The sequence below is a fragment of the Coptis chinensis genome, chromosome 9 (assembly GCF_015680905.1).
Source record: "Coptis chinensis isolate HL-2020 chromosome 9, ASM1568090v1, whole genome shotgun sequence".
In the NCBI taxonomy this organism is placed as follows: Eukaryota; Viridiplantae; Streptophyta; class Magnoliopsida; order Ranunculales; family Ranunculaceae; genus Coptis; species Coptis chinensis.
In genome coordinates, this window is record NC_141464.1 from 19,553,930 (window position 1) to 19,626,018 (window position 72,089).

At 35.3% G+C, this 72,089-nt stretch overlaps 2 protein-coding genes, 2 long non-coding RNA genes and 2 pseudogenes across 4 annotated transcripts; 1 reads left to right on the plus strand and 5 right to left on the minus strand.

Moving 5' to 3' along the window:
* Window positions 1-5,017: 5,017 nt before the first annotated feature.
* On the minus strand, window positions 5,018-7,613 carry LOC147475130 (uncharacterized; annotated as a pseudogene).
* Window positions 7,614-15,864: 8,251 nt separating this feature from the next.
* On the minus strand, window positions 15,865-17,093 carry LOC147475131 (uncharacterized). The gene is made up of 2 exons (XR_015209788.1): window positions 17,009-17,093; window positions 15,865-16,134 (listed from the first exon to the last, which is right to left on the minus strand). It is a non-coding gene; the product is annotated as an uncharacterized LOC147475131 (long non-coding RNA).
* Window positions 17,094-19,276: 2,183 nt separating this feature from the next.
* Window positions 19,277-20,823, minus strand: LOC147475132 (uncharacterized). The gene is made up of 6 exons (XM_086585285.1): window positions 20,781-20,823; window positions 20,671-20,726; window positions 20,140-20,346; window positions 19,968-20,060; window positions 19,778-19,882; window positions 19,277-19,684 (listed from the first exon to the last, which is right to left on the minus strand). The coding sequence occupies exons 1-6, from the start codon at window positions 20,821-20,823 to the stop codon at window positions 19,277-19,279; spliced, it is 912 nt and encodes a 303-aa protein (XP_086441411.1).
* A 1,678-nt stretch (window positions 20,824-22,501) lies between these two features.
* LOC147475133 (uncharacterized) lies at window positions 22,502-23,273 on the minus strand. Its single transcript, XM_086585286.1, has 3 exons — window positions 23,155-23,273; window positions 22,753-23,064; window positions 22,502-22,652 (listed from the first exon to the last, which is right to left on the minus strand). The coding sequence occupies exons 1-3, from the start codon at window positions 23,271-23,273 to the stop codon at window positions 22,502-22,504; spliced, it is 582 nt and encodes a 193-aa protein (XP_086441412.1).
* A 28-nt stretch (window positions 23,274-23,301) lies between these two features.
* Window positions 23,302-26,298, minus strand: LOC147475134 (uncharacterized; annotated as a pseudogene).
* Window positions 26,299-42,027: 15,729 nt separating this feature from the next.
* LOC147475135 (uncharacterized) lies at window positions 42,028-45,081 on the plus strand. The gene is made up of 2 exons (XR_015208517.1): window positions 42,028-42,243; window positions 44,516-45,081. It is a non-coding gene; the product is annotated as an uncharacterized LOC147475135 (long non-coding RNA).
* The last annotated feature ends 27,008 nt before the right edge of the window (window positions 45,082-72,089 follow it).

A 72,089-nucleotide genomic window follows, 5' to 3' on the forward strand; every position in this document is an offset into this window, starting at 1 on the left:
TATGTTTTATGAAATAAAATTTATATCAGGCACTCTCCTCGTGAATGGCACTTCAAAATTTATGTTTAATTGATGAAAAATGTTCCCCTATACCACTTTCTTCAAATTTCTCACTGTTGTCTCATCCCTCCCCCCCCCCCCCCCAACCCACACACACACAATACATGCAATGCATGCCCCAATAATTAATTCTGGCAAAACCACCACATACACAAAATCAAATAAGTTCTAAGTTATAATGACTATAATAGCACATATTTGTCTGAGACTGCAATACTTCTCTATAATTAGGACGTTTGCACTTATAATATTAAGCCTTATTTCAATTCCTATTAATCCTTTTTAGTGTATACCCACTCTTGCTCTAAGAAGATCTATGTCTGTGCAGCACTCTGGTGGGACAGCAAGAACCTTAGCTCAAGCTATTATAGAATGTTTAAGTAGTTACACTATTATAACATAATAACCACAATGTATGTAGAAAGAAAAAACAAACAACAACAGCCAACAATAATAGGTTTGTTTCCTACAAGAACCTGTTAGATTCAACAGAAATTTTTACAACAATTGTTTAAGTAGTAGCACTAATATAACCAACCCGTGTAACAATCAAATAGGAACTCTAGCTTGCTCTAGACTTGGACACCACCTGGCACATGCTTAATAATAAAAACTGATATAAGTTATTTATGTGAATAGGTTTACATAGTCTTTACTAGTCTAGATCATCGTACATACTTATCATTATTGTACTTGATTTTAAACCACACTAAAACCATGTGATGCAACTTTCCTTTTTGCATAAATAATATAATGTAAGTATAAGCAGAGCAATACCTACTATCTTACACTATCAACTACCCGCAATCAAATCTATGATCATCCTTGTGTCTCCTGGCTAAAACATGATCCAAGCTGTCAAAAGGGGGTTGTGAAATAAAACTCAATTCAAGTTACTGGTTACAGACTTACAGGTCCCAACATAGCTTGTTTTGATAACGTACCCTCAATTATTCCAAAGACAGGTCTCCCTCACAATCTCCAACCAGTGCTCCTCCATGCTAGTACATCAAGACTGCCGTTCAAGGATCTGGTATTAGTTTTTTTTGACACTACTAGAGGTGCACAACTTCATTTTTTTTTTATTTGCTCTTCCCAAGTTTCTCTTTCTTTTTTCAACCAACCTACCTGCTTTCCTTTTGCTTGTTTACTCATTTGTGGTTGTCTTGCTTTCCCTGTTTTTTCACTTATTTATTTCTCCATTTGGTTCTACTGCTTCTGTACTTCTCTTAACTTGGGTGTTCAATTCTATTTGGTGCAATCGGTTCAAATCATCAACAAAACAACTTCAAATTCAATATACTACAATTGTCTTCTTGTGTGTATATTAGACTTGAATGCAAACCAAACCAGGTTGCAGGGTATTGAGTTTATGTGGCCTTTCAATAATCTAAAATAAGTTTTACAACATTATAGACCATTTCGAGCCATTTTAAGCACTTTCGAACCACAGATCTCCTGCATTTGGGAATTGTAATAGAAATTTAAGGATGAAGTGCTTCTATCCCATTAAATTTTCATACAAGAGCAGGAAACTACGATCAGCACTGAATTTGAATAACAAGAGCAACTTAAGCAACTACTGGAGTTGGAAAATGCGGAATGAAAGAATGTTTCAGAATAAGATAACTTATATTCCAAAATTGGTGAAATCAGTGACAGAGGATAGGAGGATTAAGTTGATGGCATTTGACATCAAGATGGAGAGAGGACCAGAAACGCAACAGTTCATGGATACTTGGAATGTTGATGATAAAATCGAGAGGAAGCAACAGAAATTATGCAGTTAGAACAAAGTAGAAGTGGGTGTAAATAATCTCAACACAGATGGTACTCTTCAAGGGATGTTGGGTGGATGGGTAGCAGTCATTCACAATGAGGAAGAAGAAGTGGCTGCAGCAAGTCATGGAAAGGCCAGTAAGAAATCCATAGAGTTGATTGAGATGCAATCAGTGGAGCAGGGACTCAGTAAAGTACTAAGGCACATCATCAAAAAGATCAGGGTGCAAACTGATTGGACCATGGTATTTTTCTTAACAAATGGAAATCAGAACATGTGGCAAGCAGAAAAGTTGATAAGGAGTATTGCGCATCTTAACTACTATAGATTCACGACGTGAAATGTACCGAGGATATTCGCATAGTAGTGCCTCCATTCTCATGAGCTACTACTGTAACAACTTGTAACCCATTCTTTTGCTATTTATACAAATTACCCTTTAGAAAAAAAAAAGTTTTAGTATGTGGTTTTATTAGTATTCACATCGGAAATTTTATCTAGTTGGCATCACAATTGTCAAGTGGTCTGCCACTCTGACTTCTATTTGATATAAACAGTTTGATCAATTTATTCAATTACATTCTTAGGGTACAAAAAGGGAAGTTTATTGAAACCAGTGTATATCGGGTTCCTGACTTGAACTCTAAGCAACTACTTAAACACTATTTGGACTCAAAGTTGCAAGTACTTGATATTAAGCTCGAAACCACTTCCAGAACTAACAAAGTTGCCATGAAATCTAAGCTAACTACTTAAACAAATATTTGGACTCAATGGCTTAACAATATGCATCTAGGAAGGTTTTTTAACAGGGTGAAGATAACTACAGACTCTAAGAGACCAGCTCAGATTATAAAGAAAAAAGAACATTCATAGACAAGAAACTAAGCATGTTTATGTACCTACATGATACCATTTGGGCAAAATTAGTCACCTTTTGCACAAGTCGTGTTTCCATGTCCGCATCTCGTGCATCCAACTGCCTCTTCATCTCATCTATTTCATGTCGCCTTTGCTCATCTTTCTCCTGTGCTTGCCTCTTAATCTCTTCAATCTCAAGTCGTCTTTCCTCCTCCTTCTCTTGTGCTACTCTTTTCATTTCAGCCAACTGGCTTCCCAGGTCATTCACACGGTTGTCTGAAGATAGTCGAGAGCCAAAGTAGCTGGTTGGGGTTACACCTCGTCCTTTCAACCTCACACATCCATGTCGCTCTGGAGGCATCACTTCCCTATAGATCTCATCTGAGAGAGGTAGCTGTGTCCCATGTTCATCTATACCTGCTAGGTCTTTCATTTTGTGCTTCGTATTCCAAAAAAAAAATTACACACAGGATATTAAATACAACCGAGTATGATATTTAAACTAAAGCTATTACTAAGATGAAACTGTTAACAATGTATTCTCTTGATTGATCATCAAGAGCGTCATGCGTTTGTGAACTTGTGTGAGTCCTCACAAAAATACCTCCTAGGGAAGGGAGTGCTCCAGCCTCCTGACTCTAACCAAATATAAAGAAATTTATTAATTGTTAATTACTAGTCAAATTCAATGCCGCAGTAGGAAAATAAAAATAATAAGCATATGTACCATTATCTCTTCAAACTGGGGAAAACTTATTCTTCCAACAGCATGTTTCGCTATTTGCTTAGCACGGTTAGCCCTGTTACGTTTAGAAATTGCCTACACAAAAAGATCTCCTAGTTAGTATTGTACCCTGTAAAAATATTTAAGTTAAACATTACACTTTTTCTTACTTGATGCTCCGGAGTATCCCAAAACTCCATAAGTTGAACCCACTCCTGTTGCGATAGTTTCTCTAGCCTATGGCTTATACGCTCTTCATATGTGGCATAACGGGTATAAAAGTTCCTTTTCCATTTACTCTTTTTGTTTCTGAATTCGTCCCTGGAAATCAGAGCCAAAGTGGACTCCTTCCGGGTCTCATCAAGTTCCCATTTATTCTAAAACAAGAGACAAAAAGATCTACTAAGAAATGAAATGGACAGTTTTTTTAAATTAGTGCAAGTGTGTGCAGATCCGAATGTCCATACCTTAATGTTATCCCATAACCACTTTTTGTCGCCTACATCTTGGAGCTCCCAATTTTTTGTCCAATCAAATCGACGTGACGTTGCCATTAATACTCCAAGAGATTCAGAGAACAAGCTTGGATGTTTTCGAGGTCCCACTAGTTGTCTGCCTTTCCATACCAATTCCAACTTTGAGCCATTTGGTTGGTCAAATACCTTAGGAAGGGTAAAAGTGCCCCTAACCCACTTTCCAGGTGTACACAAGCCCAAAGCTTCATTAATTAAAAATCATACAATAATGAACTAGAATGTTTAGTTAAACTTACGCTCTCGTCACCATTAGGATCCTCTCAAAATCGTTTGACCATTGCACCTATCTAAATCGTCACATAAAGCAATTCATCAAGTAAATCCATCAAGGAAGACACTAGATAATAACCACTCCCAAAACATAAAAAAAAAATAGCACAAAAAATGAGCTTGTTCCCATAAAAAAAACAACACAAAAAATGAGCTTGTTCCCACAAAAAAAACAGCACAAAAAACTACATATAATCATCATCACTGTCATTGTCTTCATCACAATCACTATCAATGTCTTCATCACAATCATTATCATTGATAAAGTCTTCATCACATTCGACACCGTCAATGATATCTTCATCAATAGTATCCGTAACAACTTCTACTCCATCAATCTCACTCCTAGTCCAACCGTTAATGTCGTGTGTGCTATCAACTATGTTATCCACATCTTGCTGCATGCAAGACGTGTTATCTTCAGTCGACTCAACTACTGAACCCATATCACACAAGTCCCTTGGAAGCGTCGTCCAAATTATCTTGGAGATAAAAAACTTGTTCATCTTGAGATGCTAGAATAAACGGTTCATTCGTAGCTAAGGTTCGTGTAAAGTTCACAGTAGTGAACCCATATTTATCTATTTTCATTCCTGCGCGAGTCATAACATCCCACCAATCACACTTGAACAGAAGCACTCTATTCTCTTTGCAATAACGTAACTCAACTATGTCATTCAACACACCATAATAACCAACACTACCGGTCACTGGGTTCATGTCTTTCGCGCTCGCAAAGCTTGACGTTTCTGCCGATACAAAAACTCCCCTATTCTGAGTTTTCCTTCATGACTCACGAGCTTTTGTGTGAAATCTATATCCATTTGCAATACAACCCTTGAAACAAGAAGCAAATCGACTAGGACCATATGCTAAACTCTGAAGTTGCTCGCTAACCAACTCCCCATCCTTTTTCATTGCTGGACCTATTCAGATAAAGAGAAAAAAATAATGTTGAACTTCAGTAAACATAAGCAATCAGTAGCAAGTAGCTCCAATCAAAAAGAAAGAAGACAAAAAAGGGATTTCTCTGACTAGATGAACTACAGTATTCATAGTAAAGCAGATGTCACTGATGACAAGTTAAACAAATGTCACTGACAAGTAAATCATATATACGATCAAACAATCTAACACCTTGATAAGCTCGTGAGGTCCCATAGGCAAAATGATAGGAAAATATGTCCTGAAACAGTAGTCCTTTTTTTTTGCTAGGTCAGAACGAATATTGTCCCAAAACAACAGACCCATATTCATTATGCACCATCGCCATTTCTCTTTTGAGGAGCATAGGCAGACTGACCATAAGCACTTGCAGGGGAAGACCAGCATGATCAATTTGATTGGTTCCTGACTGAGACAAGCCTCCGACTAATATGGGAGTTTGGAAGCATGTTTGTGTAAAAGTAGCGGGGCCTGGCCACTTTTTCATGAGAAGGCCTTGCTGCATAATGAACCAACCGAATGACACTCAGCTGGATTTCTCAGTGGATTGGGTCTGGTCATCTCAACAATAAATGGCAGAACTACAGGTGACACATTTGACGATGATGAAAAGGTTATTCCAAGGCCTAAAGTACTAAAGTTTAAACTTCAAATAATCATATATGTTCAAGAGAAACAATTAACAAAACTGATCAAAACCCACATAAATCAAAATTACACAAAAGGGAATCAACTATAAGCACTTGACACTAAATAGCATATAAAAGAATTCAACAGAAACAACTTTTATAAAAGGGGAATTCAACATACTTTTGCAAAAAAAAAAAAAAAAAAAAAAAAAAAATAGACTTATCAATATCAAACTAAAAGGTATATCACTAATCTGTGACATTTATGGAAAGAGAAAAGATTATTGAAAACCTCATGTGCAATTGCTCTAATGCCTCTAAGTATCACGCAAGCTACTACGAATTGCTAAATTACCCCAATAGTTTCTTGTCACATTATTAAGACCGAACATGAATTGAAAATTTCCCGGAGCAAAGTTTCCTCTTTGATCTAATGTCGGGGTGCTTAGCACTAGTTCCCCTGATTTCTGAAGTGACTCTCAGTACCATATACTACAAATAGTCTAAAGTAGAAGTAAATATTATCGCAAAAGAATCACTTTCCTTTGAACACATTTGACCTTCTTAAGATGGATCCAAGTAACCATCTCTCCCTTCCTCTCTCAATCACGTTCTTATGAATTACCACCACAAGGTAATGCAGAGAGACATTCTCTGTCTTCCACTCTACAAGACCTAAAAGAAAAGGAAACAACTAATGCAGGAGGGAGGTTTACTAACATCTTCCTATTTTTCCTTGTTCTTTGTGTTAGACAGACTAATTACCAATGCTCTAGGAACCTGCAGCTAAATTTCAAGTAGAACAAATATCCCTAAATAAGAAACTAAATCTAAACTGTACTAAACATCCTCTAAATATCCCTAAATCAACTAAACATAAATATAAAGAAAACAAGTAGAATCCTTCTTGAGGCATGGTACTAAACTGTGAAATCATATCCACCATACCATTGAAAGAACTAGAAAACAATTAGTAGAATCCAAATTGCAAGAATAGAGAATAATTGAGATGCTATCTACAAAACTACTTTGGAAAAAAGTAAATAGAGTACATAAGCTGATATACATAATCTAACTGCATACAATTAACACTTACATGGTTTTCAAACCATTTACCAAACTGTTCATTATGAATACGGTCCACATTCCTAGCACTTGCCCACCGCCCGAGCTCATCCCTAATCACTTGTTTGTGCTTCCTGTACAAAACATTATTGCATTTATGACATAGGTTTATAAATAATATTTCTTTTAACTAAGGCACAATTTCAATAAAGTGGACTTACTCAATAAATGGTACCACTTCCTCACAATTGATTAGCACATACAAACGAGCTTGTTCCCACTCATCGTCTGTTAGAGTCCTAAATGTTCCTTTCCCTAAAGCACGACTGTATCCTGAAAAAATAGAAAACTGTCCATCCAATCCAACAACTCAAAACTCTTCATTCCTCCCTGTCTGGTTGAACTTAATCTCCATCCCATCATCTAAGTATCTTGAGCAAAAAGTCAAGAATTCATCAGCAAGATACCCTTCAGCAATGGATCCCTCTGGTCTACTCTTATTACGAACATACTTCTTCAAGGTGTACAGGTACCTGAATAAATATAAAAGATGACAAAATTTAAGTTCAAATTTTAACAAAATACAAACAAAAGTAACCATTACTATTATCTTTACTTACTGACCTTTCGATTGGGTACATCCATCGATAGTACACTGGTCCAGCGAGCTTAGCTTGACCAACTAAATGAATAGGCAAGTGCACCATAACATCAAAAAATGATGGAGGAAATATCATTTCCATTTTGCATAGTGTGATAGCAATCTGGTACTCAAGACGTTCTAACTCTACAACCCATAATACTTTTGAACACAACTTCTTGTAGAAATTAGAGAGTTCAACAAGAACTAAGGTAACCTCCTTAGGTAAGATTCCACCTATTGCAACTGGAAGCAGTTACTGCACTAGAACATGCCAATCATGGCTTTTTAGGCCAGGTATTTTGCATTCTTTCACCCTGAATGAACCAATGATATATATTTGATGAAAAATTATCCAGAACTTTAATACCTTTCAAGAATTGACAAAGCTTCCTCTTCTCAGTCAAGGACAAGGTAAAGGGTGCAGGGGGGATATAGTATTTGTTACTCTCTTTAGCTATCGGATGAAATGACTTTCGCATACCCATTAATACTAAATCTTGTCTTGACTTCAGGTTATCCTTTGATTTCTTCTCTAAATTCAGCAGTGTCCCAAGCCAACTTTCATCGTTGTTCTTTTCAATGTGCATGACATCTAGATTATGGAGTAAACAAAGGTATTTCCAATATGGGAGCTCAAAAAATACACTAATCTTCTTCCAATTGTGTGGCAAAGAATTATCCTCTCAACTTCTCTTTTGTCCAATAACCTTATCACAATTCACCTTACCAAATGTGATTTGGTCGAATCCATCTAATTGAGTAAGTACATCACTTCCAGTAAAGGGGCTTGGGGCAATTCCCATTTCTGTCTTGTTATCAAAAGAACTCTTATTCTTTCGATATTTATGATCAAGTGGCAGGAATTTACAACTTCCCATATAACAGAACTTTTTCCCATTTTGCAACCATTTTGAGCAAGTCTTCTCATGGCAAGAGGGACATGCAAGTTGTCCTTTAGTGCTCCATCCGGACAAATTAGCAAATGCTGGGAAGTCATTAATAGTCCACAACACAGCTGCATGCATTTTAAAATTCTGTTTTGAATTGGCATCGTACGTCTCAACTCCCTTCTCCCACATCGTACGTCTAAAAATGGAAAGAAAACTTGAATGCATTAGGCTGCCAATCCCGCACTCTTATTCTCATATTTCTTGCGCCACAACACTAGAAAATATGAGGCCAAATCAGAGTAGTTCACTTAACACCTTTTTAGTTAGTTTTATATATTTGAGACGAGTTTGTCTAAGGCTCTAAATTAATGAAGGTTCCACACATACATAACGAACGTTTTTTTTTTTCCAGCTTTCATTTCTCCCAGACGTTGTATAACAGCTTTAGTGCTAAAAAAACACTGATTAGCTAGTAACAGCCCAAGACAATATAATAATATCTATCCAAAATTTTCATTGTTAGCTCAAGAGATTTTTTTTTCTTTGGAGTATGAATACAATTTTGTTTTCCTTGATTGTGGGGATATTTTTTTACCACGCACGAAATCTTCCAAATATATAGGGATTTTGTTTTGAATTTACTGCTCTATCTATCTAATACCTTACTACCTACGGTTTGGGTGTTAAATAAGTGGGACAGGTGTCGAATTATTTTTGTATGGTGTAAAAGGGTCACATTTCCACCTGGGCAGAGAAGATCTGGCCTCATCTATAAAATACTTATTCGAAATGAAAACACCTCTTGGTTCATTCTTCAATCTAGCTTTTAGAAAAATACTTTAATTCCTTGAGCTGTAACTGTCAATATGGCTAAGCTGCCGCACGTTCTAGTTGTGTCATTCCCAGCACAAGGGCACGTTATGCCACTCATGGAATTCTCCCACCAATTAGTGGATCATGGTGCCAAAGTCACCTTTGTAAACACTGAGCACATACACAATATGCTACTTTCCTCTTTGGTAGATCCGAAGGGTGGATAGCAACGTACAAGTGGGATCCATTTAGTCTCAGTTCCAGATGGATTGGATATTGAGGAGGATCGTAAACTTTCCAAAAATCTTATTTATTCTATGATGAATACCATGCCTCGTCATTTGGAGGATCTGTTTAAGAAAAGTGAATCAGATGACCAAAAGATAGATTGTGTTGTAGCAGATGCAACCGTGGGATGGATTTTTGATGTTGCTGACAAGTTTGGAACAAAACGAGCTGCATTTTGGCCTGCTTCCCTTGTTGTTTTGGCCTTAACTCTCCATGTCCCCAAACTCATTAAGGCCGGAGTCATTGATTAAAATGGTATGGCAGTAATAATAATTGCACATGTTTTCTTTAAACTCCTTTAACTCATCAATCAATGGCTGCAAGTACACGTCAATGTCATTTCCAGGACTGCTAGGGCCAGGAATTAGCAATGACATGATGAGAAAAGGTTGTTTCATACACATCTAAGGCGGCAGATTATACAGAACTAGAATAACGGTCCAAGTGCTATGAATAGAACTAAGACTACCAAAAGGATTGAAGTCATCACTAGCCATTCTGAGTCTGACATTGGGAGATTCTAAACCAAATGAAGGATATCTTTGGTCTAAGCTTTTCCATTCCTTGGAGTCAGCTGGATGCCTCAAAGCACCATCTTTCGTACGATCATCAGCATGCCATCTCATATCTTTAGAAGTTTTTGAGCACATAAATAATCTTTGGAGCCTTGGCTTTATAGGAAAGTATCGCAAAACCTTAGCATCCTTTTTCTTAGGTTTTGCAGATGAACTAACTCTATTTTTCTGTACACTCTGAAGTCGTGATCCATCTTGACTCACCACATACATCACAGTTATCCTTGTCCATGACTGGTTTATTATCCTTCCAATACAATATACAATCATTTGGACATGCGTCTATCTTAATGCACTCCATCCCAAGATCCCGAAGTTGTTTTTTTTATTCATAATGATTCTTGGGCATATTGATGTCATTTGGAAGTGAATCACTTAATACCTCAAGCAACATGTCAAACAAATGATTACTCCAGCCATTAAGACACTTTACATGAAGCAATCGTACTAGAAAAGATAATTTTGAGCTCTTAGTACAGCCAGGGTACAAGGGTGTGTTTGCTTCCTTCAACAACTTGTAAAACTTATGTGCTTCTTCATTTGTCTCATCCGTTAGAGTGTCACTAGAACTAGACTCATTTGTATTCGAACTAGGTGGTATGTCATTGTATATACCAACCATTTTCTGAAATCCTAATGCATCTTGCAACATTGTATGTATATCATCACCCTTATTAGACTCGGTATTCACCTCCACACTCTCCCCATGCTTTGTCTAACGGACATAACTCCATAGTATACCACGATTCTTTATATGATGTTCCACTATATGTTTAGGCAATAGCATTAGATTAAGGCATCCTATACATGTGCAGTAAATCTCACCACCAAGTTCCTTAATTCGATTATTCCAAGCAAACTCGATAAATTTCTCACAACCAAATATATACTTACGACTGCATCTTCCTAGAGTCGGATCCATCTAACTTTTATCCATTTAAAAACTTAACTACAACTACATAAAAAAAAAAAAAAAAAAAACAATCTTGTTCAGCAAGAATATCATATCCTACATCAAGTTCAAAAATTAAAATATTAATTAACATATCCTAACATAACATAGGAGAACCAATAAAAAAAAAAGACTATGTGACAAGGCCATATTAACTGTCCAAATGTGGGATTTACCACCAAATATTGGTCTCACAGGGAAGAAAACAATAGCCATGAAAACATAACTAGAACTCAATACGAGTAAAGCTAAAGCTTTAAACTTGAAAAGTCGAACTTTTTATCTAAAAATAACGTAAATTGGATTAAAACCTCATATATATACAATATTCTAACAATAGAAAAGTTGAATCAATTGATCAAATATCCTTACGATATTTAGATTTAAATAAAATAATGAACTGCTTCAAATCACAAAAAAATATATAATTTCTTAAACAAATCTCTAACATAAAACGTCGGGGAAGAAGATGATGGATTACCTGAAGGTAAAGTAAGCAGTGGAGAAGGAGGCAGAAGTAGTGAAGAAAAAGAAGGCAACCGGTGAAAAAGAAGGCAACAACTAGTGCGGCAGCCGGTGGAAAATATTTGGGGTGAAGAAGAAGGCAGCAACTGGTGCGGCAGCGGTGAAAAATATTTTGGGTGAAGAAGAAGGCACTGGTGCGGCAGCCGGTGAAAAATATTTAGGTTTTCAGTTTCTTCTTTTTCTTTTTCTTTTTGTTATTTGAGGTTGAATTTTCACCAAAATAAACGAGCGAAATAGACCGCGGGAACGCTAGCATCTATTTTCTATTTTCTTCCTTTTTTTTTAATGAAAATAATTATTTAATGTTGTAAATAGCCTTTTTGCAGCCATCGACACCAAACACTTAATTAAAGGCACGCGCAAAACTTGTTTGCTACAAAAAGTGACTTAAAGCCACAACCACATTGAAAGGGTTGCAAAAAATGCACCTTTCACAACGAAAGGATAACCACGAGGCAAGAAGGTACTTCTTGCCACATATTTGGATTGTCGTGGCAACAAGTAAGATATAGCCACCAAACCCCTGGCCGCGGCAATATGTCCGAGGCTAAAAGTCACTTTTTTAGAAGTGTATGCATATATTAGCTTAGGTTTCGACTTGATTATTCTGTATTCATTGCTTGTGAGATGTATAGATAATTGAGACATAAATAAGGAAACAATAGTTTTATTTCGTAGTTGTTGTAGTATAGATGAAGTTTGTGAGTATCTTCACTGGAAAACTCTCACGAGGCTATAATTCATCCACTAGGGAATTTCTAGTGGTTTAAGGCCTTGTTGCATATGATCAATGTAATCGCACTCGGCGAAACGAGATTAGTTAGAACTCCATTTTTGGTCACTTATTCTAATTTCTCATATTTTCTTGAGGACAACCAAAATGCTATTTGGAGGTGGTTTGATAAGAGCCCAAAACTGTAGTTTTAACCCCTTTAACATTATCGCTTTTGACCAATTATGTGATTAATAAGTAAGCGTTAGTACGGTTATCGTATTCTTATGTATTTCAGGCATTGGAGTCAAATATGTGCAGAAATGCGCCCCTTTTAGGAGATAAAGGAGCAAGGGTTGGTTGCTTAGAAATTCTATGATAAAAAGCTATGATTCAAGGAGAAAAAGCTTTTTTAAAGCCCGGTCAAAGCTGAAAAGTCAAAGTCAACGCGGGCAGAAACAAGATAAAAGTCAGCAGAACTTCTAAAGGCCGTATCTTTGGACTCATACCTCAGAATTGGGCCTATCTTATGTTAAAACGACCAGCTCAGAAAGAGCTTTCTAATCATCTAAGCCCTGACCCAATCAGAGGAGGAGAAGTGGACAAAAAGGCTGTTGAAGTCAAATCTAACTGAAAATCCCTTTATGGACTGAAGTAATAAGGTTTTAGGCTTGATTTTTCGACCCAAAACATGGCTCCTTAGCCCATGCATGAATTTGTGGATCTTGTCTCCTCCATATGAGAGACAAAGACTTAGCTCTTAAGCATCTAGAGTTTTTACTTAGAAAATAATCCAATAACTTAGTTTTCGATCTAGTTTTTTACATTCAATAGAATTAGTTTTAGAACAAAGAATGAATATTATTTAGAATCAGATTTAGTTTTATAATAAATTATTAGTTTTTCATTTCAATTTAGTTTATTGATTAAATTCTTATTTAGCTTAGCTGTCTTAAATTCATAATTAGTTTGTCTTAATTTGATAATTAGTTAATCATAATCATAGTTCTAAATTAGTTTTAAATCTTGTTTTAATTTATTTTAAATCTTAGACTATTGTTAAATTAGATTTAAAAAGTTTAATCATTTATTCAATAATGAGTTGTTCTAGTTGTTCTCGTTTTAGAAATTATAGTATAATTATTCAAGGCTTAAACCTCCATTAGAGGGGTTTGAAAAAGCCTTAATCATTTATACGCTAACAACAATCAAGTTTTCATCAAGGCTTTTTCAAACCCCTCTAATAGAGGTTTTAGCCTTGAATCATTATACTATCATTTCTAAAACGAGAACAACTAGAACAACTCATTATTGAATAAATGATTAAAATTTATAAATCTAATTTAACAATAGTCTAAGATTCAAAATGAATTAAAATAGGATTTAAAACTAATTTAGAACTAAGATTATGACTAACTAATTATCAAATTAAGACAAACTAATTATGAATTTAAGACAGCTAAGCTAAATAAGAATTGAGTCAATAAACTAAATTGAAATAAAAAACAAATAATTTATTATAAAACTAAATCTAATTCTAAATAATATTCATTCTTTGTTCTAAAACTAATTCTATTGAATGTAAAAAACTAGATCGAAAACTAATTTATTGGATTATTTTCTAAGTAAAAACTCTAGATGCTTAAGAGCTAAGTCTTTGTCTCTCATATGGAGGAGACAAGATCCACAAACTCGTGCATGGGCTGAGGAGCCATGTTTTGGGCCAAAAAATCGAGCCCAAAACCTTATTACTTCAGTCCACAAAGGGATTTTCACCTAGATTTTACTTCAATAGCCTTTTCGTCTACTTTTACTCCTATGATTAGATCAAGGCTTGAATCATTAGAAAGCTCTTTTTGAGATGGTCGTTTTGACATAAGGTAGGCCTAATTCTGAGGTCTGAGTCCAAAGATACGGCCTACGGAAGTTCCACTAACTTTTGTGCGCTGTTTCTGCCCGCGTTGACTTTGACTTTTCAGCTTTGATTGGGATTTAAAAAGGTTTTTTCTCCTTAAATCTTGGCCTTTTATCATAGAACTTCTTAGCAACCAACCCTTGCTCCTTTATCTCTCAAAAGGGGCGCATTTCTGCACATATTTGACTCCAATACCTAAAATACATAAGAACACGATAACAGTACTAACTCTTACTTATTAATCACATAATTGGTCAAAAGCGATATTGTTAAAGGGGTTAAAACTACAGTTTTGGGCTCTTGTCATATAACTAGAGGAAAAATTATCTTTTTGCATTTTTAAAAAGGGCCTAAATTCTCTCTTGGGATATGGCGTGGTAATAAAGCAAATGGTCGTGTTATCACTCAATAATCATTCAGATGAGGCTTTTGACTATATTCTCACAGGATATGGAACTTAACTATTCTAACCTTGGTATCGGAAACTCATTGCTATATACAATCAAATGCTGATGCATATCATTCATGAAAAGGTGCAGAAACTATTGTATGTATATTAGTCTGAGTTCGAAGAACGAATCTTTACTCTATTGCTATAATGAGACTTCTAAACTATTTATTCATCATAGAAAAAAGAAAACAAGACTTTTAGTACTAAACAGAAAAATATTTTTGGTCTTTTCGAAATATTTAAAGAAAGAAAGAAATACATAAAATCTATCTAATATAATAATACTATATAATAAATACCTAGTTTTTGCAGAATGTTACTATACTAGCCCCAAACATAAATATGTTTTTTCCTCAAAGTATGAAGAAAAGGAAAGAGATTACCATAGAAACATGAGCAAAAACGCCAGTAACATGTACTCTGTTCTTCGTTTTGAAAATATACCACCCCTAAACAATTTTGGAGCGTGGGTTAATAGAAATAAAACAAGATGTACATGGGTTAATTATACTAGGGATTTACGTAATTATTCTACTATAAAATACTTAGCATGCATGCAGAATTATACTTAGAAGTTAAGAAATAAAATGATGAGAAATGCATGTATGTACACAACTATCTATATGAAATGGGTGTGCGTGTGTTGTTTTTTTTTATTATTATTTTTATTTTATTTTATTTTATTTTTAATCCTGTTTTTCTTAAAAGGTATCTCTAGCCATATAGAAGGTTTTTACAAGAAGATAAAATCATACGTTTATCCAGTATCATTTTGGTTACTCTGGGGTCACTACTAAAAATATGATTTTTCGCCGCGGCCAGATCTGGTGGCAAAATGTCTAAAAGTCGTGGCAAAATGTCTTTTTGCTTTTGCAATGGTGGTGGCAGTATTTTAGTGGAAAGAAGTTTTTGGCCACCAGTTTTGCCACCGCGGCAAAATATGATACATTTAGCCGCGGCCATGCCGTGGCAAGAAGTTGTTTTATATTTGAATTGATTTTGTTTTTAAAATAAAGTAATTTCTTTTTGTCGCGGGTTGGGCCACTGCAAGATGTATTTTATTGCCACCGTTGTGGCAAGAAATGATTGTTGGGCCTGGCTTTTGGTTATTCTTCTTGCCACAAATGGCCGCGGCAAAAAGTGTGTGCGTTTTTTTTTTTTTTTTTTTGTTTTTTTCCTAAAACCATCATGAAACTATGAAAAAGAATCTAAACATGAAGCTATAAAGAAGAATCTAAACTGAAATTTCATTTCAAATGGCAGATAACCCAATTACAATCAGTACCAAGAGAAACATTCCATTTTTTTGGAGTATTTCAATCTCACAAAACAAAGTCTCAAAATATCCACACTAAAAATCCTTATGATGGAAATTCAAAATCAACCAGCACGCATGCATAGCACACTACTATTTTTTTTATCCAATCTACACCAAAATCTCAAAAACCATGAAGTTCGGAATCGACCATGTACAAGAAGTCATCAATGCGTACTCATTTTCTGCAAAAACAAGCAACATTATTTGACACAAATTTAGAATATGCAAGAACTCATGTCATTTGAGAAGTTCAGAACACATTTGATTAAAAGTTAAAACACATGCATATGATTGCTATTTAAAGCCAAGCAAATGGTTAGGTTCAGTATGGCTTGTGAAAGAGAGCAACATAGAACAAAAACAGTGTGTACAAAACTAGAAATTTACTTAGCTGATAAGAATATCAGACAATGAGAAGAAATGCTGTTAGGACAACCTTTCAACTTGTATCGAGCCAAGCTGACCATGAGAAATAAACTATGCCATCCTTATACGGTAAGTGGTGGAAATAGAAGATCAAATAGTATTCTTTATTTATAGGTCGCTTCAGTGAATAATTCTAAAGGAAGAAGTTGAAAAGAAGGCACTACCACATAACACTAGTTAAGCTTCAAACAACAAATTCCGCTCATCGTAAAACATACAATTAAGGGTGGGGAATAAGAGGGACAAGTGTTCATGACTTCACATTCACTACTATATGTAAGTTTGAGTACATAGTTTTTTAACAACAAGATGAAGAGTGCAACACATTGTCTTAATTAAGCTTTTACGAGGCGATTGTCATAAGCAGCACCTAAAAGATAAATTTCATATTACTGCAACACACCTAGCTACCACCAAATAATGCCTAACCAAGTTGTCTTGAGAGAAAAGTTCACATTCTATATATTTCACAAGCGCCACATATTGCAAAGTCCTTAAGACATCTTGAAGTTCCAGAAAAATAAAATCAACATACCCCATTAAATACTACGTACCAATATAAAGTGCTGCCCAACATATGGAAAGTGAATCATCATATGAATATATATCATATACTGCCTGTTTACATACCTGCCTGTACCACCTTTGCAAAATTAACCATCTGTTATCATATATCTTCCAAGCCTACACATATCAATCAATGATTAGACTGCATCTATATATGTTTAGTGTTTTAATAGAATGCTGATTTTACTAGTGCGCACACACAGACATAAAAATAGCTTTAAACTACAAGAAGATAGTTAAAGGATCCAATTAAAATAAGGGTTACATGCGTATCTGTTTTTTTAATACAACTTATCTACTCTCTTGGGGGTATCTTTCTTTTGGCTTTCTTGCATTTCCTTTGGACGGTTCAGGCACAACCAAATAGATGCAACTGAGTGCCCAACATCTGGTACCTTCTTGTGTAGCATATCATATCTTGTTGGAAATTTCTGAAGATAGAGTTTTGTTATGCAAAAAGGCTGCAGTCCTAATGCATTCGCCCCAAGAAATCTTCGGAACTCCCTTGGCCTAGCAGTAGCCCATCTAATACATTCTAACATGTCTTTACCTTCTAGAGCTATCACTTGAGAGAGATTATTTGATAGAATACATCCTAGCTTGCTCTAAACCGAAAGGAGAGACTATCCAGAGAGGGATTGAGCTAATGGCTTATAATGCATTATGTATTCCTATAACCCTCTATAAACATAAAGGGAAGAAAGATACAAACTCATCTATTATAATCTATCTTAGCTTGATCTAACCTTCAAGTAAGAACAAGGAAATAACAATCAATCTAATCCATACCAACCATATATAGGATATCGCTACTGCCATGCTTTAATCCCGTTTGATACGGTAGAATGTTCTCCTCCAACAGTGAAAGGAACAGACAGATCTCATATCATAAATAAAATGGTAGAAGCCCTAGGTAATTAAGCAGTCCTTTTTCATATTCCTCTTTGAATTTTCTACTATGCCTATGCCTACAATGCCTACATTTACTCCTATGCCGGAAATTCCAACTCTGCCTATAATGACATTGCCACCATTGCCAACAAGCCAAATGCATTCTCTCCCAAGCATTCCATCTCTACCGAAGCTTACAATGCCACCATTGCCTAGTACTAACTTTTTTATATATAAATTTATCCATTTATATAAATTTCTCATTATTCAAAGGTTCTGACAAAAGAAAAATATAAATATGCTAGAAGTGGAAGGAAGTAACTCACAAAGGATATACAAAGAGTTATAATAGGCCTACAATCAAATCTGAGAGAAGCAAGCAGTGAGCAGATTCAATTACAAATACTTAAAAGTCGTAAATAACCAAAACAAAAGCTCTTTGCTACATACCCAAGAAGAAGATGAATTGTTGTACTTTCAATCACCATGTCTACTGAAGATGTTTTAGTCACATTCCCATATTTGAATTTTAGTTATTATTTCAAGAAAAGTTTCTGCCTTTTTCATTATGTAGTAAATAGAACGGTCCTAAATAGAACAAGAACCTAAACAAAAGTTTAAAAAAAAGTCAGAGGATATGAGTTCCTAGATTTTTTTAGTATGACTGTATGACTGTTGTCTGTTTGTTTGTTTTTTTTTTTTTTTTATTTCCTTGCTTACTAATTAAGGAAGGTCAGAGGAGGTCAACAAGCAACAAGTAATACTAGAGTTGTATGGGTGCAACTCAAGTAAGACAATTTTGTGAAGAAAATGTTACTAAATATACTAGTGTAATCGGCATGCACGATGCACTTGCAGCTCGAAGAAGAAGTGCGCGAGGAGGAGAGGTGGTAGTGCTGCTGAATTGGATTAGGAGAAGTGACGGTGAATAATTGATGGTGTTGAAATGGGGATAAAAAGAGAAAAATTTTGGGTGGAAACTGCATGGAAATGTCACCATTGCCTTCTCTCTCAAGCATTCCGTCTCTACCGAAGCTTACAATGCCACCATTGCCTAGTACTAACTTGCCTACACTGCCTTCAATCCCTACAATCCCTACGATGCCCACTATTCCAAAGGTCGCATTGCCACCATTGTCTGTGGTACTATTGCCCACTATCCCAACAACAATCCCCTCAATCCTTACTCTGCCCACAACAATTCCCTCGTTCCCATTTTTATCCCAGGTTCCATTTAATTCATGTTACAGAATATGTCACTCAAAACAACCATGAGCGATGAAATATCTAAATTAGGAACTAAGGCAGAACGAACGTCGTCTAATCCTAGATTCCATTTAGACAAGGACAGAAAAAAGGAGGGGTGCAAACATATAAACAACAAAACAAGCAAGGGACAGAAGATAGGATAGATGACAAGGTAAGGACTGACTTACTTAATCAGAAAAAAGGACGTGAACAAGTTGCAGTCATCTCCAAGAGCTTTTGCATAAGTCGCGCTTCCATGTCCGCATCTCGTGCATTTAACTGTCTCTTCATCTCATCCATTTCACGTTGGCTTTGCTCATCTTTTTCTTGTGCTTGCCTCCTAATCTCTTCAATCTCACGCTGTCTTTCCTCTTCCTTCTCTTGCGCTACTCTTTGCATTTCTGCCACCTGGTTTTCCAAGTCATTCATGCGATTGTCTAAAGATAACCGGGAGCCAAAATAGCTGGTTGGTGTTACACCTCGTCCCTTCAACCTCACACGTCCATGCCGCTCTGGAGGCATCACTTGCCTATAAATCTCATTTGTGGTAGGTTGTTGTGTCCCTTCTTCATCTCTACCTGCTAGTTCTTTCATTTTGTCCTTCGTATTCCAAAAAAAAATGCACATGATATTACATACAACCGAGTAAGATATTCAAACTGAAGCTATTACCAAGATCAAACTCATACATACAATGTAATCTCTTGATTGATCATCAAGAGCGTCATGCGTTTTTAGACTTGTGTGAGTCCTCACAAAAAGATCTCCTAGGGAAGGGGGTGCTCCAGCCTCTTCACTCTAACCAAACATAAAGAAATTTGCTAATTGTTACTAGTCAAATTCAATACCGTAGTAGAAAAATAAAAATAATAAGCATATGTACCATTATCTCTTCAAACTGGGGAAAGCTTATTCTTCCAGCAGTGTGCTTCGCTATTTGCTTAGCACGGTTAGCCTTGTTACGATTAGAAATTGCCTACACATACAAATTGATCTTGGTCAATATAGTACCATGTAAAAATATTTAAGTTAAATGTTATACTACTTTTTCTTACTTGATGCTCTGGAGTATCCCAAAACTCCACAAGATGAACCCACTCTTCTGGCGATAGTTGTGGTGGCCTATGGCTTAGACGCTCTTCATATGTGGTATAGCGGGTATAAAAGTTCCTTTTCCATTTACTCTTTTTGTTTCTGAATTCGTCCCCGGAAATTGGATCCAAAGTTGGATCCTTCCAGGTCTCCTCAAGTTCCCATGACTCCTAAAACGAGAGATTAAAAGCTTAAACAATGCTATGCATATATGTTTATGATGAATCATAGTTCTACTAAGAAACGAAACAAACAATGTTTTTCTATTAGCAAGTGTGTGCAGCTCCAAATGTCCATACCTTAATGGTATCCTATAACCACTGTTTGTGGCCTCCATCTTGAAGCTCCCAATTTTTTGTCCATTCAAATCGACATGTTGTTGCTATTAATACTCCAATAGATTCAGAGAACAAACTTGGATGTTTCCGAGGTCCCACCGGTTGTTTATCTTTCCATATCAATTCCAACTTTGAGCCATTTGGCTGGTCAAATACCTTAGGAAGGGTAGAAGTGCCCCTAACCCACTTTCCAGCTGTACACATACCTAAAGCTACATTAATTAAACATCAGACAATAATGAAATTTAATGCTTAGTTAAACGTACCGCTCTCATCACCATTAGGATCCTCTCGTCGGCGTTTTACCATTGCACCTGTCTAAATCGTCAGAAAAAATAATTCATTGAAGTAAAACAATTAAATACACTAGAAACAAATATATTACAATCTTGTTAAGTGATACTACCTTAAATCATTACTAAACTGTTATAAAAAAAAGTCATTAGTGAAAAATATATGTTTATATATAACATTAAAGGATGCATGAAATAAAGCAAACTAAAATCAGATAATAACCACTCCCAAAACAAAAAACAGCACAAAAAAAGGCAAACTACATCTAATCTTCATCACTGAAATCAATGTCGTCTTCATCTTCATCACTGAAATCAATGATGTCTTCCTCACAATCACTATCACTGATGAAGTCTTCATCACATTCAACAACGTCAACCATATCTTCATCAACAATATCTACATCAACTTCTACTCCATCAATCTCAATCCTAGTCCAACCATCAATGTCGTGTGTGTTGTCAGCTATGTCGTTATCCACATCTTGGTGCATGCAAGACGTGTTATCTTCAATCGACTCAACTACTGAACCCATATCGTACAAGTCCCTTGGAAGCGTCTTTAACACTACTCGCCAATTATTGTCCAAATTATCCTGGACATAAAAAACCTGTTCAGCTTGAGATGCTAGAATGAATGGTTCATTTGTAGCTAAGGATCGTGTAATGTTCACAGTAGTGAACCCATATTCATCTATTTTCATTCCTACACGAGTCATAACATCCCACCAATCACATTTGAACAGAAACACTCTATTCTCCTTACAATAGCATAACTCAACTATGTCATTTAGCACACCATAATAACCAACACTACCGGTCACGGGTTCATGTCATGTCTTTTTTGCAAAGCTCGATGTTTTCTGCCGATACAAAACTCCAGCGTTCGAGTTTTCCTTCGTGACTCACGAACTTTTGTGTGAAATCTAAATCCATTTTGCAACACGACCCATGAAACAAGAAGCAAATCGACTTGGACCATATGCTAAACTCTAAAGTTGCTTTCGTTGACCAACTCCCCATCCTTTTTCATTTCTTTGGACCTATTAAGATAAGAAAAAAAAAATTAATATATACATGGATACATCTTAGTTTAATATCCATGGACAAGAACACGACTTAGATGCGCAAAGGCAAGGGAGATGTCTAGCGAAGAATCTTAGTTTAATCACATTTGAAGCACTAATCTTTGCGACACGAGTTTTTATGGATGATGATCTTTGCTAGAATTAAGATGGATGTCCCTTCTTCAGCCAACCAACTAAAATACATACAGATTATCAACCTTAACTTGCCTGAAGCGAGGCATATGATTGCTTCACATCTAGTTGATCACCCTTGGATTTGATCTAGATTCTAGAGATCAATATATAAAAAAGGTGCCAAATGGTAACAACAAACCTAGGCATTCAACTAGGGATGACATAACAATAATCTTTCTTTTTCTACTAGTTAGGGAGTTTTCTTTTAATCTAAACTAAAATTGTAGTCTAGGAATAGGTAAGAAAGTCTACATAGGCCTACATTAACAAAAGGAAGAAACAAATAATATACATCTTAGCTTCATGCATCCTACACAAATAATGTGTCAAGGGAGAGTAAAGGTAGTTTTTCCTTGTTCTTTGTGTTGGACAGACTAATTACTAGTCCTCTAAATCCTATAGATATGCACAAATTGTAATTTACAGATATATTCACAAATTGATAAAAACATTATCTAACTGCATACATGTAACACTTACATGGTTTTCAAACCATTTACCAAAACGTTCATTATGAATATGGTCCACAGTCCTAGCACTTGCCCACCGCCCGAGCTCATCCCTAATCACTTGTTTGTGCTTCCTGTATGAAAAATTGTTTAAATTATAATGAGTATATATGACACGTGTTTATAAATAATATTTCTGTTAATAAAGGCACAATTTCAATAAGGTGTACTTACTCAACAAACGGTACCACTTCCTCACAATTGATTAGCACATACAAACGAGCTTGTTCCCACTCATCGTCTGTTACAGTCCGAAACGTCCCCTTCCCTAAAGCACGACTATTTCCACAAAAAATGGAAAACTTTCCATCTGATCCAATGACTTGGAACTCTTCATTCCTCCCCGGCCGGTTGAACTTAGTCTCAATCCCATCATTTAAGTATCTTGAGCAAAAATTCAAACATTCATCGGCAAGATACCCTTCGGCAATAGATCCCTCTGGTCTACTCTTATTACGAACATACTTCTTTAAGGTGTACAAGTACCTGAATAAATATAAAATAAGACAAAATTTAAGTTCAAATTTTAACAACAAAACATACAAGTAACCATTACTATTATCTTTACATACTGACCTTTCGATTGGGTACATCCATCGATAGTACACAGGTCCAGGAAGCTTAGCTTGACCAGCTAAATGAATAGGCAAGTTCACCATAACATCAAAAAAGGATGGAGGAAAGATCATTTCCATTTTACATAGTGTGATGAGATTGCGGTACTCAAGGCGGCTCAACTCTCGCAACCCATAATACTTTCGAACATAACTGCTTGTAGAAATTAGAGAGCTCAATGAGAACTAATGTAACTTCCTTAGGTAAGATTCCACGTATTGCAACTGGAAGTAGCTGCTGAACTAGAACATGCCAATCATGGCTTTTCAGGCCAGGTATTTTGCATTCTTTCACCTGAACACGACGCGATATATTGGATGAAAAATTATGGAGAACTTTAATACCTTTCAAGAATTGACAAAGCTTTCTCTTCTCACTCAAGGACAAGGTATAGGGTGCAAGGGGGAGATAGTACTTGTTACCCTCTTTAGCTATCGGATGAAGTGACTTTCGCATACCCATTAACACCAAATCTTGCCTTGCCTTTAAGTTATCCTTTGATTTCTTCTCTAAATTCAGCAATGTCCAAAGCCAACTCTCACCGTTGTTCTTTTCAATGTGCATGACATCTAGATTATGGAGTACACAAAGGTATTTCCAATACGAGAGATCAAAAAATACACTGATCTTCTTCCAATTGTGTGGCAGATAATTATCATCTCTTTTTCTCTTCTGTCCAACCTTATCACACTCCGCCTTACCAAATGTGATTTGGTCGTACCCATGTAATTGAGCAAGTACATCACTTCCGCTAAAGGGACTTGGGGCAACTCCCATTTCAGTATTGTTATCAAAAGAACTCTTATTCTTTCGATATCTATGATTAAGTGGCAGGAATTTACGACTTCCCATATAACAAAACTTTTTCCCATTTTGCAACCATTTTGAGCATGTCTTCTCATGGCAAGAGAGACATGCAAGTTGACCTTTAGTGCTCCATCCAGACAAATTATCAAATGCTGGGAAGTCGTTAATAGTCCACAAAACAGCTGCATGCATTTTAAAATTCTGTTTTGAAGATGCATCGTACGTCTTAACTCCCTTTTCCCATAACTCCTTTAACTCATCAATCATTGGCTGCAAGTACACGTCAATGTTATTTCCAGGACTGCTAGGGCCAGGAATTAACAATGACATGATGAGAAAAGGTTGCTTCATACACATCCATGGCGGCAGATTATACGGAACTAGAACAACAGGCCAAGTGCTATGAATAGAACTAAGACTACCAAAAGGATTGAAGCCATCACTAGCCATACCGAGTCTGACATTGCGAGATTCTAAACCAAATGAAGGATATCTTTGGTCAAAAAATTTCCATTCCTCGGAGTCAGCTGGATGCCTCAGAGCACCATCTTTCATACGATCTTCAGCATGCCATCTCATATCTTTAGAAGTTTTTGAGCACATAAATAATCTTCGGAGTCTTGGCTTTATGGGAAAGTATCGCAAAACCTTAGCAGCCTTTTTCTTAGGCTTTGCAGATGAACTAACTCCGTTCTCTGTACACTCCAATGAAGTCGTAATCCATCTTGACTCACCACATATATCACAATTATCCTTGTCCATGACTGGTTTATTATACTTCCAATACAGCATACAATCATTTGGACATGCATCTATCTTAATGCACTCCATCCCAAGATCCCACAGTTGTTTTTTTTATTCATAGTGATTCTTGGGCATATTGATGTCATCTGGAAGTGAATCATTCAATACCTCAAGCAACATGTCAAACGAATGATTACTCCAGCCGTTAAGACACTTTACATGAAGCAAGCGTATTAGGAAAGACAATTTTGAAGTCTTAATACAGCCTAGGTACAAGGGTGTTTTTACTTCCTTCAACAACTTGTAAAACTTCTGTGCTTCCTCGTTTGGCTCATCCGTACGTGGGTCGCTAGAACTAGACTCATTTGAGTTCTGATCAGCTGGTATGTCATTGTCTATACCAACTGTGTTCTGAAATCCTAAAGCATCTTGCAACATTGTATGTATATTGTCACCCTCATTGGACTCGTGACTAGTATTCACCTCCCCACTCTCTCCATGCTTTGTCCAACGGACGTAACTCCGTAATATACCACGATTTCGTATATGATGTTCCACTACATTTTTAGGCCATCGCATTATATTAATGCATCTAACACATGGGCAGTACATCTCGTCACTGAGTTCCACATTTCGATTATTCCAAGCAAACTCTATAAATTGCTGACAACCTAGTATATACTTGCGACTGCATTTCCCCACAGTCGGATCCATCCAACTTTTATCCATTAAGATATTTAACTACAACAGCTACACAAGAAAACAATAAATATGACAATCTTGTTTAGTAAAAATATCATATCCTATAACAAGTTTAAAAATTAAATATTTAGTATAACAAAGACAAGAAAATGATCATTACACTAATAAGATTAACATCGTCAAACACATTAGTGTCACGACAACATTACACTTCAGGCATGGTCCACACTATTTGTTGATCCTTTTAAGATTTTATTTTTTGTGTTTTTGCTGCTTTCTTCACTACAAGACCAGCTACTACACTAGAAATATTTCCTTCATGGCCAGTGAGATTTCAAGAGACTCCCATAGTACTTGATTATCTCCTCTTGTATTTTAAATAAGTTTAAACTGTCAACTATCTACTCTACACATCTTGGTTACAGACTTGGAGTAGAGTTGTAGAAGTGCAAGAAACTATTATGCTTTTATTTTATTTTTTATCATTCAGTGTCGTTGGTTTAGGTGCTGTGAGTTGATTCTTATATTCCCACTTGAATTTCTAACTTCAACCACAAAAAACTTTGAGCGTACAAGAAAATAAGTTTTTTTTTCTTTTGTTCAAGGAAGTTCAAAATCAGGAGAGTACAGATTCGGGATCTGCCCAGAATATTATTTCCTATAAAGCTGATGCTCAATTAGAACCAGACTCTCCTAGCAACAAGAAGACATCAAAGGAGCATCTTGACCAGAAGCAGCAGTAACAACAACTGATAAAGACGGCATGTGATGTGTCTAGAACAGGACCACTACAACAAGCTAATCTAATAATATAAATGCACAAGCTATGAACTTTACCTCTTAATAAGAAAATAAAAGGCTAAAGCTTTAAACTTAAAAAAGCATACTTTTTACCTACAAATAATATATAAAGGATTAGAAACTCATACATCAGTTATGAATTGTTAACAAGCTAGTTAGAAGGAAGAAATAGTGAAGAATGAATTATTATACCTGAGAAGCAGTAATGAAGGAGGATCCGGAAGCAGTGAAGAAGGTGAAGGACCTCCGGAAGCAGTGAAGAAGGTGAAGGAGGAGCCAGTGAAGTGAAGAAGGTGAAGGAGGAGCCGGAAGCAGTGAAGAAGGTGAAGGAGGAGCTGGAAGCAGTGAAGAAGGTGGCTGAAATGGTGGAAGTTTGGGGGTTCAATTATGATTTCTATTTTGTTATATTTCCATTTGTTCTTTCAAAAGTTTCGGGTTCAATTTTTTCACCAAAATAAACGGAGGGAAAGAATAAAACAGACCGCGGGAATGTGTTTTCTTCACCTTTTTTTTTTGGCCAACTTAAGAACCTTCTTGCCACCATCGATGCAAAATACCCACTTGTAGCCGCGGCCAGAAACCAAGCGTGGCAAACGGTATGACTTAACGCCACGGCCAAGTCGAACTGGTTGCAAGAAATAAGCCTTTTGTCACGGAAAGCCACAGGCGAGGCAACATGAAACGTCTTGCCACCAATTCTATGTGTCGTCGCAAAAAGTGGGAACTAGCCACCGATTACAGTGGTCGCGGCAAAATGTTCGACACTAGAAGTCACTTTTTTAGTAGTGGGTGTAAAATCTTAATTTTTTTATTTCCTCAAGTTTTTGAAAACTATGTAGAGATGTTTTAAAGATAACTCATACAAAAGTTGTGATTTGTAATACTAAGTTTGAAAACAAAACAAGTGATCTTAAATTAGACAACTTTTGTGTCGGCTCTTTATTGAACCCAATCGAGTCAGACTGAGTCTTCAATTATGCGTGTTGCGAGATTTACTGCGTAGAACATAGTGGGATGGCTTATTTGATTGGACACTAGTGGATGGTGGAATTAGGTTTCTTTGCTGGATTTTGGTAGTTTTGGATAAAATAGGGTGAAACCAATGCTCTGTTCTGATTGTTGTAGGTACTTTGTCCTTGTCTGAATGTAGTTGGTGGTTTGACGAACCCTGGAGATGGTTGGGTTTGTGGCTTTGGGTGTTGCCTCCATGGTGCATTTGGTATATTGAAAACAAAGACTTCTTAATGGTATGTTGGTGCGCAAGGGGCAATTAGTATCTATGTGGGTTAAGCTGAGACAGAAAGTGCATGGTGATATGGGCAACCCTTAGTAACACATAACTGATCCTCAAACTGCCCTTAGAAGATGGAGATTGTGTACTTCTAAAGGTTGGTTTATATGGAATCCATTGCATGTTTTGTTATTATTTTCGCAAACATGACTATTGATGAATCAAGAAACTCTATTATAAGTACAGGAAAAACAAGAACTTTTATGAAAGGGTAAGAGAAGGGTTTTTATTTTTGGCTTTTTGGTCCTAAATTACTTAAAATAATAACAGAAAATGAAAACGACTACTACTAAGCAAAATCAATATGAGGAGAGTGATCCTCCCAATAAAATGAAAAAATGTTTGAAATTAAGTAATTTTAATGGAGAACCTGCGTGGGGGTTGGCTTGCCTTAGATTGTGCACTTCCTTGTTTTGTAAGAAAACGAATATAGTGAAGAGGACTAGCTCTATTGCTAGATACTCTAGGCTCTCCTCTCCTAATCTCTAGTTAGCCCTATTTTATAGCTATTCCAACCAAAGAGAGACGAAGCTCGAAATAATTAGAAATCACCCAAAGAAGGAAAACATTTTCGAAATAAAAGGGCTAAAGTTGCCAATCATCCAATGGTTTGGCATGCTTATGGAAGACGAGACATATTAAACAACCATGAGAGACAACCGTAAGACACCTTCACTCAATCCCCATCGCCCTCTGCTTTGTTTCACATCTTTTCTTTATAGAGGAAAGACTACTCAGCGTCAAAGGTGAGATGGAATGGAAGAACTTATGTAAGACAGAAAACTGGGAAATAACATAAAGCAGGAAATGTAAAGTAAATGACAGGAAAAGAAAAGTTATTCTAAAAAGAAGTGTAAAATAAAGGAAAAGAAAATTGTATACTTGCTCCATATGGGTACACTACTCAAATCACGAGTAAAAGTGCTAACAAGGAATATGCAAGTATACGTGGACTCAAGGCTTCAGCACTTACAACCACGCACTTCAAGTGGAGTGGTCCGGTTACCTTAATGGTGCACTCCCATGGAATGCATCAAGAAAACATAACATGCATGAATCTTTTATAGTCAGATATTTTAGACTATATGTGGGGTCATTTTAAGTCAGATTCTCCAAGACTATGCATAAGAGATGGATGATATGTTGTTAACTATATACTAATAGCCTAAACAATTAGGTATATTTATAGAAAAATATATGAAAGCATATACCCCCAAACATAATGATATGATGCATGCAAAACATAAGATGTAGAATGATAAAAGAAAGCTAATGTAATGCATCATTGAATTTATGCAGTAACCCATCATTGAATTGTCCAAGAGAGTGGAAGTATTGTAGCAGTTGTTCTTCATAAGGCTTGGATGATACGATATATGGCAAACTGGGTTTTTCAACCACTTGAATAAAAGGATCACTGTATGCTCTCAAGAACTCATATTCCACCTTAGATTTTATTTCCTCTTTTTCTAGCACTTCAATCAATGTTCTTCTCAACTGGAATGATAGTCTCGAGAGTTTGTATGGTCAGGAAAGTCTCTTTACTGGGAAAGTTTAGAAAATTATAAAGGATTTCAAAGGAAATTGGCTTAAGTGCGAGCTTAAGGTTTCTTTGAAATGGGTTAGTGGTGCAGTCCTCAGAATTTGGTGGTTTTTTTTTATGAATGGAGGTTGGCTTTCAAGAGGTGTTAAATCGGGGTGGTGATGGTTGGGTGGTGGTTCTTCATATGATCTCGAGGACTTAGGGAAATCTTCATCTAGCTTTGGTGTTTCCACAAATTTGTCGGTCATATCGGCAATATTAAGGATGTCACAAATTTGTTCCATCGATAAGCCTTTAACGGCCTAACTAAAATTAGATCCACTTTCCACTATATAATTTATATCCTCCTCTCCAGGCACTTCATTTTCTTTGTCCTCTTTATCTAGAACTTCATAAATCTCCTCAATGTCATCGTCCAAGTTTGTCGAGTTACTCTCCAACACAAGTTCTAGAGTTTCTTCTGCTGGAGTGGTCTTATCCATGGGTGTACTAAGACAAATGAGAGAAACTATAACTTTAGGCATGTAATCATCATAAAAACTAGAATTCACATGATAGTCAGGTAGATGGTGATGTACCTTTAATTGGTCATAAATGTCATGATGGGCTTTAGTAATTGGTTTTGTTATAGCAACACCTTATTCCTTTTTTTGGTTGGGTTCTAGACTGGTGGAAAAAATATTAGTCTCAGAGGTGGTATCGATTAAAATAGATTAGAGAAAATAGAAGGTCTTTGATGTTTGTTGTATTTGAATTGTTTGCTTGACCATTGCTTGGTAAAGTTGGTCTGTGATACATGGTGGAGTGGAATATGAATTTGAAATGGATGGTGATGTGAATGGTAATGGATTGTTAGTGAACCTATATTCTGACTGATTGGGTGGATATATGAATGATAGTTGACTATTTGTGGTGGAACTACATGAATTATTGTCTGCATGATTAGAAAACTTTGGGGTGTATTGGGTACTATGGAAATTTAAAAATTGAGATTCGTAATCGTAAGAATATTCTATAAGAGGCTCGAACTCGGTATATGATATGCATTGAGACACCCAATGATACGGACTACCACAACAAGAACAAGGTTCTGGGTTTGCAATGTAATTCCATGATGGTTGGGATGCATATTGATAAGACATGAATGCTCAAACAAGAATGATGCACAATCTGCAAAAATTCATTTGTAACTTTGAAGTTTTTGAGAAGTTTGCATGCAATGTCTATAGTTTGGAAACTATGCACTATTTTAATTTAACAGTGGGCACTGACGGAATATTACCCCTACAAATTGGATGTGTACTTATCTTTCCTGATGGTTTACAGATAGAAAAATATGTTAGGTTGGGATTTAAGGCATCTAATAATGAAGCGAAGTATGAAGCAGAAATTTTCGGAATGAAGACAACTATTGATTTCGGGGCAACTGATATTGCCATTTTCACAGACTTCAAATTAATCACCAACCAATAGGGAGGTATATATCGAGCTAAAGATGAAAGAATGGTGGAGTACCTAGAAGTTGTTCATTCTTTGGCAAGAAGATTCAGATCTGTATCTATCACAAAGAAATCAAGAAATGATGTGAGGCATGCAGATGTTTTGGCTTATCTTTCAGCAGCAACAGATTGCAAGGAACCCCGAACAATACATGTTGAATATCAGGGGCAACCCAACATCGAGTTCACCACTCTTTACCACATAAAAGTTTATATAGTTGAATGTTTAGCACTACAAGTATTGTACTATGCACAAGCCTCTTATGCAGTCTGGACAAGAAAAAAGATGCGCGAGGAAGTTGAAATAACTGGGGGCGACATTGACAGTGAAATGTACATTCCGAACCATGATGAAATGCTCGATCCTAACTAACAACACTCACTAATAAATGTAGAGCATATTCCAATTATGAATGATTGGCGTGCTCTTTACATAGAGTACCTGCAACACCAGACTCTCCTTGAAGACAAGAAACTTGCTGATGATATACTTCGGACATCATTCAAGTTTTCCATTCTTCCATTGGCAAGACAGGTCAAGTTATATAGGAAGCATAATTTATCTCCATTGCTCTGTTGTCTTACATCTGAACAAGGTCACTTTATTCTGGAAGAGTTATAGAAGGGCATTTATGGAAATCATATTGGAGGGTGTAATCTGCCGCATAAAACACTCAGGGCTATTGGTGGCCTGGAATGCAGAAACAGGCTAAGTTATACAGTCAAACTTGTGTACAATGTCAAATGCATGCCAACTCAACCCATCTACTAGCCAATGAATTGTTTCCAGTTCTGAGTTATTGGCCATTTGTTAAATGGGGTCTAGATATTGTTGGACCTTTGCCCAAAGCACCAGGGAATTTCAGATTCCTCCTTGCAACAACTGATTATTTCATAGAGTGGGTTGAGGCGATTCTATTCGTCTACACTCCATCCTCCAAATTCAAGCAGTTCATTAGGAAAGATATTATATATTGATATGGAATACCAACAGTAATTGTATCTGACAATGGAAAGCAGTTTGATTTTGATGAAATTTGCAAATTTTGTGACTCCTTCAAAATTCAACATAATTTTTTAGCTCCTTACCATCTGCAGGCGAATGGACAAGATGAAGCAACCAAAAAGTCTTTCCTAGAGAATTTGAAAAGGAGACTTAAAGAAGCAAAAGGAAAATGGGTACAGAAATTACCAATGGTTTTGTAAGCATACCGTACCACGCCCAAAACTTCTTCAGGAATAACTCCTTTCTCTTGGGCATATGGAACAGAAGTAGTTTTACCAACTAAACTCATGGCTCCCATGAGTCGAACTGAAAATGTCATTTCTGATGACAATGAAGAATTTTTGTCTTCCCAGAAACAGTTCATTGATGAGCAGAGAGAAGATGCACTTCGGCAATTGGAAAAGTATTAACAGAGTGTCAAAAAGAGTCATGACAAAAAAGTTCGACAGCGAACATTCCAGCCAGGAGACTGGGTACTTCGAAGAAAATTGGATGACCCGTCCAGGGGCAAGCTGTCAGATACTTGGGAAGGTCCTTTTATTGTGGACAAAAGAAGGCCTAAGGGTTATTATGTCCTGAAAACTCTTTCCGGAGATTTTTATATCAAAGCCTTGGAATACAACAAGGCTTCATAAGTTTTATCATTAGTGTCGTAGATGATAGGGTTATATACTAAAAGCATTACTTTTGTATTAACTCTAATTCTTTATATTTTGAGTGAGAATCATATTGGCGAATGTTATGCATATTATATATGTTATTAGTTATATGCATGCGTCTAATACTTTATGTTGTAGATGATATGGTGTGTGGTGACACACAGAAGATCATATCATCAGTACCTTATAAAGTATAAGTAAACGTTCACAACCTAGATCGATTTGGACAAACCATTGGTACGGTTATAGTATAATCTGGTATTAGTCTATCTTGACTACAGGGTTACACTAGTACACTTTGTGTGTATTGAACAGGACCAAGTGAGGTTGTTTCTCTTTATACTGACTATATAAGAGAACAAACACCTCTGTTATTATGGATGTTTGTCATCTTAATCCGGATATAATAACGGGCACTTACGTGCATTGTACATTGCTTTAAATCATCAATGAGTGAGATTCATTTGTGAATCAACAAACTTGATGGATTGGGTAATGACATTGTATGTAAGGTGTGATGTTGATTATAGAAGGAATCCGTGACCCGCATGAAGTTGGGCTGATGATGTCCCCTTGAAGAGCTCATAAGGATTGTCATGTAAACCCTACAGGTGGATTTAATCCGACATAACAATGAGGTTGTGTGGTACTACTCAAGGACATAAGAAGTTGATTAATGTAGTTGTCAGTAACTTGACTTAATTAACGGGCATTCGATATCTTAAACACAGGGAGATCAACAAGTATATAATATGGAGCCCATAAATGTAACATGTAATTTGGTATTAGGGTGGTAGTGCAACAATGGCCTTTAGTGGAATAAGCCATTTGTTGACGGACTTGGGCCGTGTGTTCTGGGCGAACATAGGAAGCCCAAGCCCATCAGGAGACCTAACCCTGATTTCTCCTCATGGTCCCTGTTGTAGCCTATAAATAGAAACCCTCTTTCTCTGGCCATTTTTAGTTAAGGTTTTTCTCAAGAAAGGTTTGTTCCAAAATCGGTTTTGACCTTGTGATTGAAAAAGAGATGCAAAGAGATAGAGAAAGGATTGGTAGATCCTTGCCCACATAACGTCCATTCTAAGGATAGGAATGCAACAGAAGATCAAGAGGTTGCTGACTCGGATTTTCAGAGTTATCACAGCTGATCTAAAAGATATGATTTCTAACCAAAACCATGAGAACCTTTATTCTGTTGCGCATGGTTTTTGCGGTTTGTAGTAAATCATTCGATGCAACCATAACAGTTCCTACAGTAGATTCCATTGACACTACATTATTTTCCACCATTAATAAAATTCTTTCATGTGCAAAATATATTTTTGAATATTATTCATAGTTTAAAATGTCATTTTATAAGCCAAGTGCAGTCACTTGAAAAATGGTTTTGTTTCTGGACTACAACTAATCTAAGTGTTTGCTAACGCGCACTTAAAAAGCCAAGTGCAGTCACACGCAAAATGGTTTTGTTTTCGGACAAAAACTAACCTAAGTGTTTGTTAACACACACTTAAAAATTCAACTGCAATCACTACTTGCATTGATTCAGTTTTGTTTTAGATATAATAAGTCAGGTGTTCGCAAACGCGTACTTGTTAAGCCAAGTACTGTTACTTGCACACACGCAAAATTATTCTGATTGCTGAACCAAGATTTCATCATCATTACCATTGAATGATATGATGGCTCACTTTAGTTATTTCTTTGCCACATGGGCTTCACCCATTTGACAAAGAGGGGGCGATGTTTGGGCCCCACCTTTGGTGTGTTCCCAGACTTGGACTCCGGCCCAACACCTTTCTGGACTCCAATCCAACATTTCAGATTCAACCTAACACTCTGGGATCCAACCCAACACCTTTATGGATTCTGGCCCAACACTCCAGATCCAGCCCAACACCTTTCCAGATTCCGGCCCAACACCTTTATGGACTCTGGCCCAACACATTTTCAGACTTGGGCCCAACATTATGAATTTAACCCAACATGATTCCGGACTTGGTCCATATCCAAATGTTTACAAGTGCATCTGGGATAGATTTAATTAGACATGCACATTATGTTCAACAGAGGACAGATAAGTAGGAAAAAATATCTTATTCAGGAGATAAAGATGAACCAAATCTTTACAGGTTTAGGAGTTAGAGTGGAATCCGAACCTTTCCAATAAGAGAGTCTGCTATCACTTTCAGAACTACGCAAGCAATACTGCTAAGACTTGACCCTGTTCCGGATTTGGCTACGTAGGCAGCCATCAGAGGTTCAGTCTCACCTTCTCCACTAATCTATCCTCTATTCACAACCCTCATTGTGTTTGGGAATTTCTAGTCCAAACACAACTGTTGAGAAGGAGTGCTTTGTAGTGAGCGAGGGAAAGAAATGAGAAGGAAAAAGTGGCGTCGTGGTTATGGTGGTGGGAAACTCTTTTAGGTGGTGGGTGGTGGGTGGTTGCTTAAGTATTCTGGAAGTAGTGGTGTGTTGTTGGAGAAGATGGCTTAGGATGACTTATGTGATAAGGCATTTCCTTAGTTGTAAGACTGAGTTGTTAGTGTGTGTGGAATGTGGACTGGTGAAAGTTGTTTTTGCAAACCGGTATTGAAAGTTGATGTATGGATTGGGTTGTCTAGGGAAATGGTGCACTGATATGAAATTAAACAGCTTAAATAATTAGACTAATTTAATCGTAATTGTAATACTAATACTCGCAAGTGCATAAGGTATATTGTAGTAGGTATGCAAATACAAGGTCAATCCCACATAGAATGCGTATTGGGGACAATTGAGTTTTAGACTATTACCTAACCTAATCCAAACAAGAATTGTTTATAAAGTTTTGAATTACCACTACTAAAAAAATGGTTTTTTATCTCGGTTCTAAAATTAGCCTTATCTCATTTATGTTGGTAGGCGAGATAATATGTTCTGTAAATGAGATAATATGTCCCATAACTTAGTTACTAACTCTGAGTATAAATTTGTTATCTCGCCTCTTGCTTAACCGAGATAAAATATATGGATTTTACCACTGTGGTGTGGAACCGATATAATAGAAAATTTCATTTATCTCGCCAATGTAAAGCTGAAATAATATGAAATTTCATTTATCTCACACTAAACTGATATAATTGAAATTATACCAAATATCTCGGCACTCAACTGATGTAATTGCTATTATACAAAATATCTCGGAATGTCGGAATAGATATGGGCAAAGAAAACATAATGGGAAAAGCAGCTAAGAGAGCAGCGACACAGAAGATGGAGAAGCATGAGGAAGCTTGCAAGGCTAACCAACATTGTTTCATTCCGTTTAGTTTCGACACTTTCGGTTTTTTAGAACCACCGTCTGTTGAGTTTCTCAAGACACTTCAGAAAGTTATGAACAGTAACGTTATGACAGCTGGTTCTAACGAGTTTGTTTTTAGAAGGATAGAATTTGCTATTCAGAAAGGACTTGCAGCGCAACTTGTTGCACGTTTGTCCTAATTATTTGTAAAATTTGTTAGCAGTATCAATAAATTTTCCACTTAAAAAAAAAAAAAAAAAAAAAAAAAAAAAAAAAAAAAAAAAAAAAAAAAGGACACAATCACATAATGAAATCTCGCTCTATGCACAATACTCTCTCATGAACTCCCAATTGTCTCGCCTCTCCACTTTCCCTATATAGCCATATATTCACCTCGCACCAAACTCAGAAACAATCTCCATTACCCATTTCAACTCCACAGCAATTCAACAACTCCTCTGGGTTTCCAAGTACAAAAATTTAATTTTTTTACTTTGCTTGTATTAGGATTTTTAAGAAAGGCGATAGTTTTCTCCTTAAGTTTGGTGAATTTATGTATCTAAACAACCATCGGTTTATTAGAAATTGATGGTTGTCATCAGTTTGGGGTAGCAATGGTTTTCACCGGATAACTAAAAAGAACAACCATCGATTTTTAGAAATAAAAACGTTCTGACACCTATCTTATGCATGATATTTGTTTGTTGAAATGCTTCATAAATTCCAATTTGGTAAAATAAAATTTCCCAACAACAAATTTAAAAAATTAACCAAAGTTATTTAATTTGTGTTGAAATTAAGTGGGTGTTTGGATCCCATTTTTTTAAAAAAACCAGTTTTTCTCAAAAAGTGTTTTTTTGAAAAAATATTTATTTTAAAAACAGTTTTTGAATAAACATGTTTGGTTGAGATTTTTCTTAAAAGCTATTTTTATAAAAAAAAATATTTTTTTCTTAAAAAATAGGAACCAAACGTATTTATTTAAAGTCCAAATTTGTGCATGGAAAAATAGTCAATCTTAATAAACTGAACTCGCTCAGATAATACAATAAAAAAAGTTATTACAAACCGTTCAAGTTATATAAAAGTTAAAAACAACCCCATATCATAAAATTGATTGATCATTAATACACTCAATCTCTTGCACTCCATAAGTCGTATGCAATTGAATCCCTTAGTAATAAAGCTTGGCATTGGTTAACTCTTTGAACACGCGCACTTGGTTGTGATGCAACTACCTCCACTTGGTCATTTTCTTCACTTGGGACGTTTTCATCTACCATATTTTCATACCTAGTGAAAATCCAATCATTTTTCCCTTCCAGATGAATGTAGTTATGTAACACACATGCTGCAAATACAATATCACGCTGCATCTCAAATGGATAGGCTGGCGCAAATTTAAGTATCAGAAATCGAGATTTAAGAACTCCAAAACAACGCTCGATGACATTTCTAAGAGATGAATGTCTATGTTTATACAACTCTTCTTTAGTTCTTGGTGGATTTTTGCTCTCTCTGTAATCTTGCAAATGATATCGAACTCCTCGATAAGGAGCCAAAAACCCTTTTGTATTTGCATACCCAGCATCAATAACATAATAATTGCCTAGTTCAAGAACAAAATTAGAAGTAAGTAAATAATTATATGATAAGTGGAATTCATATGAAATAAATTAGAAATCAACTTAAACATATATACCTTCAGGTGGGTTAGGAAATCTAGCATCTGGGTATTCCAGTGCAGATTTTAGCACACGTGCATCAGCTGCGGAGCCTTCCCAACCGGCATATACATAGCAAATTTGTATGTCAAAAGTACAAGCCACCAAAACATTTTGTGTGATATCATTTTTCCTATTACGAAAGCTAACTTGCTGATTTAGTGGAAGATTAGCTGGTATGTGAGTACCATCCAAACCCCAATGCAATCCTATAATTTTCAAATAGTCAATCATGTCAGATACATAATACCAAATGAAAAACACATGACTTTAAACTAAAAACAATGTTTATAAATTTCCTTAAAAAAGGAAAAAAAAACCTTTCATTGTTTTGAATCTCAAGAGGCGTATTAGTTGTAGAAGGGTGAATGAACTCTTCTGATAAGGATAAAACTGCATTTAGAACATTGCGAAATTGGCGTCTAATTGTTTCACCAGAATGCTAAAATCTTTCTTGACAAATCCGATTTGACGCACAGTGACCCATAGTATATAAAAGCATTCCTACTTGTTCTCGTACACTAATAGTAAAAGAATCTTGTAGGAACTCTTTATCTTTGAAAATCTTGAAAAATTTCACAAAAACAATCTTATCCATATGGAACATTCTGCGGCATCGATCATTGTGCCCCTCTAAAACCTCATTCATATAGGCACCACAATTAAGCATAGAATCATTACAAGGTTACTTGTCAAAGCGCCTTCCGATTATACCAATAGCATATGCAATCACCTGTTCTATAAGGCATTCTTCAATTTCATCTAGCTCAACATCAAAATCCATAATTGAAAAATACTCCACCTGTTAATAATACTCATCATTATTCAATAACATACAACATACATATAAATTTGTGCTATAAAAAATACTTGCAAGATTATGGCATCCACACAGTGAAAAATACCACTAAGAATTCGACATCCACACAGTGAACAATACCACTAAGAATTCAAACACCATAAAAATGTAAATACAAAACCACCAAGATAATAAAAAAAGATGGAACATCACAATCGTTCTAAACATATATAACATAATCGTTCTAAACCATAGTTGGTCAAGAAAGCTCCCTCCTTAGCCAATTTAAACAACAATGTGGCTTAAGAGGCATAAATGCTTCCCTAGCATGAGGTTTTTCAAACAATTCTATTGCATCATAGATCTCTTCTTCTTCAATGCTTTCCAATTCCTCTAGCGTAGTAATACATATGTTCAAGCCATAAGGATCATCAACCGATCGAAAATAAGATGCCCTAAATCGATGTGCCTCAGCTAACTCTGTTACAGCTTTAGACAATTCACTAATAATGGAAGCCTTTTGCTTAGCATTAGTTGTTTCTCTTCCCTTATTTGCATCTCTAGTAACACTTCACTCGTGATCAGGTGAATACACAGACTATTTTCCTTGTATAACTGGCTCATCCTGTAAAGGCAAAGACTCACCATTTGCCCTTACCTCTTATGTGTCTTCAAGTATGTCGATAGAAACCCGTTCTTGATTTGGTTGTCAGTGGTATGACTTTTGAAATTTTCCTTCAGCAACTTTTCCATCACATAGAAAAGCCATATGATCATACACGAGAAAGGGTGATTTTTTAAAACATTCTGCATCTGAATGTGCCTGTGTACATTCCTTTTATTAATAGTCTAATAACATCAAAATCTTCAAGATATGGATATACATTTTCGAATAAATATTACGTACCTTCAAGTATTCATCCCAAACAACACTGCTAGCGGTGAATACACAAGTAGTCAGATCCCACCCAAAACCAGATAAAATAGTAAGTGCCTTTGCGACTTTGTATTTTCACTTCAAATTATTCAAGCGGTTACAAACTTGATCCATATTATAGTCATATTGTGACTGCTCGTTGAAGTCTTTCAATATATTATTCCAACCGACTTTGGTGAACCCATTTTGGGTGACATAACCATCTAAAGTCTCTTTAACAACCGCATCCAAAAAGATCACATCAAGGTTGTCATTCCAATTTGCACGTACTTTTCCAGAAGTGGTACCTTTACTCATCTATATATGGTGACAACAACTAATGATCAACTCTCAAGTAGAGATGAACCCTTCTATATATACCAAAGATATTTTATATGAAAGATAGCATCTATAGCTCAGATAGAGGTAAAGATAATTACTTAAACTAAATTAGTGAAGCCCAAAGAGCTACAACACCTGTAAATCCCAATCCCACAAGAGCAATTTTATCTTCAGACTTATCCCACTGTTCCATGAAGTGCATGATTAAGAGAAAAATACAACACATTTACTCAAGGGACTATATAAGGAATTATAAATTGAGAGTCATATTTATGTAGAAAGAAGAGTTTCAAAGATTGATTTAATCATACACAATTATATCAAATCTCTTTTAATAGTTCTGATATGAGGTATCACATTAACCTCTGTTATTCTAATACATCTTTCTTCATCTAAATTGCTTCTCAGCAATATATATGCCAAGCTTATCAGGAAAAAGATATGCCAAGCTGCATACAAAATATGAGAGATGAAGCTCCTGAGATCAAACAAGCCATCTACGTGCTCTAACGTTTATAGAGATTAGAAACTATGTAGCTTAACTACCAATTTTTAATATAAACATTTATAAAGTCATTAACTTATGGTTTAACTTTTAAGCATCACAATGATTAAATAACCAACTAAACCAAGTATATTGAAGCTCCCCTTCTTAAACATAGGACAGAGTATGGGTGATATGATTATTTACTTATTTATATATATTTTTCCTATAATGTCATGAAAGAAGCTAAGGAGAGGAAAAAGCTTAGAAGACCTCACAATGTTCTGTACATATTTCACAATATCTAGTGATGAATCAGAGCTTTCTCCAGTGGCCTTCGCAACAAAAGTGACGCACCTCTTAGTTTCTGTGACACACAAGCAATCAATTCATCACTAAAAAGTCTATCATAGTGCAGATTATTCGATCATGTAGCTCAATTTCTTATCTTTTCTACAACCACACCTTGTTTGATGAATCTAACTAATTGACAGGTACAAACTCATCTAAAAAGTGGATTTTATTTGATTACTTAATCCAATGAAAATCTAAAAAGTGGATTAAGAAAAAAAAAAAAAAAATAGGATTAAGAAGAAGAAGAATACTTACCGAATTTGTGTCGAGCAGTTCAGAGAGAGATCGAATTTGTGTCGAGTAGTTTAGAGAGATCGAATTGGTGCAAAGCAGTTCGAGTGAGCAATCAAGAAGAGAAATCGAGAGATCGAGACGAGAGATCGAGATCTAATAAAAAAAAAGTCAAGTTTTATTTGGAGAAATAACCATGTCGTCACTTTGCCTTTGGCGCAGATGTGAGAGAGAGAAGAAAAACAGTTTTTCGTCTTAAAAAACAAGTTTTACCTAATTATCATAAAACGAGTTTTTCGGACCAATTATTGTTTTTTTGGATGAAAAACAATTTTTTTTAAAAATAGCGACCAAACGCATTTATTTTTTCAAAAAACGTTTTTTGACTAATAAACACTTTTTGCCAATAAATAAATAGGATCCAAACACCCCCAAACTATAAATTAAATGGCTTGGATCAAGATTGAAACTTTTGGTTTTCACTTTGTACTTTTCAGTACTATTAATAAATTTGTTTGACTTTTAAAATAGAAAATAAAAAGAAAGAGAAAGTATGTTATACCTGTTGCCTTCATTCGCCTAGGCATAGTTCTATTCAGTGGAGTTAGATGTTTCCTTCTTTTGTGTGCAATTTCAAACATAGGTTTGCAGCAATTTTCATAATTAGGTGTGTGCATGCTTACATGATTTGATGTGTGCATGTTGTTTGCATGACCTGCTCAACCCTGCCGAGTTTGTCTACCCACCCAATGTTTAAAGGGGACTATTAGATGTATGCATGCTGTTTGCTTGACCCTGCCGAGTTTGTCTACCCACCCAGTGTTTAAAGGGGACTGTTAGATGTATGAATGTTGTTTGCTTGACCTGCTTGACTCTGCCGAGTTTGTCTACCCACCTAGTGTTTAAAGATGACTGTTAGATGTATATACACCCCGAGACCATGTGTTTGTTTGCATGTGCAGTTTGTGTCATGTGAGCTATGATCCGTTTGATTTACAATATTGGTGTACCTATATACAAGCTCGGGGCTATAGGGTAATTGGTTATATAGCACGGGTGAGATTGTAGTAAATGTTAAGTGGTACTTACAATTGCCTTAGGAAGGTCAAACTTGGTATGTGCTACTTACAACTGTAAGGTAATAGTATGCACTTGTTTTGCTGAGAATCATACTTATCAGGGAAAAATAATTAAGTCAAACTCTTTAAGGTGTTCATTTTGGCTTTGTAGGTTATGGGTCATCACTTTCATTGAGAAGATTTTGGAGATAGCTAGTTGTCAAGGATTTGGAGATTCTATTAGTTTTCTTAGGTTTAATGTTATCAAAATCAGTTTTTAGCCAGTTTGTTATTACTTTTATTCATAATCGACATATATAAGACTTTTGTCTTGGTAAATAAATTCTTGTAAGGAATTCATATATGTCATATTGCTTTTATTAATTGGTTTTGATGGTCAATGTTATTGCTTAGGAGAGAGAGAATCATTTGCAGGCTGTCATAATTAAATGCAAACTATGCATAGGCAACAACTTTGTGCCATGTTGATACAGGTCAGTTTGTTTCTTCTGTCTTTTGTTTCCTTGGGTCTTATATTATTTTATTTTTTCCTGCTTTTAATGAGGCGTGAAGGAATACAGTGAAAAAGCGTTTTGCCGCACCCTATATGGCTTTGACTCCCTTTAACTTCATGGAACCTTACGGAAGGGTGTCTGTCTCCCGAGAGCTCCCTGAGCAGTCTATGGTTCTGATGTGATCTCAAAAGGTAGATGATCTAATCCTTGTATGTTTCAAAAGGAAGTGAAGCTTCTAGAAAGGTCTGTGGAAAAGCTAGAAAGTACGGTCGATGTACTAGCAAGCAAGGTGAAGTAAATTTGTTTTTCTCTGTGATTTGTGCAGTCAGTCATTTTCTAGTTCTCATGCTTTGATTAGGCATCTATTTTGTTAGATCCTCTTCTCCTAATTTAAATAGCAGGATTACTACGTATTCGTAAAACAAACTTTCTCTAATTCTTGGAGATATTATGTGTAAGATTGCATAAAAACCTTTCTCTTTGCCAAAATTCTATTTAAAATTTGTGTAAGTTGGATGTCATCTATCTAGGTTTGGTGAGGATCCTTGCAAAATGAATGAACATAATCCAGGCTATGTAACTCAGAGATGAGAGTTCATCCCTTGAATCCAGGTTATGTAATATGAAGTAGTCCTTGTTCCTTTTGAAACTGTATTTTAGTGCTCTTCTTTTCTATTTTCTATGAGCTTGAGAGAAACCTATCATCAATTAAGGTTTTAAGATACGGCAGTTTGAGATGCCTTCGTGTGCTTTTGAACCAAAAGACATTGATAACTAAACTTATAAGAAAATAGAAAAGGACATCATAGAAGTCATAGATGTCTTAACTTTTAACAATTAAATCCTCGAGACATCAGTTTTTTTTTTTTTTTTTTTTAAATGTCAATACGGATATGGGCTGAAGTAGCAGAAAAGTTAGACGACACTTTGAATACATGTTTTACTCTAATATCCTTGTAATTAGGCTGGGTGCCTTCTATTAAAATGGTTCACTTGTTCATGTTACACAATACAACTGATAAATCCTTTCCCTTGTTATAACATTTATTCACGAGTAAACCCTCTTGTTGAATGACTGAAAAATGGTCACCGATTTTATACACAATGTAAGGGCCCTACAAAAAGCTATGAGAAATCAAGCTGGTAATTGGAGATGTCCTTATAGAAATAAAGCTACAAACACCCCTCCTGCTCTTCCAGCTATGAAAGTAGTAATAGAAGAAGCCACTATAAATAAGTTAGCAACTAAACTTTATAAATTGATTTGCAAATCTTGCATCAAGCTATTCATTATATTCCTTGGTAGAATAAATTTGATTTGAGGAGGTTCTGGTCGTTCTACCTCAACTTGATTTGCTTTAGAGCAGGTACTATTTCTCTTTTTTTTTTAGATAAGGCCTTCTTGTAGCAAGCCTTTTTACTTGTATGTACGACTATATCAAATTGCTTTCACGTACATTGAGAAGGCATGGTTTTTGTCATGAAATATTGTATTTGGGTAGTATAACCATTTCATATGCTTCCTCAATTGTAAATAGGTTTAGCTGTTACTCGTTTGAAATGTTGTACTATTGAATTCAAATGTTGTTACTCTACTGTGTTATGCATGAATATCTATGAATTCAGTAAGTTAACTTTGAGTTTCATAGCATAGGTTTTACTTTCTATGATATTGATATATAGATTTACAAAAAAAGAATAAATCCTATTTTCTATCTAGTTAAGCTATAGAATGAATAAGTAACATGGTTACGCATGAATTCTAGTTTGTTCACCTTGTTATTTGTCTGTATGTATTAACTAGCTAGTATAACCAATCCCTTACCATATAATTCGTATCATTAGTGTTTTATGAGCAATAAAGGCTGCTCTGGTATTGTTCTTGTTAGATTTCATATCTGACCCATTCTTGGGGGATTAGACAAAGCCCTTTGAGTATTTTGTTAACTGAACAAGAGTGCTTACATTTAGATTTCTCTTTAACATATTTAAAATGGATAAGAGTTGGATGGCCAAGGATAAGTTATCTACTGAAGACGATAATAATTGCTCGGTATTAGTTCGTATTTACTTGTATTTGATTTGAGTAAATTAGGTATTGTATGTTGAATGATTATATCCCATTCTTGTTGATCTGTTCTTGTTAGTTTGTTCTTAAGTGAGTTGCATCCTTTTATATTGAAGTTATGTCAATCTTACTATTCCTTTGCATGAGCTTTCTATCCCTTGTGAATCACGTGTACAAGTAGTATTCTAATGTTTCTAAGGTTGAATTTTCGAGGTTGAACTATTGAGTTCTAAGGAAGAACTACGTATGGCTTGATCCCTTAAAGGGTATGTAGGCAGCCACTTGACACAACCACTTTATGATTAGTAGAATTGTTTGACTTTTGGATATTTGATTATCGTTTGATTTCGTGATAACATGGGTTCATATACATAATTGTGGAGACGCAGTTGATAAGTGCTCAAAAGTAATGATTTATAACCCCAATAATGTGTATGTTAGTCTCAATTTTATATTTAAATATTCTAATATGATGCAATTTGAGTTTTTGTAGGTCAAAGAACCTAAATATGAAATATGGAGGGAAAAGAAGTCAAACAAGTCAAAAAGGAGTCCTTTGGGAATTCTGACTAAAGGCCTAGGGCAAAAATGTCATATTTGTCTCCATAAGTGCCAAGCCTAATGGGACTCTAAAAGAGGATAATAATTAAGTTAGAAGAGTCTTCAATCTAATCTCAAAGCCTTAATTTCGACTTCATAAGAAGATGAGATCAACATAGAGAAGAAGTCAGAGTTTCACAAGAATTAGGAAACTGAAAGCTGTCAGAAGCTGCAGCTTAGGAAATAGCCTGCAAGGCAAAGTGGACCATGTCCAACTTTGGTCCAACCGAATTTAGCTTTTCCAAGATTGCTTCTAGAAAGATTACAGAGAGTTTGACACCAAATAAACATAGGATTCAGATCTCTATCCAGACGAGCATGTAAGCCAATATATAAGGCACAAAAACCTCAGTTTACATAATCTAGGAAATTTAGTGTTTGCATCTTAGATCTAGAATTAAGAGAGAAGAAAGTTCAGACCTTTTCACAATTAATAGCTATAAAGATTATTCATTTTCATATTGTGTTCATAGCATAGTATGAGGGGCTAATCTCCCTTCTCTTGGGAGGGGAAATGAAGCATTTTTTGTATGTTTTAGTTTAGTTCTTCTTCTATTATGTTTTAGTTTAAATCCCTCATTGAGTTTCTTCTTATTCATCCATTGATCTAATGCTCCTGTGGAGGTTAGGAGGTCATAGGGTAATTCAAGATTGTGTAGAGCCAAATACCACAAACCCTAGATTCTTTTCTTCTAGTTTTTAGTGTTCTAGTGTGATGATTGGATTCTTTATGGCACCTCAATTAGTTGTATAGTTAATGCCACATGTGGATTTTCCATGGCACCTAAAGTTGTATATTGAATGCCACTTAAAGCACAATTTGGTTAGATAGAAGATATCATTGGAGATTGAAGAAGTATTTGATGGAAAGATAGAAAGCACGTTGAAAGCCACATATTATCATCATGGTTATGAGCATAAGGTTTGTAGGTATGGTGAGTTTCTATTTGTGATTTATATTAAGCATGATAGGTAGATCTATTAGACTAATTCTATGATTTTGGTGGATTCATCTCTCCCAAGATATTCTCTCTCTTGATTCATATTCATATATTTAATTTAGTTTATTTTATGCATAGTTTAAATCTTAAACCAAATCAACTATATATTCTGCATTACTTAGCCACATCTTTTACTTGCATCCATTAGAGTAATTTAGATTAGGAATTTCTATTATCATCACTTAGTTATTTAGAGTAGGATTGATACCTTGCTAGCCACTATACTAATCAATATATATTAGGCTAAGTAAGATTTGCAAAAGATACGTAACATAAACAACGACATATAAATAATTACGTATTGCGTGCTTTTTCAATGGCACCGCTGCCTGCTCTAAATTGATTAGGTGATATAATATTTAATTTAGTTTACTTTAATTTAGGAATTCATATACTTTAAATTGCATATTTAGCATAATTCAATTAGATTTGCATAGTAGAAAGTATTTTCATAAAGTTTTGTGTTTGTTTAACAGAAAAGAAGAGTACTAAAAACGTATTTATAAATTTCAAAAAATTCTGAAATTTTACAGAGTTGATCTGTACAGTATTGGTAATTTATTGAAATTTTTTGTACTTGTCTTACCTAGGTAACTAACATCAGCTTTGCAGTACCCCATTTTCAATTTTCAGGACGCAAGCATCTATAAAAACAGTCGAGCAGAGTTATATGCACATTATCAAAAATTCTAAATTTTTTACAGGAGGAACCTCGATTCGTCAGGAGCTTTCACTAAAAATTTGAATATTGTTTGACCTGTTTTGACCACTTAACTAGTTGCTTGTTTTCAGTGTGTTTCTTCAGCTTTTCAGGACCAAGGTCTCTGGAAGAACAGTCGAGAAGAAGGATCTGTAAAACTCCAAATAATCCAACCTTTTTACAGGATCATCCCTGACACGTCAGGAGACTCCAGTAAAAATTTCGTGATTTTCAGTGCTCTTTTACTTATTTATTCAATCGATTGTTTACAGTGTGTGCAGAAAACTTCTCACTGGACTCTGCAGGATTGAACAGTACAGAAGAGGGACTTACCAAGCTCCGATTGCTCTGAAATTTTACAGGCTACTTTCTGCACATATCAGGTAGCTACTATAAAACTTTCAAAATTTTTGGACTTGTTTTGCTTGCTGTAACAGTAAGTGCTTCTCTTCCACCGTGAATCCCCTGTTAGCGGTTTCATAATTAGAATTAATAGTTAGTCTCGTATAGTTTGATAATATAATTTAGTTAATTAAGTGCATATTCATTTAGTTTATATAGCTTAATTGTCTAGTGCATGAAAACTTGGTTTCGTGATTCTCCTCGTAAACGTTTAATCAGAAGAGCTAATTCTTGTAACAATCTTCCAATTCTGGTTTTGGAGGAGACCACACCATCAAACTCAGGATCTGATTCTGATTCTGAAACACACACACCACTCGTAGACTTAAGAGATACACCAGAGAGAGTACCGTTAGCCGCCATGGCTAATCAAAGAACTCTTAGCACCTTGTTTCAACCTATCGCGGTTCAACCACCGAACCGCATAGTGATGCCCGACAATAACAATAACTATGAGGTTAAGCTCACCATTCTTAATATGTTGCCAAGATATTATGGCAAAACAAATGAAGAACCGTATAATCATCTAAGTAAGTTCTTGAGCATATTAAGTACTTTTAAAGCACCTCATCTTTCCCCTAAAGAGACTAGATTAAGGTTGTTCCCATTGACTTTTGAGTATGCCACACTACGTTGGTATAGATCCCTACCCTCTAATTCTATAACTACTTGGGAGCAACTATCACAAAAGTTTATGAAACAATATTACCCTTTACGTAAAACTGAGGCCATGCAATTGGCTATTTCAACCTTCAAAGGAAAACCTAATGAAGAGTTTCATTCAACATGGGATTGATTTAATGATTTACTTGTCTGTTGCCCACATCATGGTTTTGACATACTTAATATAGTACATTACTTTATAAAAGGTCTTTCACCTATGAACCGTCAGTTAATTGAATCAATGAATGGAGGAAGATTTACTAGTCTTACTCCTGATGAAGCCTACACTTTTTTGCAAAACTTTTCTGAGAGTTCTAAGGATTGGGCCAATAGTAGTGACCATGAGGACATGGCACGGGTAGATGGGGGGATGAGTTTTAGTAAACCAGGTATGTATGAGGTTAAAAATGAACTCAATTAGAAACTGTCATTGCTAGTTTAACCACAGGAATCAAAAACTTAAACAAGAAATTTGATTCATTCACTTTAAACCCTCCAAAGAATAATCAACCTCAACAAGCAATGAGTGTCAATCAATTTTGTGAAAATTGCCTTACTACAGATCATGACACCTCAGTTTGCTCTATGTTTGTTGCTCAAGGTACTGATGATGTTTGTGCTTTTAATACATTCAAAAGACAGGGTTATCAAAATAATTTTAATAACAACAACAACTATAACCCAGATCTTAGGAATAACTCAAAGAAATCATGGAGACAAAACATGTCTCCACAGCAAAACCAATATGGTTTTCAAGGTAATCAAGGGAACACTACCAAGTCAACCTAAACAAAACCCTAAAGGTAGAAATGTTCATCAAGTTGGAACCACCCCTTCATCCGCACCCATAGAGGCAATTAACTCAATATCTACCCTTAGGTCAGGAAAGAAAGTAGATAACAAAGTTGACATACCTGATTCTGATGAAGTTGTTATAACAAAAGATAAGGAAAAGCCAATTGAAACTAAAAAAACCAAAGAGCAGGTAACCGAAAAAATTCCACCCACACCATTCCCCTCTAGGTTAAAAGATAACAAAAAGGAAGCACAATATAATGACATTATGAATATTTTTAAAAATCTACATATCTATTCCTTTTCTAAGCGCAATTAAACACATGCCTTCCTATGCCAAATTCATAAAAGACCTAGTAAAAAAGAAAACAAATATCCCAAAAGAAGTTTTCCTTGCACAAGGTTGTTCATCCTTTCTACAGAACAAAGTCGTAGTAAAACATAAGGACCTCGGTAGTCCTACAGTTACGTGTAGAATAGGAGTGGACTACACTGATCAAGCATTATTGGATTTAGGTGCTAGTGTGAATTTGTTACCTTACTCAGTTTACAAACAGCTAGGGTTAAAAGACTTGAAACCAATAAATGTTAGACTACAGTTAGCTGATAGATCTATTAAGATTCCATGAGGAGTAATAGAGGATGTGATTATCAAGATCTCTGATTTTTATTACCCCGTTGATTTTATAGTTCTTGACACTTTACCTACAAATGGAAACTAAATTCCTATCATTTTGGGTAGACCATTCTTAGCAACAGCAGAAGCTCTAATAAATTGTAGGAATGGGAACATGTCTATCACTTTCGGGAATATAAGAGTAGATGTAAACATATTTACACTATTTAGAAACCCTGATGATGATATAGAAAAGATGGATGATCTATGTGTAGTACACACAATAGCTAATAAAAGTTTTAGGAACACTCACTACAAATATCCATTTTTATCATGTGTATCACAGTTAGGCATGAATTATAACAAGGATAGTGTTATACACCATATTAATACATTGCTAGACACTGGTCAACCTCATACAAAAATAGAAGACATTCGAGCATCTTTTTGTCAAGCTACTTTTAATCGTAGATTTATCAAAGATTTAATTAAGATGACTCGCCCTCTACTAAAATGTATAGGCCACGCATGGAAAAGAAGAAAGATAAAAAGAGCAAAAATTGGATTACAAACAAGTTTTAAGTCTAGGGAATCTGACTATAAAAGACCCACAAATTTTAAAAAATTAATTACCTAAGCTAGTTAGGGGGTAACCTTAAGTTTCCCCCCTCTGTGTCGGCTGGCGACATTAAACGTAGCGCTTATGGGAGGCAACCCAAGTAGTTTAAATAGATAGTAGCTCATGACAAGAAAATCGAACAAAAATAAAATAAAATAGATGTGTACCTAAACCTGTGCTGAAAATATAAAGCTAAAGAATTCGGTGAGTTGATGATTCTTGAGCTTTTTTTATTTTCAACTGTGAATAGCTTTCTCCAAATCCAATTCAAACAATGGTAGAGGACTAGGGAAGTTCCAATATAACCAGGATAACTAACCCAGTTCGTGCAAGGAAAAAGAGGGAGAGTGCGATAGATTTTGGAATTCGAGTTAAGATAGGAGTTGAAATCTGCCCAGCGTCAGGAAGCTGTAGCTTCACAATTAGGACTAGTAACGACATGGATCACTTCTGAAAGTTTTCCTATAAAGCTATATTTTGTAACGTCTCCTGCGTTCACTACATCAACACTTTCTATATCTCTGTATTCTCTATCCCATCACCACAAAAGGTTTGGAAAGGAGCTTGAAGTATCAAGAGTACAGAGAGTTAATCTATTTTTAGTCGTTATGGTATAGTATTGTGAAGAGGGTACGTAGAAGTTAATTTTATTTTCTACTATCATGGGATTAGTTGTTTTTAATTTCTTAAAATGTCAATAGTTTATAAAGTGAGTGATTAGTTTTTATGAATAAGAAGTTAATTTATATGAGCTTAGTAGTGTTATGTCATGCGTCTGCATCACTGCGCGAACTAGTGAGGTGAAATTCCTCTCTGTTTCGGTCAAGTGAGGTAGAATACCTTTTCGTTTCGGAACCAAATCCTATTCTAAGTATCAATCGAGTAACATGGGCCTGAAAACTAAAGAAAAGCCCAATCAACTGGGGTCTTCTTAGAGAAACAAAAAGTAAAAAAACAATTGCCTCCATCTCCTACCAACAGTCACACCACCACCATAACTCATCGCCTCCATCTCTTACATACAGTTGCACCCCTACCACTCGCTCATCGTCATCACCACTCAAAAGTTCAACCTGTTTGACGTCCCCTTTTCCCAATTAAGTCCTCCAATTTTCGCTAGCTTCACCTCTCAGTTTCGGATAAGGGATCCCCAAATTTTAGACTTCTGTATTTAATTTATACTCTTTTCATGACATGGTGAATTAAGTTCTCATTTGATAAGGAAAAGAACAACAAAAATTAGAAAAGAGAGTAGAGTTGAATTCGGTTGGAGATTGGGCTTCTGTCTTTTCTTTTTTGTTGGCTGTTGTCGGAGGAGAATGGGCAAAAAGTGAATGGTGTCAGGTGGTTTCTGTTGTAAGGAATGGTGAAGTATGGGTATTTGTTTAGGCTTGAGAGGATTTTGAGAGAAAGAAGTTCCTGAACCTTAAGGACTTGTTTGCTCTTTTGTGATCCAGTTTTGAACTTTAATGACTGATTCACCGTCCTTCACTGATTCGGTGTGCTGTATTGGTTCTTTTCTTAAGTTTGGCCAATATATAATACGCCAGCTCAAGGACAAGTTGGAAAACAGTTAGACATGACGACCGAACGAAAAATTCAGGCAGAACTCTGTTATGGAGAATTGTTTGATAACAATGACATGAACGGATTTTTTTAAAACAAGAATGCGAAAATCGCTGTTTGAATTGTTTCTTTTATTCTAAGGGGACAAATGTCACGAAGATATTGTTTGATGTTTTTATGATTGTCGAATCGATTATGAGAAGGCGAGTGGCCTGGGAAAATGGAGTTGTATTGGGATAATCAATCCGAGCTTATTAACTGATTTTCTGGTAAAGAAATTTGGACTCTCGTAGTTCCTTTCTTAATAAATATTTTTGATCACTCGTGTACTTGATTGTCTAATATGACTTTATTTATTTTAAGACAGAGACAAATCTTGTATTCCGTGCAACAATGAAATTATTATTATTATTATTATAATAAGTATTATTATTATTATTCATTGTTTAAATTTTTATTTTTATTTTTCAGTCATGGCATTTGTACATGTGACTATTACATTCCACTCTAATACCTTTTCTCTGTCTTTTTAGAGACGTATAACTATACGGATTGAGCACATGACAAATATTTAGTCATTGTAGTAATTATTGATCCTTATAAATCATCACTCTTATTTGTTTTGTTAAGGATATAAATTCTACAGATTTTAGATGATGTAATTTTGCACGCATTTAAGGTAATATCCCTCCTTCTCTAATTATTTCAATTATCGTAAGCTTTTAGTTATTTTATTTAGTCATTGAGGACAATGCCTAATTTAGTTAGGTGGGTGAGAATTAAAATTTTGCAATATTTTAATTACAATATTTGGAAAGTTTATATGTGAATTATGGTGATTCTAGGTGAAAAGTATATTTTTATCGTTTAAACTGGCTAGTGAAATAGGAAATTATAAGTCATGACTAGGATTAGTAAGACTTTTAGACTAAGTTTCTATTACTAGAAATAGATCTCACTGATAAAAGTCTTAGTCTAGAGTAAGTTCATATAATACACCACTAGAGGAATTTCAAATGAAAAAGTAACTTAAACTTCTACCAAACTAGATGATTAGTATAGAGACTTGACCTGTGAGACTTAAGCCTTTCAAGTTTAATTTCTTGGAGAGTCTTTACGTAAATATGAGTCCAAGTTGACTTAACCATTTTTCAGTGCTTAAATTCGTTGTGTAGTCTCTTTATTCTTGATTTGGTCAATCACGAGGTGGCATCAACTGGGGAGATAGCCATTAGGTCTTGCAGTCTATTCAAAGTGGAATATCATACTGATAAGTCAAGTAGTGAACCAATCAGCCTTTATCCCACCTAGTAGGATTATCATGTTAACAACTTTTGAGCCTTATATATTAAACCTTTTATTCTTAAACCAATCATCTCAAACCCAACTCCAGATAAGGAGTATATCCCATATTATTAGCCTTATCCATATTTCTGAGGATTTCTAAAGAACTAAAGAGAAAGCTAGAACGAAGAAGATTTTGAAGGAAAATTTACCAAAGTCAAATGAAGAAAATCATTCCTTTTGCTCAAAGAAAAAAATAATAATAATAAAATAAAGAAGAAGAAGAATAATAATAATAATAATAATAAATAAATAAATACTTGAGCAAAAGAGTTCAAGTGTTGCAGTCTACAAGTGAAGAAAATTTCCAAGAAGGTCAAAAGCACAAAGTCTTTAGTATATTCTCAGAAATTTTTAAATCATTTTTACCCTTTTCTTGTTAACCTGTCCTAAGCCCTGTTTTAATACCCAGACTTATCACTAAAGTATGATATGAAATGTACAATAGGTGAGAGGATGCTAAAGTGAAGGACCCGACACTTCAAATGTGATTGACATTCTTTCCATGAGACTTTATTTATATATTTGCAAATTTCCATCTTTCTGACTAAATATGTGGGATGCTCTACTTTTTACTCATTTCCCTGCATATAGAGGTAAAATAGAAAACTTATCTGAAAGAGATTTCCTTGTGAGTGTATGAAATGGTGAGATTTGAAGTCGAAATACTAATCCAAAGGTGAGGTAGAAATTCCGTTGCTTGGAAAAGAGAAAGGAATCAAAATGGTTAAAAATGAATAAGCTCTAGTTATGATGATTAGTCAGTCTTTTCTATCTTTATGAATAGAACCTTAGCCTAATGTTTTATGATCATGGGTATGATAAGTAATAACTTTTTGATTTAGACATTTTTACTGAAAAAGTTGTTTTCTCTAGATTTCACCATAGTTCATATATAAAATTGATTTTGTGGGTATATCAACTGAAAACCCTCACGAGGCTATAACTTGTCCTTTAAAGGTAACTTAAAGGTTTAAGGCCTTGTTGCATATGGTAAATGCAACTGTGATGCCTGCGAAAGTGAGTTAGTTTATTATTTAATTAGTATTGTTAGCTTTAAACACTTCTCTAGTATACCACATATTTGCTAAGAGACTAGCAAAATGCTAGTTGGGGGTTGTGATAAGTGCTCAAAAGTAATGATTTATAACCCCAATAATGTGTATGTTAGTCTCAATTTTATATTTAAATATTCTAATATGATGCAATTTGAGTTTTTGTAGGTCAAAGAACCTAAATATGAAATATGGAGGGAAAATAAGTCAAACAAGTCAAAAAAGAGTCACTGGGAATTACAGCTAAAGGCCTAGGGCAAAAATGTCATATTTATCTCCATAAGTGCCAAGCCTAATGGGACTCTAAAAGAGGATAATAATTGAGTTAGAAGAGTCTTCAATCTGATCTCAAAGCCTTAATTTCGACTTCATAGGAAGATGAGATCAACATAGAGAAGAAGTCAGAGTTTCACATGAATTAGGAAACTGAAAGCTGTCAGAAGCTGCAGCTTGGGAAATAGCCTGCAGGGCAAAGTGGACCACGTCCAACTTTAGTCCAACCTAATTTAACTTTTCCAAGATTGCTTCTAGAAAGATTACAGAGAGTTTGACACCAAATAAACATAGGATTCAAATCTCTATCCAGACGAGCATGTAAGCCAATATATAAGGCACAAAAACCTCAGTTTACATAATCTAGGAAATTTAGTGTTTGCATCTTAGATCTAGAATTAAGAGAGAAGAAAGTTCAGACCTTTTCACAATTAATAGCTATAAAGATTATTCATTTTCGTATTGTGTTCATAGCATATTATGAGGGGCTAATCTCCCTTCTCTTGGGAGGGGAGATGAAGCCTTTTTTGTATGTTTTAGTTTAGTTCTTCTTCTATCATGTTTTAGTTTAAATCCCTCATTGAGTTTCTTCTTATTCATCTATTGATCTAATGCTCCTGAGGAGGTTAGGAGGTGATAGGGTAATTCAAGATTGTGTAGAGCCAAATACCACAAACCCTAGATTCTTTTCTTCTAGTTTTTAGTGTTTTAGTGTGATGATTGGATTCTTTATGGCACCTCAATTAGTTGTATGGTTAATGCCACATGTGGATTTTCTATGGCACCTAGAGTTGTATATTGAATGCCACTTAAAGCACAATTTGGCTAGATAGAAGATATCATTGGAGATTGAAGAAGTATTTGATGGAAAGATAGAAAGCACGTGGAAAGCCACATATTATCATCATGGTTATGAGCATAAGGTTTGTAGGTATGGTGAGTTTCTATTGGTGATTTATATTAAGCATGATAGGTAGATCTATTAGACTAATTCTATGATTTTGGTGGATTCATCTCTCCCAAGATATTCTCTTTCTTGATTCATATTCATATATTTAATTTAGTTTATTTTATGCATAGTTTAAATCTCAAACCAAATCAACTATATATTATTCATTACTTAGCCACATCTTTTACTTGCATCCATTAGAGTAATTTAGATTATGAATTTCTATTATCATCACTTAGTTATTTAGAGTAGGATTGATACCTTGCTAGCCACTATACTAATCAATATATATTAGGCTAAGTAAGATTTACAAAATATACGTAACACAAACAACGATATATAAATAATTACGTGTTGCGTGCTTTTTCAGCAGTACTCTTTTTGTGAATGGTCTATTGGAAGTGGATAGAGTCTTCATGTTGAACCCTTATGGCTCGAATGTTGCTATGTTGAACCCACTTTGATGAAAGTGGCATGACCATGTTGCACTCATGGTGTTAGAATAGTGGTTGATGATTATGACCAGGTGGAACCCATGATGCTAACATGGCAGTCAATGCATGCAGCCAGGTTGAACCCATTAAGCACATGACAGTCGAACTCATTGGGTATTTCTTTCGCTACAACAAATATGACATATGACATCACTAATTTTACATCACTTTCAGTGAAGTGATGTCATATGAAAACTATGACATCACTTTTCTCAGCATGTGATGTAATAATTATCACAATTTTTTTTTAACATCACTTATTTCATAAGCTGATATAGTAGAGTTGTACAACATCATTTTAATAATTAATGTCGTGATAGTGATGTAGTAACACTTTTTTATGTCACTCACCATGTCACGTATAAAGTGATGTAATATCCATGTATTCAATATCACTTTAAAGGTTTTGTCACTCACCGTGTCACTTATAAAGTGATGTAATATCTATGTATTCAACGTCACTTTAAAAGTGACTTTGCCAAGTTTTCAAAATCTCTTATAATGTGACTTCCAGAAGTGTTATAATTAATATAGCTCCTCTTAATTAAGTTAATTAGTTAGAAAAAACGCATGGAAAAAAATTAGGTTAAGGTTAAATAGAAATGAAACAGGGCGCACACTTGGTTTGCTAGACTAGCCGCCCTTAAACAAAAATAGAAAATAAAAAACCTCTAGACTCTTTTCTTGCACCAAAAATAGCCCAACCAAAAACAAACAAAGAAAATTGGTTATCCTCTTCATCTGTCTTCTATTTTAATCTAGCCTCCAACTTCTGAGAATATTATGGGTTCCTCTTGTCATCTTCTCCAATTTTCTCTTTTGTGTTAGTGTAGTGTGACATCGCTGATGAACCAGGTAAGGTCACTCTCGATCTGTTTACTTTGATTTCGGTTTCCTCTCAGTCTCACTTTAGATTCTTGCTTAAAAAAAGGTTGGTTTTGCTTTTTTGCTGATTGAAAATTGGATGGTATTGGTTATTTTCAGAGTGATTCTCATTTATTTCCTTAATAAAGATCTCAATCTTACTAGTTCTCTCCCAGAAGTTTCCACGCCTCTCACCTGTCTCCATTGTTGTAATCTTCTCTCTTACTTTGCACTCAACACTAATTAATAACTAACAATTCTATTGTTTCTGTTATACTTCTGATTGGTTGTTTCTTGGTTGTGCAGTATCTTAATGTTATTGGTTTAAACAATCTTCAACATCACCTTATGCTGGTGATAAGAGCTCAAAACTGTAGTTTTAACCCCTTAACCATCATACTTTTAGACCAATTATGTAAGTAATAATTAAGAGTTAATACTGATTACGTGTTTTTATGCATTTCAGACTTCAAAGTCCATTATGTGCAGAAATGTGCCACTTTAGCGAGATAAAGGAGCAGAGGTCGGTTGCTAAGGAGTTCTGTGAATAAAGGCCAAGATTCAAGGAGACAAAGCCTTTGTAAAGCCGGTCAAAAGCTGAAAAGTCAACACGAGGCAGAAATAGTGCACAAGTCGGTGAGAACTTCCGAAGGCCGTATCTTTGGACTCAGACCTCGGAATTGGGAGTATCTTATGTCAAAACGACCGGCTCGGAAAGAGCTTTCCAATGGTCGAAGTCTTGACCCAATCAAAGGAGCAAAAGTAGACGAAATATCTGTCGAAGCCAACTGCAGCTGAAGAGCCCATTTTGGACTAAAGAAATTGGGTTTTGGGCCCGATTTTCCGGCCCAAAACCATGCACGATTTTTGGATCTGAAAGTATAAAAACAAAAGTTTGACTCTTTGTTAAGAAAAGGGGTTAGGTAGTTAAATAAGGTTAGGTAGAAAGTAGCCATTAGAGATTAGTTTTTAGATCTAGATCTAGTTTTACATTATTTAGTTTTATATTAATTGATTAGTTTATTTCTTGAGTATTGAATCATTGTTTTTATTGTTCATTAGATTAATAAGTAGTTGTTATTCATTCAATCATATCTTGTTCTTATTGTTCTATTAGATTTATAAAGTTAATTACATATTCCATAATGACATGTTCTTATTATTATTCTTGTGTTGGGAATGGTAGTATAGAAATTTCACATCAAATCATTACTCTCACCATTGTTCCTTTTGGGTTTGATTAGTTGAATTCAATTTAAGTCTAGACAGTTAAGAGTGGAACGAATCCTTACTCATTATATTGCATGATTATGTTTTGAGAGTAAGAAGAATTGATTTAAATGTAAGAGCGGTAGGATTACGTATTAGTGTTGTTAACATTAATATTTAGGAAACTTTATCTTTTTACGTTTATCAAATGGCACCACTACCATCTTAATCTCGTTCAAGACAAAAATTCAATTGCTTGAATTCAAGGGGCAATCCCCCATTCTCTACCTACCCACCCTTGTTTGATTCTAACTGTGGTCGTCCGTTTCAGCAAGTGAAAGTTCCTCGAAAAAATACAAGGAGCGCACCTGCGCCCCAAAGGAGCGCGACCTGCACCAATACACCTGGAAGTTGAGCGCGACCCGCGCCCTAAGCAAGTGCACCTGCGCTCAAAACATTGGAAGTTGAGCACGACCTGCGCCCATACCGAGCGCGACCCGCGCCCAAAACATTGGAACTCGAATTTGCACTGAGCGCACTTGCGCCCAAGTGAAGCGCACCTGCGCCCTCAGCTGATTTTTCCGGATTTTCGCAGGTATGATTCAAATTTTCAATTTTGAAGTTTTTCAGTGTTCTAACTTGTTATATACACTGAACACGCGTAAACAAGACGCTATTCATAAGCGAAGCAAGGACGCAATCAGGTATTCCTTTCTTCCACACCTCACATCTCCAGTTAGAGGTTTCTACTAGTATATCAGAATTGTTTGGAGTGTTGCATGTTTAGTTAAGTTCGACTTAGTCTTGCATGAGATTAAGGTCTGGTCGAACAAAAACAACTAACGTAATTATACGGCAACGTCGACAAACATGTCTATCTAGTATACCACCCATTACACCTCTAGCTACTATTCCACACACACCACCTGATATAATGGCTGAAGAAAGAGAGACTCCTCTCTCTGACTTCTACAAAGCCTTGAGCGATAGCCCCAAATCTTGCATCGTTCTAGCGGACCGATTGGGGATTTCGAATCCCCCAAATATTTTAATTTGTTACCCGTTTTCATAGTTTAGACCATGAAAAACCTTTTCAAAGACATCGTGGGATTGAACAAGTCCTAACAACATTCCACCATCCCACGGTTGGTGCGGAACAAATTAAACGAGGGTATTCCCTTTCACCTTAGCCGATAAAGGCGGTGTCTTGGTTAACGCCCAAACGCCAAACTCGTGGACTCATGGGCTCAACTTGTTCAATTGTTCATGGAACGGTTTTACCCACCAAGAAGCGGATGAAATGCTTCACAAGATTCATTTCTTCAGCCGAAGAATCCTCATGAATCCTTTGAGGAGGAGGCACGGAATAGTTTCAGCGATCTTCTCATTGAATGCCAAGATCATAATCTTGCGAAAGACACGCTTTGTTCGTGCTTTCTTCAAGGGCTTTCACATTATCATAAGGAGGTTCTAGATATCATGGTAGGGGTAGTTTTCTTAGTAAATGAGCCTTGGAGGCTTATAAATTCTTAGAAGATCAATCTAAGAAGAACAACAATTGGGGAGGTAACGATCCTCCCGCTCCTCTCCTTCTTCTCTTGAGGTTAAATATGATCCCGAGCTTAAAACTCTTTATCGATGCCCTCACTAAAAAGGTAGATGCCATCTCGTTCAACAACAACCCACTCGGTCATGAACATTAACTCTACTCGTTTGTAATGCATTTGTAGTCTTGAGCATTCCGACTTCTATTGTCCTCTTGTCTATACACAAACACCACCACAACCATCACACTTCAACCGGTTAACTCAACATCAAAGACAAGGGAACTTAGGTGACCGAATAGAGGTTTAGTACCCATAACCCGGAACTATCAACATCAAGACATGAGCGCCAACAAGCTTTAATTCCAATACAACCATCTACGGACAAAGTAGTAGTGACCTTGTTGGAGAAACAAAATCAAATTATGCAACAAAACTCCAACTTGATGAAAGATCGAGATGATCAAAACTCTAATATGATGAAACAAACGATGCAAATGATGCAGTCTTTGTGCCAAAAGGTTATTGACATGTCTTCTAACCAAAATAATAACCAAACCGGGTGTTTCCAAGTCAAGCAAAGCCTAATCCTAAGTCAACAAACACCGCTTTGAAAAATAAGCGGTATTTCTTGTAATGGTAATATAAACCAAGGGGACCTACTGGTGATCACTACCCTTCGTTCGAGGGGTGAGTAGTTGATAACCAAGTGACTATGCCTAAAGATTACCCGCAAACTAAAAATGATACCATACCAAATACTATAATAGAAACTGAAGACCCTACAACTGTAGAAGTACCAGTTAAACCACAACCAAAAGGGAAAACATTACAAGACCCAATAATAGAAAGTGAAGACCCTACACCTGTAAAGGTTCCAATATGGACACCTAGATGGAAAACGGCTAGAGATAAAGCAAAGACTAATAATACTTTTATCCCTTCTGCTAAAAATAGCGATAAAGCACCATATCCCCAAATACTAGTTGTGTTTAAAAAGGACGAGAATTTTGATGAGACTAGGGAAGTGTTTAAAAATTTGACTATAAACCTACCTTTTCTAGAAGCTATAAAAGGTCTACCTGGACACGCTAAGTTTCTAAAAGAGTTGTGCACCAAGAAGAGGAAAACCAACATACCCCACGAAGCATTCTTAACTGAACAATATCCCTCTTTATCTGAACATAACGGAATTGTTAAGTATAAGAACCCTGGTCGTCCTACTGTACAATGCACCTTAGGTGATACCTTCATAACAACTGCTTTATTAGACCTGGGGGTGAGTGTTAACTTACTCCCTTTTTATTTATATAAACAACTAGGTCTAACAAAACTTCAACCAACCAAAATGACTTTGCAGTTAGCCGATCGTTCTATTAAGTATCCCAAGGGTGTAGTTGAAAATATTCTCGTTAAAGTTCAGGATTTTTACTATCCAGCCGACTTTGTTATTCTTGACACAGAAGTTGCTCATGATTCCATTCCCATCATCTTAGGGCGTCCTTTCTTGGCAACCGCCAATGCCCAAATCAATTGTCGGGATGGCTCAATGACTCTTTCTTTTGGAAATCTTTTTGTAGAAGTTAACATATTTAGATAAAACAGGGACAACTAGGTTTGCCTGTAGAAGGGGAAGTGAAGTCCATTGAGAGTTTTGTACCTCACATTAGTGCGGCTGACACATTAGTCCCCACACTAGTAGATACCCCTCTTATGGAAGAAGACAAGGATCACAATTTGTACTCCCTAGACATAGATAACATCAAGGAGGATTTCCTTCGACTCTTTTGCAACCCTTCTTTGCCGCCTCGCGAGTTCTCTCCTATTGACATCCATTCATCTCTTGACGCCATGACGGAAGAAGAATTTTTCGCCCTCTATCCCAGTGATTCTTCTTACCCACCTATTGAGGAATGTCTTGCATATCTCAAGGCCTCTGATGATATAGACCTAAGAACACTAGTTGAACACCATTCACCCACCTCACATCCTCATGTCACTCATTCACCTTCCATCATGAATGTTCCTCGCCCTCTACCTTTTCAAAGAACCATTGAGTTTGTACTTGACCTTGGCGTTTCTCCTATGCTTCATAACTATCTAAAACCAACTGGTGAAGAAGTAACACCCAAGGACAAGCCACCTGACACTTTTTCATTTTTTCCATTTTTTCCTTCTCAAAATTATCCACATCCTACGTATCTTTCACAACCATCAATTTTCTCACGTTCATTTACTTGGCATCCCCTTCGTAGGAGGACAAAGAAGAAACTGTATGCTCGATTAGGTTTTAGATCTATAAGGTTTTCCTCTCATTCCACTAAGCTACGTCATAGGAAATCTTGGTGCTTAATTCTGTTTGATGGTGCATTCCATGTTCATTATTTGTGGAAAGACCCATAACTTTTTCGATTGTTGATATATGGTAAACTGCATTTTAATACATATATATTAGATAAAGTCTCGAGTATCTGACTATAAAAGACTCATTTTATTCTTCGGTGTACTCCATTCCAATCTTATGTTATGGGAGTGCACCATTAAGGCAACCGGACCCTCCTTTTGGAGTGAGTGGTTGTAAGTGTCGGATTCTTAGTCTACGTTTCATGTGACTCACGCATTTATCTCTTGCACTTTTTCTCGTGGATTGAGTAGTGCTTCTCTATGGAGTGAGTTTCATTTTTTTTTTTTTTATCGTAATTTTGCTTTGTTTTTCTAAAAATCAAACATATATAAAAAAACTAAATAAAATAAAAACATAAACATATATTAGTAAGTCTAGGGAATCGATTTTAAAAGACCCAAGTTTTTATTACAATACCAACTTTCGAGAGTATAGGCCAAACAAAATTTTCAAACTTAAAAAGAGTTTTCCAATTTTGTTTGGGGTGGTATATTTTGGTATTCATTTCAAATCATGTTGCCACCCTAAGCCTGTCATGTTTACTCCAAATTAGAGTTTGTGTTAGTTAGTAATGCGATACCGGTTTAATTGTGCTTCATATTATCATATCATCTTTACAATATTTTCATTTGCAGTCGCGCCAATTTTTGCCACGTTTCTATGGTAAATTCTTTCCTTATCTCTTTACACTTTGAGGACAAAGCGTTCGATTGTTTGGGGGTGGGATAGAAACATTTGCAAAAATTATACACTTTTAGGATGTAAATTAAGCACATTTATTTATAAAATGTTAAAAATTATAAAAATTAGTTAGTTACATAATTTAATTGTGCTATTGAATTGTTTCATGAACCCCCTTCTCCCAAATTGTTTGGGGGTGGTATAGAAATACAATGTAAATGTTAAGCACATATTAGATTGTATATTACGTATTATTTGTCTTAAAAATAATAAAAATAAAAATAAAAAGTTTATGCTATACACTTAGGAATATTGGTATTGTTTCTTTCTCTATGCTCTTAATAATCTAGAAGTCTCACATAGCTTTTGCATTAGAATAGTTTTTAGAAACTTAGGTTAATATATAGGTAATAATCTTTGCATCTATCTCTAAATATATTACATGAGTATCTATGATTGTTTGGCAGTAAGTTTCTGAAATCTAGGCTAGAGTACTTATTCTACAAATCCTGTGAGAATATAGCCTAAAGTCTTATATGAGTGAAACATTTGAGAAATGACACAAGGGAGAAGTATATTCCGAATAGAGAAATCACACGTCCACTTGCTTGACCACTATACCATGTCCTAAGAGAGAATTTAGGCCCTTTTTGGATCGATATAGCTAGAAATTCTGACCTAAGTATATTTTCCGCTAGTCGCCCTAATCGAGCCTTTCATTAGCCCTTCCATAAAACCACAATTCCTCTAAAAAAAAAAAAAAAAAAAAAATCAACCTACCCATTTTAGAATAAGTCCGGAGAGTAGGATGAGTGAAGAAAAAGAGAAAAGAAAAAACATGTAAACAGAAATTAGTTAGTTGCTTGAGAAAAGGAAAAGAAAAGAAGTTTTCATCCAAAGAAAAGAAAAGAAAAAATAAAAATAAAAATAAAATAAAAACTCCAAAAAATAGAATAAAAGGAGTCAAAAAAAGCCAAAAGAAAAAAGGCTAGGGATGGAAACAAAGTGTAGAAGCAAAAAAGAACAAGGTTTTCTCTAGTTACGTAATATGAAGACCCTATTATCTCAGACTTGTCTTTTTGAATATCCATTTCCTTCATTCTTAAACCATCTCCTAATCCCATGAACACCTAATAAAGACCTCTAGCTCAATTAGGAATAGGTTAGTGGGATAGTAAGTGGGAGATGTGTTTGATCAACTTCGGCTTCCTTGTGTGTCATTGAGAGATTGTAAGGTAAAGTATGCCCACTACACCTTTGGAGTAGCAAAACTTGAGTGGAAAAATCGAGTGATTTTTGTCTTCTTTTATGTGAGAACCTACTTAAGGGCGTTATTCCAAATTTTCAGAAATGGACACATTCTTGCATTTCATAGCATTACTTATTGTATATATGTTTATTAAGTAGATGATTGATTATTATGCATATATTAGCTTAGGTTTCGACATGATTATTCTCAGATTATTCATTGCTAGTGAGATGTATAGATAATTGAGACATAAATAAGGAAATAATAGTTTTATTTCTTAGTCGATTTGTAGTATAGATGAAGTTTGTGAGTACCTTCCTTTGGAAAACTCTCACGAGGCTATAACTCGTCCACTAGGGAATTTCTAGTGGTTTAAGGCCTTGTTGCATATGGTCAATGCAATCGCACTCAAATAAAACGAGTAGATAGAACTCCATTTTTGGTCACTTATTCTAATTTCTCATCTTTGCTTGAGGACAAGCAAAATGCTGTTTGGGGTGGTTTGATAAGAGCCCAAAACTGTTGTTTTAACCCCTTAACCATCATACTTTTAGACCAATTATGTGAGTAATAATTAAGAGTTAATACTGATTACGTATTTTTATGCATTTCAGGCTTCAAAGTCTATTATGTGAAGAAATGTGCCACTTTAGCGAGATAAAGGAGCAGAGGTCGGCTGCTAAGGAGTTCTGTGAATAAAGGCCAAGATTCAAGGAGACAAAGCTTTTGTAAAGCCCAGTCAAAAGCTAAAAAGTCAACACGGGCAGAAATAGTGCACAAGTCAGCAGAACTTCCAAAGGCCGTATCTTTGGACTCAAACCTCAGAATTGGGAGTATCGTATGTCAAAACGACCGGCTCAGAAAGAGCTTTCCAATGGTCCAAGTCTTGACCCAATCAGAAGAGCAAAAGTGGACGAAATATCTGTCGAAGCCAACTACAGCTGAAGAGCCCATTTTGGACTAAAGAAATTGGGTTTTGGGCCCGATTTTCCTGCCCAAAACATGGCTCCAAGGCCATGCACAATTTTTGGATCTGAAAGTATAAAAACAAAAGTTTGACTCTTTGTTAAGAAAAGGGGTTAGGTAGTTAAATTAGGTTAGGTAGAAAGTAGCCATTAGAGATTAGTTTTTAGATCCAGATCTAGTTTTACATTAATTGATTAGTTTATTTCTTGAGTATTGAATCATTGTTTTTATTGTTCATTAGATTAAAAGTGGGTGAAATGGGAAAAGCCAGAGGTGGATACAGTGGTCCTGAACACTGATGGGTCGGTACAAGAGGGGGTGGCAGGCTATGGAGGAGTCTTGCGGGACAGCTATGGGGAAGTGATAATGGCGTACAGTGGCAGTTCTAAGAGATTATCGGTTATCTTTCAGGAGCTTCTCGCGGTCCTTAAAGGGCTGGAAGGCGCGAACAGCTAAGAATCAAACGGCTTTAAGTGCAATCGGATTCCATGCAGGGGGTCCAGATCTTAACTAAAAAAGGAAAACCACCGTGGTACTGTAGGAACTTGGTAGCACATATCCAAGCTGTGAGTATGGAGTTTGATCACTTATCATTTGTCCATATCTTCCGGGAGAGTAACCAAGTAGCTGATTACCTAGCGAAATCGAAGAGAGAAGTGTGTAATGATTTTTTGCTCTTTATTCCCCCAATGGATCGGAAAATGCATGTATTGACCATGAGGGATAAAGAAGGTATTATGTACTTGAGATCCTGATATATAAAAAGTTTGGGGACTGAGCCCCTAGTTTTTTCAAAAAAATAAAAATAAATAAGTAGTTGTTATTCATTCAATCATATCTTGTTCTTATTGTTCTATTAGATTTATAAAGTTAATTACTTATTCCATAATGACATGTTCTTATTATTGTTCTTGTGTTGGCAATGGTAGTATAGAAATTTTACATCAAATCATTACTCTCACCATTGTTCCTTTTGGGTTTGATTAGTTGAATTCAATTTAAGTCTAGACAGTTAAGAGTGGAACGAATCCTTACTCATTATATTGCATGATTATGTTTTGAGAGTACGAAGAATTGATTTAAATGTAAGAACGGTAGGATTACGTATTAGTGTTGTTAACATTAATATTTAGGAAACTTTATCTTTTTACATTTATTAGCTGGTTTGTTTTTTCCAATTTAATAAAGTACATATTCTTTATTTTATTTTTCAATAAATTAGGGTGATTGGTTATTTTTACTTTTGTGCAGGATAAATGTTTGTTACTCAGGATTTTAGGGCCATTGACTGCTTTAAGGTAAACAGTGGGTGTTAATGTGGATTCCTATATTGGATTTCTTAGTTTTACTAATATAGTGTTGAACAGTATGTGAAGTGAAAGTTAACATTTTCTTTTATTCTTTTGAAATCCCGAAGATGAATGAGTGCTTCTTTCCTATCTCGACTCTGCTCAGTGACCAAATTAGGAATCAAATTGAACAGGAGATTTAGACTAAACTTAAACCTCTTTGAAGTTGGCGCTAACGTGCATACCTTTACTTGGAGGAGTTTTACATGCATTTCTATATCCTCTAATAATAGCATGGTAAAAGGGCATCTAGTTAAATTTGTATACTATACGTTCTAGGTCCTTATCGTAGGAACTTTGCATTTGGATTCTAGTAAATGCAGGTTGCTAGTTAATAGTAGATCTTATTATTGTTGGTTGAAATCTACAATTATATTTTTGTAGGATATAAAACTTGGAGGATGCAAGTACCAAACACTGATATGTAGCGTAAGGTCTACTAAATATAAACAGCTATTTGTTTGTTATGTACATGCCACTATGTATCACGATATCTGTCATACAACATTTTGTTATTCATCTAATGGAAGAAACTTCATAATGTGTAGAAATGCCTCTTGCATGCTGCATGGGACATGTGCTCAATGAATATGTTAGCTATTTTTTTTTTTTTTTTTTGCACATATATCATTTGGTGATTAGGAAGATCCTTATGACTGTCACTAGATATGTTCTTTATCAAAACTGACTTGTGAATCTAAAGTTTTGGCATATAGTAATCTAGATGGATTATTCCCCTTGCTTTTTTGATAGACTTAAATATGCTTTAAAATCTCCAAGCATTAGCAATGGAAGACTGAGTGTAATGATGTTGGATAATTTTGGAAAGAATGCCTTACACCTCTTACTAGAACAAGGAGTAGGAAGTGTCTAGCAAAAATGGGACAGCTCCCACTCAAGAAAGGGAAGAGGCACTGGATCCCTTAAAGGGAATTGATCCGAGTCACTGTCGTGCTACTTGATTTTTTTTTTTTTTGTCGCTTCTTTTTTAAATAATGCATTGTAATGGACTTTGTCTGTCTTTTACAGAAATATGAAGACCACTTGATTTGTGTATGTTCATATGTAAGTTTGGTGATCTCTTCTTGATTAATTAGAAGTGTAAGTGTTAATCATGCATGCATACAATGTGCATATGTATTTTTGACTAGTAGTAATTTTTGTCTTGGTGTTGGCATACAGGTGTTAATATTTATGTTTTTAAGACTTCTGAAAGAGTTTGGGATGTGCCTTGGATCACCTATTATATTAAACAAGAAATGATAAGCAGCCAAAGGCGTAGCTATAAGACTAGCATGTAGCTTGACTGCACAAACAGTGTCGCGATATGATTAGTTAAGATAATTTAGTTCTTTTATATTACAAGGTTTAGTTCTTTTGTATGCTATCGCGTTGTGTCAAGTTAGCTAGCTTTTGTAAACCAGATGATGGTGTGTATGGATTAAGTTTCAATGTTGTCGACATACTATTGTCAATAATGTGTATTTTGGTGTTTCAAGCGTATACGTTAGTACTTGACAATATAATATATAGTATTTTTTTTTTCTATATTTACTGACAGGTGGATATATTAATTAGGGTACCAATTGGCAAACGCAACAATTGATTTTTTTAAAACATTTGGTAAACATGACATCACTTTTAAAGTGCATGACTTGAAATGCATTTGAGATCACTTTTTAGGTGTTGCGTTACCATGTTTAAGCGATGCCTATGTTCCATTCCCATGTCACTTATAAAAGTGATGTCAAAATAGCAACTACTATATCACCAAAAAAGTGATCTCTATTCAAATAAGATCACTTTGGGTCATCACTTTCTAAAGTGATGCATCTTTACCGGATCACCTAACAAGTGATGTAGAATATTTATAAAATCACTTATTGTCATCACCTAAAACGTGACTTCAAAAACTCCAACTTTTCACGTCGGCACCATTTACACTTTTGAAACTAACGTCATATATTTTTGACATCACTTATGGAGTGACTTTAAATGTCTTTTCTGTTATAATGTTTAGAGATATTATAATCTTTTACGAAGAACTATTTTATTGTGATGATCAATTATGTTGCTTACCTTGACAACGCAATAGATTACGTCTATTTACTAAAGACATTATTAGTAACATATAACTTTGTTATACCTGTGTTGTGTATTAACTTTCTCTTCTCAATTATTTTTCTAATTTTTAAAGATTAGTTGGTAGATGTTATTTGTTAGGTGATATACGTAAAAACACAATAGATTTCTCTAACCTATTCTTACGTTATCAATTATTTATTTCCTACTCTCACATATATATTCATGTAATATATAGAGTACGGAATCGTTCTACTCTTAACTTTCTAGACTTAACGAATTCAACTAATCAAACACAAGAAAACAATGGTGAGAGCAATATTTATGGATGTGAATTTATACTACGAAACTAAATATATAAATTTAACTTATACTAATTTAATTAAAACAATTAAATATGACTTGAATAAAATATGGAGAAGAATAGAGAGAGATTGAAATCCATTTTTTAATTTCTTAACATGCTAGCATAGATTTGTATAGAAAACACTAGTCGAGATATTCTCGCACAAGGTTAAAATATAAAGACTAGACCTTTAATAATCTTTAATTACTTTATATTATCTCTAGTCATAAACTAATTAGCATGAAAGAAAGTTTATTTTCATTTACATGGCAAACTCACTATTCTCTAGTATATGTTAAACCCTTCTTATTTCTAAGTCAAGAAAAATCTAAACTTGAAACCCTAAAGAACAAATCTATACTAACAAATCAAGTCCTCTCAAAGCTTCATTCAAACCCTATTTAATGGAAGTGTAACTTTGATTCATGGGACTATCATGAATAAAAGAATGAGAAGATGACATAATATAAAGATAAACATATAAATTGAAAAATAATAATAACTTGAAGGTATTTTAATAGAGGTTTTATAGAGGCTACAATTATAAAACCTAATTACTTAAATTATAGTAAACTAAATAAAGGGGATAGAGAGAGCTAAATTATTCAAACTAATGGGAAGGAGAGATAATAGAGTTTTGCTTTAATCCTCTTTATATAGGAGAGGGTTAGATTTACAATTTCATGCATGGGCTTTGTAGCTGTGTTTTGGGCCACTAAATCAAGCCCAAAACCTAATTACTTAAGTTCAAAAAGGGTTTCTCCACAGAAATTTACTGTAATAACATTTTCATCCACTTTCACTACTCTTATTGTGTCAAGGCTTGGACCATTAGAAAGCGCTTTTCGAGATAGTCGTTTTGACATATAATAGGCCCAATTTTGAGGTCTGCGTTTAAAGATATAGATTGCGGAAGTTCTATTGACTTTTAACTCTTTTTCTACCCACGTTGACTTTGACTTTTCAATTTTGACTAAGACTTTTTCTCCTTGAAAGTTGGGCTTTAATCATATAATTTCTCTAACAAGCAATTTGACACTTTTCTCTTGCAAAAGTGAAGTATTTCTTCACATAATTGATTCCAAGATCTGAAATACACCAAAACACGTAAACATTACTAACTCTTATTTATTTTAAACATGATTGGCCTAAATATAATAATATTAAAGTGTTAAAACTATAGTTTTGGGCTCTTATCAAACCACCCCCCAAACAGTATTTTGCTTGTCCTCAAGCAAATATGTGAAATTAAAATAAGTGGTCAGAAATGTATTCCTAACTGCTTTCATTTTGCTGAGTACGACTGCATTGACCATATGTAATAAGGCCTTAAACCATTAATAATTCTCTAATGGACAAGTTAGAGCATCGTGAGAGTTTTCTATAGAAGGTACTCACAAACTTTATTTATATTACAACGACTAAGAAATAAAAGTAATTGTCCCCTAATTTATCTCAGATATCTATACATCTAACTAGCAGTTAAACAATGATCATCAATCTAACTCCTAAATTAATATATACATAATAATCAAATCATCTTAAGATAAACAACTTTAGAATGAACTATGCTATAAAATGCAATTGCAGGTCTTTTTCAGAAACTTTTAGGTAGTGTGCCTAAATAGGTTCTCACAAAGAATGTGTCAAGACACATAACATTCTAATTTTTCCACTCAAGTTTGCTAACTCCAGTGTGCAGTGAGCACAGGTTTCCTCACAATCTCAATGAAAATCCAAGAAAGTTAAGGTCGATCAAACACATCTACCATTTACTATCACACCAACCTATTCCTAATTGAGCTAGAGGTCTTTATTAGGTGATACGGGCATTGGTTAAAAAAGAAAGGAAATGGATATTCAAAAAGATAAATCTGAGAAAATAGGGTCTTCATATTATATAACTAAAGAGAAAACTTTGTTCTTATTTTTCTTCTACACTTTGTTTCCATCCTTAGCTCTTTTGTTTTGGTTTTTAACTCCTTTTGATTATATTTTTGAAGTTCTAACTTTTATTTTTCTTTCCTTTTGGAAGATTTTTTTTTTTTCTATATTTATTTTTTTTAAAAGCAACTAACTAATTTTTGTTTACACAAGTTTTTGTCTTCTATTTTCTTCACTCATCCTATTTCTCAGACTTATCCAGATAGATTGGCTGACTTTATTTTTTATTTTGTTTAATTAGTTAAAGGATTTGTGGTTTGTGAAAAGGCTAATGAAAGGCTCAGTGGGGCGACTAGCGGATAATAAATTTCATATAGGTGTGAATTTCTGGTTATATCAATTCAAAAAGGGCCTAAATTCTCGCTTAGGATATGGTATGGTGATCAAGCAAGTGGATGTGTGATTTCTCTACTCATAATTGACTTCTCCCTTGTGTCATCACTCAGATATTAATTCACATGGGTTTTTTTGGCTAGATGCTCACAGGATATGTATTAAGTACTCTAACTTAAGTCTCAGAAAAATACTGCCAAGTACAATCATAAATGCCCATGCAAGATGTTCATGAAAAAATACAATGACTAATACCTACATATTAATCTAAGTTTCAAAAATTAAATCTTAATTCAAGTACTATGTTGAGATTTCTAGACTAATATTATCATGAAGAATGGAACAATACCATTATCACAAAGTGCATAGTATAAACTATTTTTATGATTTTTTTATTTTTATTTTTATAAAACAAATAATACGTAATATACAACCTAATAGGGGTGTGCATGGGTACCCAATTACCCGAACCCGAACCAAAACCGGAACCATTTATAGCGGGTCTGGGTCCTAAAATGTTAGACCCATTTAAAATGGGTCTTCAAGAACCGACCTGATAAAGAACTGAAACCGTTAGAACCGAATAGTAAAAAACCGATGGGTACCCGAACCGAAACTGGAACCGATTAGTTTGATTTTGATATATAAAATTTAGTATTATATTACACTAAATAAAGACAAACCCAAACATTATTATTAGTAGCAAGATGCACGTGCTATGCACGCGATGTTAAACAAAACTTGTCGAAAAGTGTAAACATAATTTGGGTGAGCACACTTACAATTGACATTATGTCTAAGCAGACACACTGGCAGCCGTTTAAATTTTGAATTGAATGAAACTTTATTCCTATTTGATTTCCAGGCATACCTAAGTAATAAAATTTTAAGTATAGCTCCAAATAACATATACTTTGAGCCTCTCATCGTAGCAAGTGCACATTGCAAACGACAAAGATAAAAGGTTAGTGCATCAAAAGCATTTATGTAACGTTATTTACTGAAATCAGTATCCAACCCTTAGGTAAATTGGGCACGCTCAATGAGCCTAAACTGGAGAGGTAGTCTTGAGTAATTGCTTCTATTTAACCGAAGACATTGGCTCTGGTATTTCGCAATGTCGGTTGGCATGATGACATGTCCTGTATAACGTAGACAACGAAAACTTAATTTAGTCACGAAACAAATTTACTTTTGGAACCCTCTAATTTATTCGTGGTGAACTTAACCATATTGATTGGGTACTTGGGTTATGGGTATCTAACTTTGTGCTTTAAGCGTTCAAGTGATAATAGTCCTTGGTCAATTTTATGTTTGCAAATTGGATTATCACAGAATCAAAATCTACATCAGCTCCTCACAAGGAAGAGATCAATATGAATGTAATGGCCTCATGGGACATAACCAAGATTAATTTACATTGGAATGAGTTTAACGATCCACATTTACATAAACTACAATTGGATAGATTACATTGCGTAAATCCCAGATTTAACTCCTATGAGGATCTTGCTAAGGCAATAAGGTTTAAGAGCTAGAGAAGTTAACATATCCTATTTCACCAATTTAAAATCGTTCCACGGGTATTTACCTAATGAACATCGTTCACAGGTATATGAAATGTACTATTTGAAAAGATAGGAAACTCTTGTGGCTTTCCTAGATTCGGCCCATGTGAACTGGAGGCAAGAAAAAAAAGCACCACTCCCTTTCAAGACAATGAAAACCACTTCACAAGAATGTCTGTGAATGGGCGTTCGTGAACCCAGAGCAAATGTCTGAAGCCATACTTCCACCTGAAAATCAAAAGGAACAGATATAGTTAGGTAAGAGGAGCAAAAAGGATTCAATTATAGATGTCAGTTTTTAGAGATAAACTTTCAGTTGGCATACCTCAGTTTGTAACTCATACTATACACAGAGCTTATATGCTTACTTTCAATATGTTTGTCAAAGGAGACCCAATCAAACAAAAACTTAACTCTACGAAGGATTAGCACAAACCTCTTTCATCCCATG

Coding starts and splice junctions, on each gene's coding strand:
- LOC147475132 (XM_086585285.1), bottom strand. CDS start 20,823: ATGGTAAAACGCCGACGAGAGGATCCTAATGGTGATGAGAGCG. Junction 20,061..20,139: donor GGGATACTCCAGAGCATCAA/GTAAGAAAAAGT, acceptor TTGTATGTGTAG/GCAATTTCTAATCGTAACAA. Junction 19,685..19,777: donor ATCAATCAAGAGATTACATT/GTATGTATGAGT, acceptor TGGAATACGAAG/GACAAAATGAAAGAACTAGC.
- LOC147475133 (XM_086585286.1), bottom strand. CDS start 23,273: ATGGAAATGATCTTTCCTCCATCCTTTTTTGATGTTATGGTGAACTTG. Junction 23,065..23,154: donor TGGATGTACCCAATCGAAAG/GTCAGTATGTAA, acceptor ATATTTATTCAG/GTACTTGTACACCTTAAAGA. Junction 22,653..22,752: donor GAAGTGGTACCGTTTGTTGA/GTAAGTACACCT, acceptor TTTTTCATACAG/GAAGCACAAACAAGTGATTA.